This window comes from Schistocerca piceifrons, chromosome 1 (genome assembly GCF_021461385.2).
Source record: "Schistocerca piceifrons isolate TAMUIC-IGC-003096 chromosome 1, iqSchPice1.1, whole genome shotgun sequence".
In the NCBI taxonomy this organism is placed as follows: Eukaryota; Metazoa; Arthropoda; class Insecta; order Orthoptera; family Acrididae; genus Schistocerca; species Schistocerca piceifrons.
In genome coordinates this window covers 71,315,082-71,387,170 of record NC_060138.1, presented here as the reverse complement: position 1 = coordinate 71,387,170, position 72,089 = coordinate 71,315,082, and the positions used below count along the sequence as shown (strand labels likewise).

Below are 72,089 nucleotides of genomic sequence, written 5' to 3'. Positions count from 1 at the left end.
CTATTCAATACTTCCTCATTAGTTATGTGATCTACCCATCTAATCTTCAGCATTCTTCTGTAGCACCACATTTCGAAAGCTTCTATTCTCTTCTTGTCCAAACTATTTACTGTCCATGTTTCACTTCCATACATGGCTACACTCCATACAAATACTTTCAGAAATGACTTCCTGACACTTAAATCTATACTCGATGTTAACAAATTTCTCTTCTTCAGAAACGCTTTCCTTGCCATTGCCAGTCTACATTTTATATCCTCTCTACTTCGACCATCATCAGTTATTTTGCTCCCCAAATAGCAAAACTCCTTTACTACTTTAAGTGTCTCATTTCCTAATCTAATACCCTCAGCATCACCCGACTTAATTCGACTACATTCCATTATCCTCGTTTTGCTTTTGTGGATGTTCATCTTATATCCTCCCTTCAAGACACCATCCATTCCGTTCAACTGCTCTTCCAAGTTCTTTGCTGTCTCTGACAGAATTAAAATGTCATCGGCGAACCTCAAAGTTTTTATTTCTTCTTCATGGATTTTAATACCTACTCCGAATTTTTCTTTTGTTTCCTTTACTGCTTGCTCAATATACAGATTGAATAACATTGGGGAGAGGCTACAACCCTGTCTCACTCCCTTCCCAACCACTGCTTCCCTTTCTTGTCCCTAGACTCTTATAGCTGCCATCTGGTTTCTGTACAAATTGTAAATAGCCTTTCGCTCCCTGTATTTTACCCCTGCCACCTTTAGAATTTGAAAGAGAGTATTCCAGTCAACATTGTCAAAAGCTTTCTCTAAGTCTACAAATGCTAGAAATGTAGGTTTGAATTCCTTAATCTTTCTTCTAAGATAAGTCGTAAGGTCAGTATTGCCTCACGTGTTCCAGTATTTCTACGGAATCCAAACTGATCTTCCCCAAGGTTGGCTTCTACTAGTTTTTCCATTCGTCTGTAAAGAATTCGAGTTAGTATTTTGCAGCTGTGACTTATTAAACTGATTGTTCGGTAATTTTCACATCTGTCAACACCTGCTTTCTTTGGGATTGGAATTATTATATTCTTCTTGAAGTCTGAGGGTATTTCGCCTGTTTCATGCATCTTGCTCACCAGATGATAGAGTTTTGTCAGGACTGGCTCTCCCAAGGCCATCAGTAGTTCCAATGGAATGTTGTCTACTCCGGGGGCCTTGTTTCGACTCAGGTCTTTCAGTGCTCTGTCAAACTCTTCACGCAGTATCGTATCTCCCATTTCATCTTCATCTACATCCTCTTCCATTTCCATAATATTGTCCTCAAGTGCATCGCCCTTGTATAGACCCTCTATATACTCCTTCCACCGTTCTGCTTTCCCTTCTTTGCTTAGAACTGGGTTTCCATCTGAGCTCTTGATGTTCATACAAGTGGTTCTCTTATCTCCAAAGGTCTCTTTAATTTTCCTGTAGGCAATATCTATCTTACCCCTAGTGAGATAAGACTCTACATCCTTACATTTGTCCTCTAGCCATCGCTGCTTAGCCATTTTGCACTTCCTGTTGACCTCATTTTTGAGACGTTTGTACTCCTTTTTGCCTGCTTCATTTACTGCATTTTTATATTTTCTCCTTTCATCAATTAAATTCAATATTTCTTCTGTTACCCAAGGATTTCTACTAGCCCCCATCTTTTTACCTACTTGATCCTCTGCTGCCTTCACTACTTCATCCCTCAAAGCTACCCATTCTTCTTCTACTGTATTTCTTTCCCCCATTCCTGTCGTCAGTTATTCCCTTATGCTCTCCCTGAAACTCTGTACAACCTCTGATTCTTTCAGTTTATCCAGGTCCCATCTCCTTAATTCCCACCTTTTTGCAGTTTCTTCAGTTTTAATCTACAGGTCATAACCAATAGATTGTGGTCAGAGTCCACATCTGCCCCTGGAAATGTCTTACAATTTAAAACCTGGTTCCTAATTCTCTGTCTTGCCATTATATAATCTATCTGATACCTTTTAGTATCTCCAGGGTTCTTCCACGTATACAACCTTCTATCATGATTCTTAAACCAAGTGTTAGCTATGATTAAGTTGTGCTCTGTGCTTCCTCTTTCATTTCTTAGCCCCAATCCATATTCACCTACTACGTTTCCTTCTCTCCATTTTCCTACACTCGAATTCCAGTCACCCATGACTATTAAATTTTCGTCTCCCTTCACTATCTGAATAATTTCTTTTATTTCATCATACATTTCTTCAATTTCTTCGTCATCTGCAGAGCTAGTTGGCATATAAACTTGTACTACTGTAGTAGGCATGGGCTTTGTGTCTATCTTGGCCACAATAATGCGTTCACTATGCTGTTTGTAGTAGCTTACCCGCATTCCTATTTTCCTATTCATTATTAAACCTACTCCTGCATTACCCCTATTTGACTTCGTGTTAATAACCCTGTAGTCACCTGACCAGAAGTCTTGTTCCTCCTGCCACCAAACTTCACTAATTCCCACTATATCTAACTTTAACCTATCCATTTCCCTTTTTAAATTTTCTAACCTACCTGCCCGATTAAGGGATCTGACATTCCACGCTCCGATCCGTAGAACGCCAGTTTGCTTTCTCCTGATAACGACATCCTCTTGAGTAGTCCCCGCCCGGAGATCCGAATGGGGGACTATTCTACCTCCGGAATATTTTACCCAAGAGGACGCCATCATCATTTAATCATACAGTAAAAGCTGCATGCCCTCGGGAAAAATTATGGCCGTAGTTTCCCCTTGCTTTCAGCCGTTCGCAGTACCAGCACAGCAAGGCCGTTTTGGTTATTGTTACAAGGCCAGATCAGTCAATCATCCAGACTGTTGCCCTTGCAACTACTGAAAAGGCTGCTGCCCCTCTTCAGGAACCACACGTTTGTCTGGCCTCTCAACAGATACCCCTCCGTTGTGGTTGTACCTACGGTACGGCTATCTGTATCGCTGAGGCACGCAAGCCTCCCCACCAACGGCAAGGTCCATGGTTCATTGGGGGGGGGGGGGGGGGGGGCAGTCCTGTCATGCTGTACGAAGCAATGTGGACAAGAAGGAAGTGCGGAACGAACCTGCTTCTGTGGTTGCCGTTTTCGCTGAGAGCGTGGCGGCCCAACACGACGTTGTTGACGCGAGTGAACCACGACCACATCGTCGGTCCCCTGGGAAACAGGCAAATTGTCCGTGTCGAAAGTGATCTGTATAGCACTTACATCACACCACGCGTCTATTTGCACACCAGCAGCGTGAGACACTTCAAAGGACTGAGCGATGCTTAGAACTTCTGACAACAATGGGTTTGGCAGTTGTAAGGCACGTTGCCGAACTTCTTTATCAGGAGCAAGCCATAGAATAGCATCCCTAACCACTGAATCAGCATAAGACTCATGATGAGTGTCCGTGACAAACTGACATTTCCTACTCAGACCGTGTAGTTCCGCCGCCCAAGCCCGGTAAGATTGATGGGGCTGTTTACGACACCGGTAGAACGCCATGCAGGCGGCAACGACGTGGGTGTTTTTTCGGTAATAGTTAGACAATAAGTCACACATTTCTTGGAAGAACAGAGAGGCAGGTTCCCGCAGCGGGGCTAACTGAGATAGCAGCTGATAGAACCATGGGGAAATCCAAGATAGAAATAACGACTTACACATAGGAGCGTCGACAACACCAAAAGCCAAGAAGTGTTGCCGCAAACGCTTCTCATAATCCTCCCAGTCTTCAGCGGCCTCGTCGTAAGGAGGGAACGGAGGCGGAGAAGAGGAAGACAAATGATGAGTAAGCGACGTCGACAACGCCTGAATAGCAGCTGTCAGCTGTGTTTGTTGTTCAATGAGCACTTGCATAAGCTGTTCCATGTCTGCCCTGACACAAACACACAGTCCACAACACAGTAAAAAAAGATATCTCATCCTCGTTGCCAAAAAGTGTTCTAACCTTTAACCACTAATCAATTGCGTGGATATACAAACGTAGAAACAATAGCTGGTTATATGCTACCAACTCCGTATCGGTCATTCCACTGCCGTGCCGTGACATGCGGCCGGCACCATTCGTATCTAGGTGGCGCTCCCGCGTACAGCCGAGTTGCAGAGCGCCTCTATCGCCGTTTGCGCGTACTGACGTGGCGGCACTGTTAAAATGTCGTGGCACTGTCACAACAGGTTACTAATCAATACAGTGGCATTTTGACTCACACTGCTAGCAGCCACTGTGTCACACATGTTGTCGGCCATGCCTCCTCAGTTGTCTGGCACAATGGAGCCACTCACTTCATTCAACAGCTTCTGCCGCTTACAGCAACACCCAGTGGTCACCCGTATTTTCGGAACTGCCTTCACACCATTGACCACATTCAGAAAGTACAACAGCTCTGTTTTGACACTCACATGACGAACATCCATCTCCAACTCGAAAACAATGGTATACAACACAAAATTCATGAAGTCAAGGAAGAACTCCATGTGATACTACCTGCTACATCGATGCCTCTGATCAATTCTCATGTATCCTATGTTTCTCCACACCTAGCTGACCCTGAAGCTCTTCTGTCACCTGCAGATAGGCCTACAGCCCCATCATCATCTGCTGACACAAAGGTCAATACTGCAATTTTCACTCATCCTCCCTCAGATATGTCTTCATGCTTTTCCCCACAAGACCAGTTTGTACAGTGTCCGATTAAAAATGGAATGATTCATAATATTATCACTATGCCCAGCCCTCTGGTGCACCACAGACCGCATAGACCACCGCTGGATTTACTCGGGGTCGCTAAGGCAGCAGTAGCTGAGCTCCAACAAGCTGGCATTGCACAGGCCCCAACATTTCCTGGGCTTCACTCATCAAACTGGTTCCCAAAAAAGACACAGCTATCAGGTTGTTTGGTGATTACATACATCTCTATCTTCATAGTATATTGGACAGGCCTTCACTCATTATCTGGCGGATGCATCTGTGTTCTGCAAGAAAGCATTTCTGCAAATTCCTATGTGCCAGGAATGTTCACAAAATGGCTATTACCACCGCTTATGGTTTGTTTGCATTTATGTTTATGTCTTATTGTCTTACAAATGCTGCTCAAACATGGCAGTGCTTTATTGACGGTGCGTGGTTCAAGTTCCCATCCTGTTATTCATATCTTAGCAATATCCTAATTTCTCACCTAATGAAGACTCCCATAATATGCATGTCAAACAAGTTTTTGACATTCTCTCTGACAGTAGAGTTGTGATAAACAAAGAAAAATGCCAATACTGACAAAACACAATTTTTTTCCTCAATGACACAGTAAACGTCTGAGGCATTTTCCCTACACCACAGCACATAGAGATGATACAACTGCTGCCACCACAGGACAGACATTAAAGATGCCATCTGATTATTTACATGGACCACCAACCACTTGCTGACTCTGTCCAAAACTTGTCCAAGAACACTTACCCCTGACAGTTTCAACACGGAGATTACATTGTACAGTTAATCACCAACATCCATTGTCTGAAAGATGAAGAAAACACTGTGGCAGGTTACTCCTCTCTCATGAGCACCATGTCATCCAACTTTGATATGAACAGTTTGCAGAAGCGCAGTAGCACAACCAGCAGTAACAGTCTCTTCTTTGAAATACCCTCATGAACCTACAGATTGAACTTCGACCTATTCTGGGCATGACCCGTCTGATCCCCTGTGATGTCTTGCAGAAACGGACATACTCTCTTGTTCTCCAATCTTTTCAACCCATCATCTCTGACCAGTTATATAACATGGCACACCCCAGCATAAGTCCAACTACATGTCTGGTGACAGACTGCTTTGTACAGCCTAATGTGAAGAAGAATTGTAAGCTTTGGACTCATACATGCATTTTGTGTAAAAGGAGCCAGATTTCACACCATGCTCAGCCACCTCTAGGTCGCTTTGAAGTTCCAGAAGGACATTTTCAGCACCTACACCTCAATCTCAGGGCCATTACACATTTCTGCCAGATGTCAGTACACCCTGACAATGATCGACCAAGTAACTCAGCAGTCTTAATATCCTTAAGTGGTACTGCTTCTATCCGATCTGAGTCCAATGCCAAAACATTTTATTAACACATGGATTTTACACTTCTTTTGCCCCATGTCTGTAATAACCAACCAAGGTAGCAGTTTGGATCTGCCCTCTACCTGGAACTCCGCAGCATGGTTAGCACCTGGCAATTTAGAATGACAGCATATATCCCCCACAGGACAACTGGTTGACCATAAAGTCATACTGCACCTTAAAGACATTTCTCATGTGCCATGGAAAACTCTAAACAGAAACACTACCACGGGTAGCCCTGGCAGTACGTACACTTGACAACAAGAAAAGTGGCCACTGCTGAATGTAACCACATAGAGGAGCTGTGGCACAGCTACATTAAGTGCTGAAACCCTGTGGGGTACATTCATTTGACTGTACACGATCGTTACCACAAGAAACCACTAGAGAACACTGACTACATCTGGACTGACTGCCATAAAGAGCAAAGTAATACCGCAAAACAACAAATATTAGAAAACCCATATTAGAGACGAGACAGTCCTTAACACTTATAAATGAAACTTCATTACAATAAGTGACACTTCAGAAGTCTTATTGCACCCATTAAATGACATGAGTTTTTCTCGTGATCTGAATTTGAACCCACTGTTAACCAAACAAAGCTTGCGTGTCTAATCGAGATTCAACTAGGCATAAAAATATGTAACGGTATCAGTTTACAAGGCCAAATGTCATTTAAAATAAGAAATGAAGATCCTATGACCATACATGAAAATGGTTTCATGAACTAAAATAAGATTACTAGTGTAAAAAGGTCACTAGAGATAGTGTTTCTGCAAGTAGCAACTTCCGCCTTTGACAGCCAAGTTTAATTCAACTTTGTTCGAGTCAGTAGTGAATGGACATGTTTAATGTTGATTTGGAAGCATGGCACAGTCTTTTCTTCTTTACTTGGCGTTACTGTAGGTGAAAAGGGCTTGTTTGTGGCTGTTAAAAACTGGTTTCCCCACTGGGAATTGAACCCACACCTTAGCCATTACGAGCTAGCCTCAATCCAACCAACTACCGAATTTAACATGTATTATCATCATGTTTTTGTCATAATGGGGTATGCAGCACACAGAATGAGAAATGTTGTCTTCCACTTAAGCTGTTGTTGTAAATAACCTCTATGTGGTCTAGTAGTCAACGTTATGCAGCGTAAACACAAAGCCGTGCTATCAAACCCATCCCTTTCCTTTCTTTTTTAAACCATATTTGATCTGTCAGCTAAGTGCATCAGTCTGATAGAAGGTCAGAGACAGTTCCATTCATTTTCTAACCAGTCAATAATGGAAAAATTTTGTAGAAACATGTCTGTGAAAGGGCTCATGGGTGTCTGTCATGGTCAGAGAAGTTTCAGCACCATCAATTAGCGGCTGCTTGATACAGACAATTGTCCGCCCAAGTGATTGAAATGCATTGGGCATAGAGTCTATGATCTCCAGCAGACTTTTATGCACATAAATTAGCAAGTATAACATTATGTAATGTTACATATGATATAATACTATGTTTCAGCATGCTCTGTGGTGATTCCATATGGCATGTTGCTATAAGTGTATTTAACTACGGTCTTATTTTGTTCAAGTTTGTAGTATGGCTTGTGCCATAATAACTTGAATATTTCTCATTTTTGACATTATGAGGAGTGCCATTTATGCATTAGTACATGGAGTCTAAAACAGAGAAAAGTCTAACATTTGTGAAATTGTGTTCTGTTTGTATTTAAAGAAAGGGTGAAAGCAGTGGAGGCAGTTCAAAACACCTATGCCCTGCATGGAGTGTGTGCTGTTGAGGAAGTCAAGTTGCATCATTTCAAGTACGATCATTTTGAGACAAATTAATCAACACATTCAGGAAGACAAAGAGGTGTTGATGACGAACATTTCTGTGACTTCCTACTGTGATTTACCCTGCGAGGGAAAAATCATTTGTATCATCATTTCAGGTTCCAATATTATGCTATTGGTGAACATATTTAATATCTGACGTCTGACTGTGCTTAGTTAACAATTCATATCGGTACTGGGTTCTACTCCCAATCTATCACCACAACTTTACTTTATGGCAGTTCACATTTGTGCATTGCACTTCATTACATACTTTTTGTTGGTACTTCTCAGGGACAATATAAGCTTTATGAGGTTTCCAGCGCAGTGCTAAATATATTGTCATTTATTTCCAGGTTCAGTCATTCGATCTTGTAAACTGATACTGGTGAAAACTTTGATATTTTATGTCTTTTTATGCCAAGTTCACTCTCAATCAGACATGCAAGCTTTGTTTGGTTAACAGTGGGCTCAAATTCAGATCATGAAGAACAACTCATCATGTCATTTAATGAGTGTCACTAATTGTAATGAAATTTAGTTTGCAAGCATTAAGGACTATCTCATCTCTAATAACATGTTATCTAATATTTGTTGTATGACAGACTGCCATAAAGAGCAGTGTTCTACAGTAGTCTATTGTGGTACCCATTGTGTATAGCCAAACGCCTGCGCTGCAGAGGTTTTAGAGGACCTGCAGCACAACTATTCTAGGTTGGTTGCATATAGGTGCGGCATACATGTTGGAATTCAGGGGTGGCCTGCTTATTGTGCTGTCAACTGTACAGCCCACAAATGCAATCTGAGAGCTTTGCTCAGTGAAATTTGTTACGGTGAAATACTCTCCCTGCCTGCAGACATTGTGTTCCAACAATCATTGACTAATGATCTGCCCGTTTTGGTTTTGTGAGTGAAATGTCACACCGTCCAGTTCCACATACCTCCCCACTCTTCCTCACACTGTGTAAAGTATTCCTCCATAAACTTCTAAAGCACTGCAAGTTTCTTATATTATGCAATGCCACTGTCCAACCAGCCTTGCAATCTCCACACTCAGGTCCCCATAAGGTACTTCGACAGGCGGCCACAGTTTGAAATTTTGTTACATTGGAAACCTGTGACAGTTTGTGTAAGTCATCTCAAGCTGGCGTGAACTCAGCCAGAAACTACTCCGTTGGCCGACCCACCCGCTATTGGTGACATACCCCCGACCTTCCAGTTGTACCTTGATGTCTACAACTTTCTTCCTGAAGACCTTAACATAAAGTTGATTAACAATGACCCCCATCATCAGTGAGCAGCATCCAGACTGCCAGACTGCAGACAGCTCTGCCATCTGTCGCTTCAAGAAAACAGATAAGGTACTGCACAATGTCAATACCACCACTCTCACCTCCCACTTTTCCACTGATAGTATCCTCACCATCACGGTTCCCCACCCGACACTCCTGGATCACACACCCTCAATGACGCAATCCAGCCCTGGTGACCTCTCCAACATCACCATGCACTTATGCTTCAGCCACCCTCACAACACGCCAGCACATGTTCACGAATTGCACATGTACATCAAGTGGCAAACACTGCATGCCAGTGCCAACTCTGCAGCAGACAAAGCACCTTGTGGACATGATAGCTGTGTCCATGTTTTCTCATCGTCACTGCACTTTATGCAGTTCCCCTCACAGTGCTCAACACTATGGGAGGGAGGGGGGCGGGAGCCTGTGGGAACTCCACAACAAGAAACAATATTGCTGGCACTCGACAGAGTTTGCTCATGTGCTAAATCTGACTGATTGCTCAGCCATTGGATTCCAACACTGTAGATGAATATTCATTGTACCAACTTAATTTGAACAAAGAGTGTGTTCATCCAGATTCTAGTTGTTTTATCATACTCCTATATCCCATTTACAACAGAGCACTAAAAACTGAATTACCTCTGTGTCTTTTTTTAGAGACTTCTCTGAAGTTCTGTACTATAAATCAATTTGTCTGGGGAATAAAATAGGAGATCCATGTAAAGATTATACAATGAGACTATTGGTGAGTAAGCTAATGAACTTACAAACATTGAGAGTTATATCCTGTCTCTTATCTGATGATAATTATAATTGTATTGTAATAATATTATGAAAACAGTATAAATGTAACCAGGTTATAAGACTACAAATCTGTTTACTTAATTTCTCAGTTATCAATGATTTTGAATTGGTATGTGTACTCTTCCTAAGCAGGAGCTATTTATCAAGTTAATCAAATCAGAATCATGTGGCTGAAATAGTTGCATGCTTTATTCTAAAAAATCATGTTTATTGTACCACAAAGTTATGTAACATTGTACTATGTCAAACAGCCCTTGCCACTGTAATTCATTGTAGAGTCAATCAGACACCACTACATAGCTTTAGAATTGGACAGAATCATGACTACAAACCTTTGAATTATCTCCTATGGTGCAGGTCATATTAACAATAATAACTAATAAATAAACAGTCTGTGCTTCACAGTGATTTTTATTATGAAATTCCATAGTGTGTTAAAAATCCTAAGAGAGTTGCTTGTGATGGTACCGACAAGTCATCAGATCACAGGCCAATCAACAGATCGAACAGAACCTGAGATATCCTGAACTCTGATGTAAAATATTTGAACTGTTTGAGTCATGTTGAAACACATCCCTAGACAATAGCACATTCTAACATAACAGTCGTGACACACTGCCTGATTTCTGTTACCCACTGTGATAGTGGCATACCAAGCAGCCAGCAAGTGAAAATTCTGTGTAGGGTACTGGATGAGTGCGAATGTTATCATTTATATTTTATTGTAACATAGCTTTTACAATACAGAGCATATGCACTGCCATAAAAATCAACAATAACTAAAAAGTGGCACCACATTTGTAATTCTTTTATTTTCCCAAGGACCTGGCCTTTAACAGAAAGACATCATGTATCTACCCAACAACGCGAAGTTTTACTTGCGACACTTCCAGCCAAATCAGTGTATGTGGAACTAGGAACCCAGTAAGGAATGTAATGCCTTCTTTATTCAACATACCTAATAAGCCACTGGACGTGTAGATGAAGGGAAAACCCTACAGCCCTTATAATGAAATGTCAAAAAGCAATAAAGCTGTTTCACAGCAGGAAAGAGACCAGTTCCATAGTGGTTGCTACATCTGAACAGCAGACGGTACGAATCTTCAACATTATTGCATTTTAAGCAAATGTAATTACAATTTTAAAAAAATATTCGTGTATCAGAAAGTTGAATGAAGTCTAAGAATGGGTGACACAGTAGACTGCACTTTTTTATGTGCCAAGGAAGTGCCTGTCATAATAAGAATACACAATTACAGAAAGATAACCTTGTACCTGAAATATGTATTTATATTCTCTTGCAATCAGCATTTATTCACAAATAATAATTTATTTCTTCATGAAGAACTTGTAGCTTATGTCACTGAATCAGTGAAATTCAGCTGTTTTTAGATTTATTTCACTATAATTCATGTCTCTTGGTAATTTAGTGATGCATGGAATGCAAAAATATAACTTTTTTTAACCATTTAGTTTTGTAAATTATAGATTGCAGCTATCAGTCATCCTGTGGGTGAAGCCCAATCAACAGGGACTTACATGTATTGAGCGAAAATAATAGTGCAATGAGAATGTCTAGCTTCTAGCTGAAATCTGTATCTGCATATTAATATTTAGAAAGGATAACTGATTGCTGCAATCTATAATTTACAAGACAATATAACAGTTGCTGGGTGCAACCGCATTCCAGACGGAAGGTAGCCTGATAACCATTTCGTTACTTAATCACTAAAACAATTAAAAATACATTATTCTTCGAACCTTGTGACTGTCTGCTTTCTCACAGCTTGGAGCACTAGTATTGCTCCAGCTGTCAAACAGTAACAACTTCCACACCAGTGTGTGTGTCATGACTGTATTTATAAGACTGTGACAATAAATCCAAGCCAATGTCATGTGCTACGATCTACACTGCGAGAACAACTGACACTGTAGTATAATCCCACTTTTACATTCCCAGAATTAATGTTTTTTCGCAGTTTACATCAGTTAAAAGTATTTATAATTTTTCCCATGATTTATGCTTCATGAAAAAATGTTCATTGAGAAAATAACTGACATAATAGACATAAAGTGACATAAGCATGGCGCTGGCTGTCAAGTAGTGTTTACAAACATTACGTTGTTAAGTTTCTAAGACACCAGGGTGCTCTACAGATATGAAGTGGCACACATGTGAAGTCACACAATTTGAGCTTTATCTCCTTTGGTTGCCAAGTGCTACTCGGCATGGTGGCTGATTGGGCTAAATAGTTTCTTCAAATAATGGTGTCATGACCAACCACAACCGGTTTCAAATTGTCTCTACTGCACATGCGCAGTTTCGTGATTGCTGTGATCATCATCTTCACACCTTTGCATTATTCAAACCTTATTTAATGTGTTTCATTGGCCACTTGTAGTGCTAATTGACACCTTTGCTCATTTTGCTGATTTTGGTTTAAACACAGCACCTGTTAAGAATTTTTTCATGCTTAGCAAGACACATTTCAAAAATTTATTCTCGTTCACAAATGCAAATATTTACATAATTATTTTTTGTGATGTTTCACAAACAAGCAATATATGTGATGGTAAGCCCATGTGCATGATTTTCACCATAATTGAGGAGGCACAGTACTTGGTAACACACAGAGCAAGAGGCACAAAACCACCACACAAGTATTTATGTAAATAATTGCAGTAGAGAACAAGAATAAGTTCTTTGTGCTAAAAATAAATTAATATGTACTTTGTCCAATGTTTCATTATATGCATAATGAATTATAGTTGCATGCATTCCAAAAACATTCATTATGATGTATGAAATTAAGTCAAACGTTTATGATACATAATCAAGTGAGAAAATGAATGGGGGATCCTTTACATAACTTTTACTTCTTAAAAATTACTTCCCTCATTTTATATTTTTCTGCATTTTACACAATTTGTTAAAGCCCCTTGAAAAGTATAACAGGGGGGTTTCACATTAATTGCATCTGGTGGCCACTGAATTTGCAAACACTATGGCCTGATTGGCCAACTTCAATGCTAATTAACTCGGAAATGGTACAGCATTTTTCTTAACTATTATTTCTAAGCACAACCCACCCTACAAAAGCCTTAAAAGCTTTTAGACTGTTTCTGACCACCCTGTATAGCAAAACTACATCATAAATGCTGATTCTTAATAACTGTAGCATTTTGTTCTAACAATGGGGATGAATGTGAGTCATATAGAGCCAACATTTACAAGATAAGTTTGTAACTGAATCTACTGATAATTCATTTCAAAATGTAGCTGGTATTCTGTGTATGGTACAGCTTTAATGTACATGATATCAGAATACCAGCCACTTATAAGCCATCATTAGGAAAATCATATATTTACAATTAGAATATTGAAAAATTCAGGGTGGACTATAACAATATTATGAAAAGGATAGTTGCTACTCACCATACAGAGCTGTTGTTGAGTTGCACAAAAAAAGGCAACAAAAAGACTGCCAGAAAGTGAGGTTTTGGACAACAAAGCCTTCACTGGAAACAGACTACACCACAGACACACTCATACAAATGCAACTTACAGAAACACGACAACAGTCTCTGGCTGCTGAAGCCAGACCTTTGCCTTCAGCAGCCAGAGATGGTGGTCATGTGCATGCGAGTTGTGATTGCATGAGTGTATTTTTGGCGAAGGCCTTCTTAGCCAAAAGCTCACTTTTCAGCAGTCTTTTTGTTGTGCCTATCTGCGACTCAGCATCTCCACTATATGGTGAGCAGCAAGTACTGTTTTCATAATATTATTACAATACAATTATAATTATCATCGGATAAGAGACAGGATATAACTCTCAATGTTTGTAAGTTCATTAGCTTACTCATCAATAGTCTCATTGTATAATCTTTACATGGATCTCCTATTTTATTCCCCAGACAAATTGATTTATAGTACAGAACTTCAGAGAAGTCTCTAAAAAAAGACACATACATTATGCCATACTGTCTCTGTTTGCTACATATTGCTTCCTTTTCCATATCAACATAATTAGAAAAGAAACAATGTGCTCCATTCCATACCTGTGTTCACTTGTAGACTGCACACTATTATGCTCCATTTGGCCGTGTTCTTCAAGTAAACATTTTTGACTGATTGTCATAATTGTAGTTATGCACTGTTGTAACACATTTGAGAGAAGTATGTTTCAGTCCTGACTATTAAACACATAACTATAATTACAGATTTTTAGACACAAGAATAAGAGACAGACAAAAGCATAACTAAAACATTTTATTTTGCAACCTCCTCCTCCTCCTGCCAAATACACTGTCCAGTCACATTAATGTGACCACTGCCAATATCTGCATTTACATGCTGTAATTAGTCACTAGTAGTGGAGGGTATATAGCGCATTGGAGGGGAGGGGGGACATGGAAATCTGTGGTCATTGTAGTAGTGCGGAAATGGAGCAGTCTATCTGAAATCCAAAAGGGGACAATCATTGGCTTCGGGCCAAGGGTGCACACATTTCTGAAACAGCTGTAAGTCAGTAAACTGCTCCTGTGCCTGCATGGTTATGCACATGGTTCACAGCAAAATGGCTATATCTAAAACTGGCACCAAAGCAACTGTGGTGCTCCACATGTCATAGGTGACAGCCATGAACGATGGCTGCGGAGATATGTAAGGGTGAATGGATGTGCAACTGTTACGGAAATGACCTCCCAGATGAACCAAAGGAGCTACCAAAAGTGTCTCCTCAATGGTCATGCATTGAACAATGCTGTGTATGGGCCTGTGCAGCAGGCACCTGGTTCATGTAACCATGCTAACTGCTGTTTATCGGCAGTGAAAGCTGGAATATGCATGCAGTACTGCAATTGGACATCCACTGTGTGACGACAGGTGGCTCTTTCAGGTGAATCACATTTTATGCTCCATTGGCCAGATGGACATTGATATATACAGCCCTGCTGCAATCATCAGAAAGATCTAGGCCGGAAGAGGGAGCACTGTGGTCTGCGTAATGTTTTCTTGGCATTCCCTGGGTGATTTCGCCATTCTCAAAGGCACAATGGATTAACACAAGTATACATCTACCCTTGGGGACCATGTCCCTCCCTACATGCAGTTTGTTTTTTCCTCAGCACGATGGCATCTACCAGCAGGACAACGCAACATGTCACACAGCTTGCAGTGTACATGCACAGTTTGAAGAGCACCAGTATGTGTTTATTGTACTCCCCTGGCCACCGAGCTCCCTGGATTTAAACCCAATCAAGAATCTGTGGAACCACCTCGATCGGACAGTTCGTGCCATGGATCCTTAGCCAAGAAACCTATCACAGCTGGCCACAGCACTAAAGGTCACATGACTCCACATCACTTCCAGTACCATCTGTCTGCTTCTCTGCACTGCAGAAGGTGGTTATTCAGGCTTTTAACAAGTGGTCGCATTAATGTGACTGGAATTGGTATAACATACCATTAAACCAGTATCTAAATTATAAACAGTGTAATTGTGACATGACACCTTCTGTTTAAAATAAAGACAACTGGCTTGGGCTGCATGTACTAGCAGTGCTTCTTGTACATCCATCATTTGACTTCTCTTGTCTTCCCCTCTCATTCTTCATCTGGTGACCACTGTACAGACTCTTTAAAATATCATGTATATTGTAAAAAAAAGAGATCACATCTGTCTTCCTGTGGGTGGAATAAGGCAATATTACGCTCTTGTTTGATTATAATTGCTATTGTAATAACTTCTGAATGCTCTGGATTTTTCTCTTGAATCGTACATTGTTTTGGTGTAAAACTTATGTACTACATACTTCCTGGCCAACGTGCAATTATTACAGACATAGAGCATACACAGAGAAGTATCTGTAAAATCAAAGTTAAGCTTTGGTTTAACAACACGCAATAAACTGGAGAATGAATCATACAATACAATTCAGTTCTAAGCTAACCTTATTTCTGTTGGAGAATTTTTTCATAATATCTGTTCACTTGATTGTTTTCTTAATGATTATAGCGTACTTTACTGCTTGTGTACTTACCATTTTTGGGTAACCTGTTTACTCTTTTGCACAGGTTTAACTAACTGCTTTACCAATTAATAACTTATTTCATATTAATCATTACACTACAACACTGTTAATGTATACAATTAATGTTATAAAAACCTCTAAATAAATATTACTCTTGCACAACAATGTTTCTTCATGTAAATTTACTATGCTTCTTTCATTCTTCTGAGATATGATGTTTCATACCTTATGACTTGAATGTGATAAGATACAAGGTTTTGATACTTGGCAATGGAAGAGCTAATTACATCTGTGTTGAAATATGTCTTTTTTATCTTATGTGGGACACATATCCTAATGTGTAGAGATATACAACTCAGAATTGACAGTTTGAGTTACAAGGTTTCAGTATCTTAACAAGGATCTGTAGTAAACAACATTCCATTAGAACTATGAAGATCTTTGGGAGAACCTACCATAACAAAACTGTTCCAACTGGTACACAAGATACATGAGACAGTGGAAAGCACTCCCAGAGTTCAAGGAGAGTATCTTAATATGAATTCCAAACAAGGCAGGGGCTGAAAGGAGTGAACAATACCGAACTATTGGGTTAATAAGCCATGGTTACAGAATGCTGACATGAATTATATACCAGGTAACCAAAAGAGGTAGAAGCCATCCTGAGAGAAGATCCATTTGGTCCTAGAGAAATGTAGTAATACATAAGGCAACGTAGACCATATGACTTATCTTGGAAGACAGATTCAAGAAAGGTAAACCCATAAAAATATTTTTCTTGTGTCAGACCTACAAAAAATATTATCAGTTATTATGCTGGGAAAGCCTGCATAGCCACATAAGGCAAACCTATGTTTACAGAATTTGTACATTTAGAGAAAGTCTATTGTCTACAGTTGGTATGGACTGTACAGTGAAGGCTTTCACAACCAGATGTCATAGCTGCTGATGAGTCTTGGGGGCTGCATGACATCTGTCAAAGAAATTTTCATTTCCTGATGTTTCATCCAGGGCTGCACTGGGCAACTTCGGAAGTGCTCCTGGCAACATTGAGTCTTGCTGAGTTTTTCTGACTCAGTTGGCATCTCTAGGGAGCACCTCCAAAGTTGTCAAGTGCAAATCTGGAGAAAATGTCAGGAACTGGAAAGTTTACTCTGGCCACACAGCTCACAAGCCTCATCAGCAACTTGTGTGGAAACCATACTGAAATTATAAGAATCAAATGAGGTGAAAGGGAGGAAGTAGATGAGAAGGTAGTGATGTCAACAATGCACTAAAAGATAGATCACTACTTCACAGCATTGTAATTCTATCAGACAGCACAAGATTTTGAAGAGCAGTTGCCAGAGTATCAATAAAAGTAAGGAAAAAGTAATGAGTGGAATGTAGTCAAATTAAATCATGTAATGCTGAGAGGGTCAGGTCAAGAAATATACTACTTTCAGTGTCTAATGAGTTTTGCTACATAAGGAAAATAACTGATGATTGTTGAAGTAGATACAGTGTAAAATGCAGAGTAGGCATAGCAAGAAATGTGTTCCTTGAAAAAGAGACATTGAATATTTAATTATTAATAAGTCCCTGAATAGTAGCCTTTTACAGAAGTGAAATGTGGATGATAAGCAGTTCCACAAGAAGAGAATAGAAGCTGAAATTTGGGTGGGTAGATCAGATAACTGATGAGGAGGTGCTGAATCACACTTCAGAAGTTGCCCAGTGCAGCCCTGGATGAAACATTACTTTAATAAATGAAGGAATCAGTTTATACGTTATATACTGAGGCATTGAGGAATTCTCAATTTGGTGACGGAGGGAAGCAGCGAGGGGGAGTTAAAAATTGTAGGAGGAGACCAAGGCTTGTGTACAGTAAGCAGGTTTCAATGGATATAGCTTACAGTAGTTACGCAGAGATGAAGAGGCTTGCATGCGACAGACTAGTGTGGAGAACTGCATCAAATCAGTCTTCAGATTGAAGGCCACAACAATAACAAAGCCGAGGGTTCTAAGATGCCATAAATTAGTAAATGTCTAACCTGCAGAACAGGTTTAGCGATGGACCACTTTGAATGAATAACCCATAAAAAATGCTGCCAGTCACCCATGGAATGTGGGTGATTTATGGATGGATCAGCTACCTTGTCACAGCTATCAAGAACATGGTGACTAGCAACAGGAGTACACGTAACTACCCTGTCACAGCACTCAACTGTATTACACAGGCATTACACTATCAACAGGGGCACATTTAACTAGCTTTTGTATCAAAGTTGACAGCTTAGCAATAAAACAGAACACATTTCACTGAACACTTACAGTCTGTTGCTGGTTTGTACGTGTGAATTCATTTATAAGCTACCCACAAATATGAAACCATTGACAAATTTGACAAAAGAAATTCTAGCTGATGTCTGCATGTAGGTATGAGGGAGGAGGGTAGGGGCAGGGTAGTTTCTGCAGAGTGAGACCAGGGTTTCACTATAGTAAGCAGGTCCAATAGGATATAGGTTGCAGTAGTTATATAGAGAGGAAGATGCTTATACAGGATAGACTAATATAGAGAGCTGGATCAGACCAGTAATTTGACTGAAGATCACAACAACAGTACCAACAGCAACAAGGAATTATTCCTTCCAGTTATAGTTTCCATTACATAATTATAGGTACCAGTATCTCTAGATTCCTCCAATTGAACATTATAAATTACAGGTGGTATCCCCAACAAAATACAGGTAGGAAACACTTTGAGTAGGTGTTAAATATTACATTGTTTAACACTATGTAATGCTGAATGTTTTAGTGGAGGTGGTGTATACACTGACTATATTCCAGGAGAGTAAAAAAAATGCTTTTGAAGATGAGTTTGTGTGTCACTAAAAGTATAAATATCCTGCAAGGGAATGTTAGACAAAATATATGGGTTTGATAATAATTTGTAAACTGATAATACTTGAAACATGTATCTTAACACTTATATGAACATTCTTGCCATTCTTCAATTCTGTATTTCATATTAGTTTGACGTCCTTGAACACACTCGTCATAGGTATCGGTCCTCCTAAGATAGCAGTGATTTCAGTATCATTATTGGGCCTAAATATGGAGTTAAATATGCTCGGAGTATTGCATTATTTGGCAAACGGCATAAGAGGGAAGGGTGTGCAGACACACAAACAAAGCACCCATACTCGAGTTTTGAATGGACAAGGGACCAGTACAAATGGAGGAGGTTGGTTCAATTGGCACCTCAGGAAGTACCATTGAGGACATGTAGGACACTGAGGAACCGTGTACAGTGGGCTGCCAGGTAAGACACATGGGAGGACCATGAGTGTTTCCTATCGAGCGTGAGCCCCAGAAATTTCATAGTTTCAACAAATGGAAGGGCAACAGGCCCAAGATGTAAAGATGGTAGAAGAAACCACTTGCATTGCCAGAAATTAATACAAACGGTTTTGTCAGTGTAAAAGAGAAATCCATTGTCTATGCTCTAGGAGTAAAGACGATCAAGATATCACTGAAGATGCTGCTCAGTGAGACAGGTGTCCACCCCCAGTAGCTGAGTGTTCAACACAACGGATTGTCAATCCTAAGGGCCCAGGGTAGAATCCTGGCTGGGTCGGAGATTTTCTCCGCTCAGGGACTGGGTCTTGTGTTGTCCTACTGATCATCATTTCATCCCCAACGATGCACATGTCGCTGAAGTGGCATCAAAACAAAAGACTTGCACCCAGCAAACGGTCTACCCGACAAGAGGCCCTAGTCACATGACATTTATTTAGTGAGACAGGTCCATGGAGAACTTGCAATAGATGGCAAAATTGAAAACAAAAAGGGAGCCGGAAATGCCCAGTGGGAGACAGGCTATTATATGGATAATGGCAATAGCAAAGAGGATGACACTCAGGACAGAACCCTGAGGCACACTATTTTTCTGGATAAAGGTATCTGACGAGGCAGAAGCCACATGCACCTTGAAAATTCATTCTTTTAAAAATGCCTGAAGAAAACAGAGCAGGCAGCCACAGAAGCCCCATGTGTAAAGAGTACAGAGTAAACTAGTTCTCAAGTAGGTGTCATAGGCCTTCTCCAAATTGAAAAACACGGCCAGAGTTCGGAATTTCCACAGTAAGCCATTCATGACAAAGTAACGAGATGGTCAACTGCAGAACGCCATGCTTGAAATCCACACTGTGTATTCGTCAGTAAAGGGCGAGACTCGAGCCACCATACCAGCCAGGCATGAATCATACATTCCATCACTTTGCAAATGCAGCTGGTAAGAGAGATGGGTCAGTAGCTAGGTTTTTGTCCTTACTGGGCTTAGGTATGGGTATGACTATGACTTCATGCCAGCATCCGGGAAATGTGCCCTCTGCCCAGATGCAACTATATGTGTTAAGCAGAAAGTGCTCGCCTGCAAGAGAAAGGTGCTGCAACATCTCAGTGTGGATAGCATATGGCCCTGGGGCAGAAGATCGAGATGAACTGAGAGCATGATCTAGCTCCCTTATAGTAAACACGGCATTGTAGCACTCACAATTCAGAGAAGAGAAGGGTATTGCCCAAGCCTCTTCCGCTCATTTCTGATGAAGAAAGGCAGAGTGATAGTGGGAAGAGCTCGAAACTTCTGTAAAATGGTGGCCAAAGGTGTTGGAGATAGCAATAGGATCCATGATAACATTATCTGCTACTGTCAGGCTGGAAATTGGGGAATGGATCTTGGTCCCAGAGAGCCGTCAGAGGTCGGCCCACAGGACAGAGGAAGTGGTGGAACTGTTAAAAAAACTTGTGAATGAAATCCAGCTAGCTCTTTTGCTATCCTGAAGAATGCAACAACACTTTGCATCCACCTGTTTATAATGAATGCAGTCTACCATCATAGGATGATGGTTAAAGACTTGGAGAGCATGTCTCCATGTGCGAACTGCGTTGCAGCATGCCTCAGTCCACCAAGGGACTGGGGCACAATGTGGTAAAGAGGAAGTGCAAGGAATGGAACGTTCTGTAGCAGTATGGATAACATTTGTGAGATATTCCACCTGTTCATCACAAATGGAGAAATCTTGTTCTTCAAAGGTTGCCGGGGAGGAGTAAAGCTGCAGCCAGCCTTAGTAAGCTGCCATTTGGGCATGCACACGAATGGAGTAGGAGTCAGCAAATGGATAGCACATGGGAAATGGTCACTCGAGTAGGTGTCAGAATGAATGGACCACTCAAGACGATGGGCAAGCTGGGCAGTGCAGAAGGACAGCTCCAAATGGGAATAGTTGTGTGAGGAGTCAGAAAGGAAAGTGGGTGCTCCAGTGTTAAGGTAGAAGAGGTTAAGCTGGTTAAGAATGTCAGCCAAGACAGCACCTCTCTGACAGGCCTTGGGAGACCCCCAAAAGGGACGATGTGCATTAAAGTCACCGAGTAGAAAAAATGGGGGAGGTAGCTGCCCAATAAGCTGAAGGAAGGCTGCCCTGGTGACACTGAATGATGGAGAGACATAAATGCTATAGAGGGAAAAAGTCAGGTGGGGAAGAAAAAGGTGAACTGCAACAGCTTTAAGGTGGGTAGTCAGAGAGTGGAACTGACTATGAATGTCATCCCGTGTGAGCAACATGACGCCCCCATGAGATGAATGCAGACCTCGGGGGGGAAGGTCAAATCAAATCAGTAATGTGAAACCTCAATGCAGTCGTGAGGGAACAATTTCATTTCCTGAAGGCAGAGTACAAGGGATGCTGCGATGCTAAAAGCAGCTGCAAATCCTCTTTGTAGGGCCGAAGTCTACAAACATTCCATTGAAGGACAGTCATGATGAGGACGAGGTGTAGGGGTGTCAACCAGTGGCTGCCAAGTGACAGCCGGTGTAGAGTCACTACGACAGGGTACAGAAGCAGGAGGATCCTGCTCCATGGGGTCCAGAGAAGCATTGGCTTGCTTGTGTAGTCGGTCCGTGGAGTCCAACACTGAAAAATGGTTGGCAGTGTGCCTGGAGAAATGGAGGCCGGCCAGGCTAATGTATTGCATGGTGACATTGTCGGCGAGGATCGTTTGCCTTTGGTGGACTTCTTCGAGCCTTTCCGGTTAGATGAAGTTTCAGGTGTTGTTTGGGTGGAGGGACGGAGGAAGACTACATCATGGGAGTACTCCTCCTGTCCTTTCTGGCCTACCGGTTGTGTAGCTGGTGGCTTCGCCCCTTGAGGTGAGAGTTTGATGGTTTGTTGCACAGCTGGATGAGGGGGGGGGGGGGGGGGGGGCTAGCGGTGCTACCTTCACACTGGGCGATTTCACAACGTCAGGGCTGAATTTGGGATTGCATGTCTGCTTGCCCATGTCCTTCATGGGTCGAGGGGTAACAAGAGCAGAACTATAGATGCCAGACGGGAGAATGCAGGGTTTGCGACTAGCCAGTAACTTGCAAGTGACTGTGTAAGGCACTTTTTCCTTCACCCCTATGTCTTGGATAGCCCACTCATCAAGATACACGGGACAATCCCAAGAGGAGGCAGAATGCCTGCCATTGCAGTTGATATAGCAGGGAGTAGGAGGCTGACAGTCACCCTCATGTGCATCCCTACCACAGGTTACACATTTCGCTGGGTGCCGACAAGACGTTCGAGTGTGATTGAAACGATGACACTGGTAGCAGCGCGTCGGGTTCGGGATGTATGGCCGGACTGTGATAATTTCATAGCCTGCTTTGATCTTGGATGGCACCACCACTCTATCAAATATGAGGAAAAGAGTGCATGTGGGCACTAAGGAGGAACCTGCCTTTTCCATTACACGATGGACGGTAATGACACCCTGATCAGAGAGGTAAGATTGAATTCTTCTCGTGGTGTAATTTACACTGAGGTCGAAATCCAAAGTTCTACGGGCCTCGACACAAACAGTGTAGCTGTGGAGAAGTAAGACAGCAAGCAGTTGTTTGCTTTTGGAGACCACTTCTGATTCTCAAGCACAAGTGCCATTCCATAAACGAGAGCAGGATTTCACAGGGCCAGCAATTGCATCTACACCTTTCTGAATAATGAATGGATTTACCGCAGCTAAGGACTGACCGTATTCAGTACACGAGACCACGAGGAACTGTGGTGCAGCAGGAAGGGTATTTGAATCATTAGCCTCATTGCATTTACGTTTTGTAGACGTTGAGTGGGGAGACGACTGCCTCATTGCACAGAAATCCCCCATGATTGCTAGCATCTCTGATGCCGCACTCCTTCCAACTGGGGGCCCCCTTCACAAGGGGGCGCACCAACCTTAGGTGATAGTTCACACCTTAGGTCACACCTCCCAAACACCTGACAGACGGACCAATCAGCAATCTGGGAAGGTTGCAGCTCAGGCAATCACCCTTCCCTGAGCCTGGCCTGTACCAGGGGGTACGTGCGAACCCTACCTGTCGACCTGGGGCTCGGAATTATGCATTACCCAGTCACCTGCTATGCATCAAGACTCAAGAGCTGGTCATTGTTCAACATTGTCCTGAATTGGCCAGCATTGAAAGTTTCATTGAAAAACGCTTGTCTGATTAGGCCATGACTGACACATGGAGAAAAAGCAACAGTCTGAGTAGCTCTATCTATTTTTTTCAAATTAATAATATGAATATAATAGAGGGAAACATTCCACATGGGAAAAATATATCTAAAAACAAAGAAGATGTGACTCACCAAACGAAAGCGCTGGCAGGTTGATAGACACACAAACAAACACATACATACACACAAAATTCAAGCTTTCGCAACCAACGGTTGCTTCATCAGGAAAGAGGGAAGGAGAGGGAAAGACGAAAGGATGTGGGTTTTAAGGGAGAGGGTAAGGAGTCATAACCAAAAAAATTTTTTTTCCACTTTCAACACTACCGCTGCTATAAAATCCACCGTTTCCAGTTCACAAACAGTTCCTTTCACCTATTAAACAACCATTTCGTCTACTTCTAATAACTTTCGCTTTATTTCCATTTCCGTTTTTCCCACATCGCTGATCATTTTTAGCCGCTTCCCACAGGTTTTAACGTCATTATTTCCTCATCAGACAATCGTTAGCCTCATTTTCATACCGTAATTTGCCACCACAAAACCACTCCTTTTAATACATTTGCACGCATTTTTTTCTAAATTTTCCTGAATTTCTCCACCCTTTAACGTGTTTTGGTGGCAACACAACCACCTAACCTTTGTGCACATCGTTGTTGGGGATGTGTGTGTGTATGCGAGTGTATACCTGTCCTTTTTTCCTTTTTTCCCCCTAAGGTAAGTCTTTCCGCTCACGGGACTGGAATGACTCCTTACCCTCTCCCTTAAAACCCACATCCTTTCGTCTTTCCCTCTCCTTCCCTCTTTCCTGATGAAGCAACCGTTGGTTGCGAAAGCTTGAATTTTGTGTGTATGTTTGTATTTGTTTGTGTGTCTATCAACCTGCTAGGGCTTTCGTTTGGTAAGTCACATCTTCTTTGTTTTTAGATATATCTATTTTTTCATGAATATAGGAACATCTTGCAATTTTTCTCTACCCCAAAACTGAAAATTTTTTTTATTATTGTTTCACCAAGGTGAAAATACACTTCATCTGAAAACAATGTGTTGAACGTGACTTCATCTTTCCCTTCTAATGATAATCAATACAATGTGTTGAACATGACTTCATCTTTTCCTTCTAATGATAATGAATACTTTTGTCTTCTCTGTTTGTTCTACTCGGTCAGTTTCTGTAACACTGTCGTTTTGCAAGGGAAGAGCCTGGGATCACTCTACAAAATTCCTTGTACAGAATGACAAGATACCCCATTTCCTTTGCTGCCTGCTGGCATGACTTGTTTGAACTTCACTGAATGGTGAGCTGTACCTCTGCTATGTCTTCCGGAGAACGGACAGTCGCTGCTTGCGGTAGGTTCCCTTCCAACGAACTGCCTCCTCCTTCAAATATTTTCATTAATCACAGAATTTTGTTCCCTGGTGGCACCAAACACATTTGGAATAATCCCTTAAATTCTGAGTTGCTATGACCCTTTTCAATTCAGCATAAAGGAAAACTGCCTTAACACACAGCTGAACAGGTAAACATTTATAGTCAGCCATGGCGAAACATGAACTGCAAAACAAAGGCTGACAATATTGCAATAAAACATCCTCTACAGACACTTCCACAACACAACCTCCACAGAAACTTCCAGGAAACAAAATATGTTCAAATGAAATCTGCATAAACTTTGTGTCTATACTTGTACTCCCAACTCTGTAAATGCATGTGTATACAGCATACTGTAGTACTTTGTCAGAGTGATGAAATATTTTGTGTAAGTCATAAATGAGGAAGTTGAAAATAATGGATATTATTCAGGTCCCTCGGGCAGAAATTTACTTGTTCTTTGCAAAATGGTAAGTAGCACATTGTCACAGTGATGATCATGTGAACACTGTGAGCAAGAAATTTTTTCTGGTTAATTTTATATAGACGGCTGTTATTAAGGGACAAAATTTTCATTAACGTCTCAGCCCTTCCTGAAACCAATTTGTCCATTTTCTGCCCAACCCCCCAATCCTTTGATTTTCTCATTATATTTTCCAATTACAGTATGCTCCTACTGTATGTACAAAAGTTTCAGTGTTGATTTTGCCCATATAGAATTTTACATCCTCTATTTCTTATATAGACACCTTAACCCTTTAACTGCTCTGGACATGTTAACACATGCACCTTTGTACCTGTCCCTGTGTGCTCGGAACGTGTCTACACGTAGACACGTTCAGAGTACCAGGTAGAAGGACTGGTGGCACGAGTAAACATATTCAGAGCACACAGGGACAGGTACAAAGGCACGCACATTAACACGTCCAGAGCAGCTAAAGGGTTAATCCCTTCTCACCTCACTCCCCCACCCTCCTATCTCCATCAAACCATGGCTTGTATACTCCAACAAGATGGACAGCTGTCCCGTTGCTGCAACCAAATTGGACATTTATCTGTGAAGGGGCCAGACTAACAGAGGATTCCTTTTGAGAATCAGCAGCCATTGCAGTATATGCAAGGGGGCAACAATCTGGATGACTGATCTGGTCTTGCAACATTAGCCAACATGTCCCTGCTATGTAGTACACCAAAGAACTAAAAGCAAGAGGAAATTACAACCATTATGTTTCCCAATTACAGTAACATATGCTGAGGGTGAAATAGTCTTCCATACAGATCTTGAAGCAATGACTTCTCAGGAATATGTTAACAGGAAAAACAAATCTAACTTTCTATGCTCCAACCAGTAGAACGTCAGAGTCCTTAATCAAAGAGACAGATTAGAGAACTTTAAAACTGAAATGGATGGGTTCATGTTAGATATACTGGGAATTAATAAAGCTTTTTTCTCAGAATAAAACCCAGTCAACAGCTGCATAACTGTCAAAAAACAGTTAAGTAAATATATCAGAGTAATCGTATATTTTCCTAAATTTTATGAACTTCTGAAAATGTCAATCACTAGAACATTGTCATACATGTATGTAAAGTACAAGAAGTGTATTAAAAGTCATACTTAATGAGTCAAATTGGTATACTAGCAACAAGGAACACATACGAAACCATCCAAAAAGTATAATTGGGGCATAAGAAAAGCAAGTTATAAGTTAAATAACAAGGCTCAATCACCAATCATGTGTGAATATAAATGTAAGGTTTAAAAGGACTTACAAAGGCTGGCATAGAATTTAATTTATGAGTGGCTGATGGTGCCATGTGGACTGATGGTGTAGCTGCAATTTGTTATTCTTTCTAGTATCCTGGAGACAAGTCTGGCAGATTAATCTGTCAAAACTGGTTAAGTGGAGTAAGTTTACCTATTGTGCAGCTGAAGACTGAATTTTATTCTGAAAGAAAAAAAATACCATAGTTGCTCCAAAAAGTAACAGCTATAAATCAAATCATTAGTAAAATTTATTGCCAGGAAGAATATGATTTCTGCCTGGGTGAGTACAAGATTATCAACACAAAATCAAATATGGTAGGGCTAATAATGTAAAATAAAATAGAAATGCTAGTGAAGCATTATGTAAAACATAGTGCATGTATGCTATAAGCTAAAACTCACCACAGTAATGCAAGTATATATACATGTCTTCTAGCTTTGCAGATGAAGAGTTTGAAGGAATGTATGATGAGACAAAAGAAATTACTTAGTGTTTTAAGATAGGCAAAAATTTAATTGGATAAAGGATTGGAAATCAACAGTAGAAAAAAGGAGAAATGGCAGAACGAGGACTACAGGAAAGGAATTCAAGTGAAAGTTGTCTAGCAGAATTTTGCATTAAGCACACTTTTATAGCTGCAGACATTTGGTTCGTGAATCATGAAAGAAGAGAGTAGGTATATGTGCAAAAGAGCTAAAGACACCAGAAGGTTTCAAACAGATTATGCAATAGTAAAACAGAGATTATGAAGCCAAATTTTGTAGTATAAAACATTTCCAGGGGCTGATGTGGACACTGGCCATAATTTATTGGTTATGAGTTGTAAATTACAACTGAAGAAATATCAGAAAGGTGAGAAATTAAGAAGATGGAAACAGAATAATTTAAAAGAAACAGAGGTGCTGTGGGTATCAAAGGGAACATTCAGCAGTAACTGACTGAAACAATAGAAGAGGAATGGGTAGCTTCAAGAGATGACACTGAAGCCAACAGATCAAGTAGACAAAATCACTGGATAACACAAGATGCTGAATCTAATTGATGAAAGGAGTAAACACAAATGTGAAACAGGCAAAAGAAAAGACAGATGTCTAAAACATGAGATTGACAGAAAGCGCAAAATTGGCAAAGTGTGACTGGCTAGAGGAGAGATACATGACTATGGGAAAGACAGTGGTCCCTTATAGGAAAATTAAGGAAAGAGAAGCAGCTGTATACGTGTCAAGAGATCAGAGCTAAGCAATTTAGGAAAAGCTGAAAGACAGAAGGAATATATATACAAGGGCTACACAAAGTAAAAAAAATTGAAACCAATTCTGAGGAAAGGGAAGCAGAAGTAGTGAACGTAAGATGGTGACGCTCTACTGTAAAAAGAATTTGACAGAGCACTGAGATACCTAAAATGAAATAAGGCATGTGGAGTAGAAGATAAGTCATCAGAAATTTTAAGACAATATATAATTTTTCCAAAAGCTTCGAGATTGGCATTCCCTTCAGTTGCCACAATACTACCAACATATATGAAATTATTCATATTCTCTGTCTTCTTATGCACCAAAAATAAATTAATGTAATGGGTTTTCTAATCATCTGCATTGCCACTGATCTTTTTGCCCCTCTCGAGTTAACCCAAACTCTTTGTGAGTGAAACCAACGAGCAGGTACAGAGGACACTGGATCTGTGGAACTTCAGATTTTTAACATCCCACTTGTAAGTTGGTGTTTGGAGCACCCTGTCATTGACTGAAAGTGTGGTCAACATTGAGAGATGATCAGATCTCACGAAATCTAATAGCATCTATAATTCAGTATGCACGGATACATTGTAAGAGATCAGAATAATATCTACTACACTGAGTTGCAGAGTTTGCCAATTTCTCATAATTACAGGCCACATCATTCATTAACAACAGCTCCTTTTTTTCTTCTGTCGTGTCTGCAATAGTCCTGCCCAGTGGATTGATCTTCTTTGTCAGGATTCCACATCAGATGGTGAGTGTTAAAATCAATTTTGTTAAGGAAGTTAACCACACAAAAGTATCAATGTCTTGCAATTGTTCTTTCATAATGTTCCCATTTGGTACAGTTGTGTACCCATTTTCAGGTAGCAAGAGGTTGGTCCTTAACTACATTATTTTCTATCTTTTTTGTGCAATAACACTTTACAGCCACTACTTTTACATCACAAATATTTTCAAACAATTCCTTTTTCTGTTAACACTTATCATGACGGTATGTACAATTACTTGTTGGGTGAGCATAAAATGCAGAATATACTCCAGTTTTACAAACCACAGGGAATGTTGCACAAGATCTTTAATTACAAACTCATTTCCAGTTTTATTCTGTAATGAGCTGCTGATAATGTCCCACATAAGCCATGTTATTACATGCACAATATAACTTGCCCCTTTTGCTGGGGTGCTGGGAGCATAAGCATGCAACTTCTATCTAGTTTATGGATGAGGAGGAGGGGTGGTGAGGGGAGGAAGAGACGTGTAGGGGATACACACCGCGTCACTTTCTCGCAGGCAGCACACTGGAATCAATACTGTATTCACAGTCACTACCACAGTGCTTTAGCATGTTGTACAGCTAAGGCTGATAACAGACAAAAACATTCCTTAACAGCCTGAAGGCATCCTACTTCCACTGATTCCTTCTCTACACACAAAGTACTAAGTTACATAATGCACATTTCAAGAATTAGTTTTCAATTAGAAATTACAGAGGCTCTTCCTTCTCCTGCTTCATGCCAGTGGGAACTCAAAGCAGAATTAGAATTTCAGAGGCACACGAGCACTGGGTCTTCCTCTCTTCCACTGGTAAACAGGCAACTACATCTATGACTACTCTACTTTCAGGCACTTAAGTGTGATTTGCAGTTTGATGAACCTTCTGTCAGACCATTTCTCCACTGTTCGACTCTCAAACAGCAAGCAGAGAAAATAAACAACTAAATCTTTCTGGCCACGCTTGAGTTTCTCTATTTTATACGGCGACCATTCCTCCCTATGTAAGTAGGAATCACAAAAATATTTTTGCATTTGGAGGAGAAACCTGGTGATTGAATTTTTTCATAAGAACAACCTGCTGCAACAAGAAACACCTTGATTTTAATGGTTGCTATCTCAATTCTCGTATGATATATTTGACACTCTGCGCCCTATTTTGCAATAATACAAAGTGAGCTATTGAACTTTTTTGATGTCCTCCATCAATCCCATCGGTAAGGATCCCATACTGCACAGCAGTACTCCAGCAGAGGACGGACACCCTTATTATAGGCAGCTAGTGATTTGTTGCGGCTTGCAAGTGTTCTGCCAATAAAACACAGTCGTGTTCTGCCAATAAAACACAGTCTGTCGTTAGCCTAATGCACAAAATGATCCAGATGATTTTTCCAATTTAAGTTGTTCATAATAATTCCTAGGTATTTAGTTGAATTTAAAGACTTGAGATTGTGATATTTATCGAGTAATTAAAATTAAACAAATGTTTTTAGTACTCATGTGGATGACTTTACATTTTTCATTATTTACGTTCAATAGGGTATTTGACCATTTACTAGACATCACCTTAGATGGTCGATTATGTCATTTAATGGTCATAACAAGATTTTCCCCTCATCAATTTCAGTACTTAAAAAAAAGTGGAAATGTAGTTCACATAACTTAAAAGCCTGCTAAAATGTGCCACTTGAGTCATGTGACATCACTGGCTAGCACACCTCTCCTATTGTTGTAAAGCTCATTTGCAATGATGTCTTGTCTTGGAAAAATGGATTACAAATGCTGTGTAGTACCAAATTGTACAAATGCATTTACATAAAGTTCTGAAAAAATTGTTTTTGAGTGTTCCACAGAATGAGAAGAAATGTAAAACATTGTTGCAACTTGCTGGTAGAAATCCAAATGAGACTGTGGTCATTGTGTCTGTTTATAGACATCAGGATGGTCCTAACAGAAATACTCTATATGAACCTGATGTCACTTGTAGCCTGCTTGACATCTAATGCAATATTCTCAAGATTGATCCTCATTCTGAGCAAGGGTTCTTTTTCCCCTATACTTTCCACTTAATACTACTCTCTCCTTAGCTTTACAAGGGCAGTTTGGTATGCTTGGCACATTTCCAAGAAATAATGGAACACTTGTTTTGCCTTCATGGCTGGTATGCTTGATTAGTCCAAGGATAGTATACAGAATTTCAACAATGTACAGCTTGCAGTTCATTGGTGACAGTCATCTGAATTGGTCAGTGTGCGGTCTGCAATTGAAAATGGAGAAAACAGAGTTTTGTGCTGTTATTAAACATTTTCATCTGAAGGGTCGGACTGCTGCACAAGTCAAAACAAAACTGGATGAAGTTCATGTGGACTCAGCACCATCATTGAAGACCATTTACTTTTGGATTAATAAATTCAAAGTGGTGGTGGTGGTGGTCAGTGCTTAACGTCCCGTCGACAACGAGGTCATTAGAGACGGAGCGCAAGCTCGGGTTAGGGAAGGATTGGGAAGAAAAATCGGCCGTGCCCTTTCTAAGGAACCATCCCGGCATTTGCCTGAAACGATTTAGGGAAATCACGGAAAACCTAAATCAGGATGGCTGGAGACAGGATCGAACTGTCGTCCTCCCAAATGCGAGTCCAGTGTGCTAACCACTGCACCACCTCGCTCGGTAATGAATTCAAAGGTGGTTGCACAAGCACCATAGACGAAGCCATCCACCTCAGGTCACAGCAAAGGAAACCACTGACAAAATCCATGATTATGGTAATTCAAGATTGCCAAATAAAAATTTGTGGAGATTGCTGAGACTGCAAGCGTCTCAAGTGAGTGCATGATATCCTGCTTGGAGAACCAGCTATGAAGAGGCTGTGTGTGAGGTGGGTGCCACAATTGCTCACAGCTGACAAAAGGCATATGCTGAACAACATTTCAGCACAATATCTGGCGATGCTTAGTCACAATTTGCAAGACTTTGGGGTGTAACGATGGATCCAGGTTTCATGAGCAGTCACAAATCACCACAGAGTCCAAACGGCAGTCAGAATGGTGGACAAAGGTGGTGAAAGTGCACAGAAGGCAAAGACCATTTTGTCAGCTGGTAAGGTTTCTTTGGGATTTCCAAGGAATAATCCTCATAGATTTCATGGAAAAAGCAGAACCATAAATGGACTGTAATGTTTCATTGTTGGATTGTTTGAAACTTGTGTTGGCTGAAGGAAAAAAAAAAAAAAACCACAGTCGGCACACAAAAAGCTGCTCTTTCACCATTCCACACATCAGCAACAACAATGGTGAAATTCCATGAACTGGGTTTTGAATCCACACTACTCACCAGAGTTAGGGAACAGGAAGAAGTCACATGGGCCTATCTTTAAATTTTGGTTTGCTAGGGGCAGTTTTCATCCAATGAGGAAGTGAAAGATGCAGTCAACAGGTATTCTGCAGTTTAACTGAACCCACTTTTCGAATGGGATGAAAAAGCTGGAGGATCGCTGGGCCAAGTGTATATCCCTCAAAGGATAGTACGTCGAGAAGTAAGAAGAGTTGTCTAAAAAACAAACATTTTCTATTGCTTTTTCTACCTCTTATAAAAGCACCCTCATTCTGGACTTGTAATACAGTTGTGTAAGAGCTTTAAATTCTATATCATATTACATTTTAATATCTATTTTTGCTTACTGACTCCACTATGAATCGCACAGATGGTGTAATGAAACTTTATTCATGCTTGATGTAGCTCTTCTTCTGGAAAATCTGAGATACCATTTAACAATTTCTGACCACACTATTCTTCCCAAATAAGTTATTGAAGACAATTTGCCACTTCCGACAACCTCCATTGAGCCTGTCGTAAAGCTGTAGGATTTTGACAAAGGAAAAATAACTGAGCATTACTTGGAACGTACGAAGAAATGTAGTAACACTAGGGCGTTACACTCAAATGAAAGCTGGTCCTGCTTACACCCTTTTAAATCATAATGTTTCACCAGAAGTATGCAATAGAACAACAGTTACGTCAAGGTTCAGCTGAATGAACTGCATAATTTAAAGATACAATTTGCCAGTGGTTTAAGTTAATAATGTGAAGGAACAGAAAAACTTGTGTGTAAGGCTGCTAAAAACAAAAACAACAATGCCGTATAATTCCCCAAGAGTGTTACTACACTATTTGACAACTGTGGAAAGACGTACCTGGAAAACAGTAGTAGTTCTGGCAACAACAGCAGCAATTAACAATCAGAATTACCTTCTGAACGAAAAAGGTACACACTGCATTTTATTGAGCAGCCTTTCACAAGCTGCCATTGAAAATCTCTTTGGCATGGTCCAACCAAATAATCCAGTTCCAGATTCCCTCAGTTTTGAGACAATTCTGTGACGTAACTGTTCTGTCGTAGTACATCCTCCCCAGTCCCCATGCAATGCAGTTTTCATGTTTGTTATTGCCAGAGCACAAAAATCTGGGTAATTTTTGAAGAACAGAGAGATCATACAATGCATCAACTTTCGGAAGGAGAAAATTCCTTCCCATTGTTACTTAAAAGTTGTAAATAAGTTTTCCATCATTAAATAGCTAAACTGTTTGCAGCAAAAGTATGGAAAGACTCTAGTAATTTTGGCAGAAACTCCCATAACACATGTATAGCTTTGTCTTAGTCTCCATAGGTGATATCATCGGACCTTTAGCCAGTAACAGCAAGTTTTTGAGCATAAGACCAAATTTTGTAATACAATGACTTTAAAGCTTTAATCACATAAAAATAACAGATATTTTGAGAGAATATTGTTCAAAAAATGCTATTTGAATGTTATAATCATTCAGAATAACAGCAGTCTGAACCATATTTTAACATAGGAAAATAGCCTATTGCCATTTTCCGAACAATACAGACACCTTGTCTCAATCATTTTGCAATTGGTTTCAATTTTATGACGACTTCTTCTTCTTTCTTGGCTCTACAGCTCATGATGAGCCTTGGCCTCTTCTAAAATTTCCTTCCTTTTCTCTCAGTCCCTTGCCAGTACTCTCCAGTTTCTATAGCCCATCTTCCTAAGATCTTCGATTACTACTACTTCCCATCTGGCTCTTGGTTGAGCACGTCCTCTCTGCCCTCCTGGCTTTCCTTGTAATATTCTTTTTGGTACTTCTGTATCATTCATGCGAGCCACATGTCCCGCCCACCTCAGTCTGGATGATTTCACTATCCTTCTGATGGGTTGGTCTTTGTATATATACAACTCATGGTTGTACCTCCTCCTCCATCTTCCTCTTTCACAGATTGGGCCGATAATTCGTCTAAGTACCTTTCTCTCAAATGCATCCAGTGTTTCAATATCTTTAGTTGTTAATGTCCAGGCTTCAGAGGCATATGTAAGCACTGGTCATATAAGTGATTTGCACAGTTAATTTCGTGGTACGAGTCAGGAGCCTTGAGGATGTAAGTCTTTGTTAAGGCAAAATAGGCTCTATTGGCTAGTATTAATCTCTGATTAATTTCATAGGAGGTATCATTTAGATGCGCAACTGTTGAGTCCAGGTACTCAAAATGTTCAACTCTCTCAAATGTATAACTGCCCATTGTTATTGCATTTGGCATATTTTCTCTATGTGCTTTTCCAGCTGCCATATATTTTGTTTTTTGTTCATTAATAATTAACCCCATGTTGCTACTAGCCTTTTCAAGAGCTGTAAATGTCCCTTCCATTGCTTTTTGGGTTCTTGTTATTAAATCTATGTCATCTGCGTAGGCCAGGGTCTGCACTGATTTATAGAAGATCGTTCCCCTATTCAGAAGGTTTGCATTTCTCACCACCTGCAGGGCAGCATTAAAGAGAAGACATGCCAATGCATCCATCCCCTTGTCGCACTCCGTTTTTAATACTCAATGTATTGGACATCATTCTTCCTATTCTTACACCACCTTGTGTTTCGCTCATTGTCATTCTCACCAGTCCTACCAACTTTCTCAAGATTCTCAGTTCATCTAGAGCTTGATGTAACTGCTATCTATTTATGCTATCATAAACTGCTTTGAAATCTATAAAGAGGTGATGCGTGCCAATCCCATATTTGTTTGTTTTTTCCAGTATTTGTCTTAAGGTGAATATTTGATCTATAGATGACTTCCCAGGAAGAAATCCGCATTGGTACGGCCCCGTCTTCCTCTGTATGACTGGTAGTATTCTGTCGAATAGTATATTAGAGAATACTTTATATACTAAATTAAGTAGTGTGATCCTTCAGTAATTGTCACACTCCATCTTACCTCTTTTCTTATATATGGGACATACAATACCCTCTTTCCATTGTTGGGGCATTTTCTCCTCTTCCCATATTCTGATGAGCATTTTCAGAAAGCTTCGTTCAAGCTGTCTACCTCCTTGCTTAAACAGTTCTGCTGGAATACCATCTATCTCTGCCGCCTTATTGTTTTTCAATTTCTTCATGGCAGTTTTCACTTCTTCTATATTTGGTGGGTAGTGTTGTCTGGGCCCTCTTCCCCATTCGTGTGTGTTGAATTCTCTGGTATAGTTATTCTAGGGTTGAGGAGACTATCAAAATAACTGCGCCATCTTTCGCATATTCCCTGTCTCATCTTTTATTAAGCTTGTTTTACTACCAAAAGGCTTCCACGCCGCATTCACCTCTCTATAGGATTTTCTTATTTCATTTTTGCTTCTCATGAGCTCCATTTCTTTGACACTTGCTTTCATCCATTCTCTCTTTTTTCCTTGGTGAGTCCTCTTTTCAATCCTCCGTGTTTCTTTTATGATAACTACTAGACAATAAATGACAGCATTACCTGAGAGGGCTGCACAGACACTCAAATTATTTATATTGATAAGGAACGGTGGAGGTCCTGTAACACTTCCTTGGGGAATTCCAGATATCACTTCTGTTTTGCTCCGACTTTCCATCAACTGCTATGAACTCTGAATTGATTCACGATTTCCTGTCACAAACGTCAAAGAACTAAGACAATGCACCATAAGCAAGCAAACTGATTAGAAGCAGACTGTGGTGAATGGGATCAAAAGCCATCTGGAAATCTCAATATCATGGAAACAACTTTATATCCCCTGTCAACAGCACTCTAAGTTGATATGAACAAAGATCCAGTTGTTTCACAAGAACAACATTTTCTAAATCCATATTGGCTATGTATCAACAGATCATTTTCTTTGAAGTATTTCATAATGTACTAAACAGCTAATTTATGTTCCAAAATCCTACTGCAAATATTTGTATGCAATTATTCCTATTTCCTTTTTTTGAGCAGGGGTGTGACCTGTGAAACTGTCTAGTCTGTAGGCATAGATCCTTCAACGAGTATTTGTTGTAGGCAATTGTTAAGTATGGATTATTCTATCAGCCTACTATGAAAGAAACCTAACCGGTATATGATCTGGGCTGACCAACTTGCTTTTATTGATTTGAGTTGCTCTGCTACGCTGAGGATATCTACTTGTAAGTTACTCAAGTTGGTAGCTGATCTCAGTTTGAATTCTGGAACATTTACTTTGTCATCTTCTGTGAAGGATTTTGTGGGAAACCATACTTAGTAACACCACTTTAGTGGCACTGTCATGAGTAACATCACCTTTGCTATCACACACTTGTCTCTTGGTGCTGATTTACTTGACATATGACCAGAATCTCTCTGGATTTTCTGACAGGTTTTGAGACCGAGAAGCATTGTGGACACTATTAAAAGGACCTCAAAATCTGCCATAAATTTTGAGACTTTGTGTTCGTTGGAATTTGGTATGCTTGTTTTGTTGCTTCTGCAACAGCATTCTGACCTATTCTGTGTACCATAGGGGATCAGTACTCTCTCTTATTAATTTGTTTGGTACTAATCTCTCCATTACTGCTTACATAGTTTAGAAGGAATGGAGACTGCATCTTGGAGGTATCAAGGGTATTTTTATCTGCTTTTCAAATAAAAATGTTTTGCATGGTTTGTATGTTACGGTATTCGGACTCCCTTCACCAACAAAGCTCTTCGTCACAAACCTCAAAATTAAATACCCCCTTAAAAAAAACTACAAAGTATTTCAAATACATACATTAACATTCTTACAGTACAAAAGTCCACATATCACACTATCACTTCTAAACAGTGTATGGAGGGAAAAAAAAACACACTGGAGCAAGTACACTGAAATAAGATACGTATAAATTAAAAGCAAGCAAATTTAATATTCAAATCTCTTTAATTTATTACAGGTTTAAATGTGTACTTCACTGATCGTAAATATACACTGAGTGAATGTACAAGAAATAATCATCAAAAATTATGAACTATAACCTGCATCATCATCACAGTTCAGGAACTTTGAACATTAGAATTTTTAAACTTCCTATTCTCTCTAAATTTGTATATACATATATCTGTAAAATTCGTTAATGTTTACATTAAGCCCCAACATTAAAATCTTATTTGTTTCTATTTTTTATGAATGTATTATATGTCCTTTATTTAAGCAATGAACACTAACACCAAAATTAGTTTCTTTACTTGCCCTTTTTTAAGTTATTTAAAGTGAGAAGCTGTCAAATATAGTGTCAAGAATAGACTCTGTTTATAACAATAAATTTCAGTCATAAATAATATCAAGTGGTTTCACTGCAGATCTCTCCAATATTTACAGTAGAACTCAACAGTTCAGTATGTATTGAATAAGTAAAAATATTTTAAGACATACAAATGCTGACGAGTTTAAAAGAAACCTGGGATAAACACCACAGCTATGGATGTTGATAAGACAGTCATTCGATGTTGTAACGTACTGTTGTAGTCTGCTCCGTTGCCTAAATACGACCTGCCATCCAACACTAAACTAACACCAAACCTTAAAAGAATTTTTCATACCCTTCTAATCAGAACCTACTCACAGGTACTTTACTACAATCTAAAAGTTCAGTACATTTGATAAATATAAATTTGACGAATAACACTACAAAATATATTCAATTAAATAACATTATTATTAAGCTATATGTGTGTGCCAGATTAGTGTGTGTGTTTGTGCCTGTGTGTGACACAACTACAGCCTTTAACAGCAAGGAGGTATACAATGTGAACTAAAATACTGAAATCTATCAATCACTGTACAATTTATTGCAACTGTTAACAGTGTTTCTGTATACCTCACTGCTTGTACGAAGAATTCTTGGTGTTATATGGAATATCTTTAAAGAAATTACTTTTCTTATCAGTGACCTCTCAAAGATGGATGGTGAGGTATCAAATATACCTGAAGCCTCACTAGGCAGAGGGCCGAGATTGCTCTGCGGTAGTAGCAGTGGCCGCAGGTTGTGATGGAGCACTCTGTGGTGACTGAGTGGGTGGGGTGGCGGTCGTGGTGGTGGTGGTCGGTGGTTCAACTGGCAGAGTCGCCACTGGGGCTGGAGGAGGCAGAACAGAGGGATTGTAGGGAGTTGTGACTGGTGGAGGTACTGGAACAGGAGCAGGTTCAGTACACATTGACATGGGCACTTCTACTGCAGCACTGTATGAGGGTGGTGGAGTTGGAAACTTCTTAACTGCAAATCGAGGATCACACATGGCTGTCTCATAGTCTGGTAGGTCTGGCAACAGTGATTGACTATCAGGATCTATGTAATGAATAGTGCGCTGTGTAGCAGCTAGGCGAAGGGTTAGGTACTTGTAGCAACTCCATACCACACCAATGAAGTAAGCCTGTAACAAAAACAGAAAGTTATATTACTGCAATTTCAGTTACAAAAACATAAATGTAATTAGACAATGTGCTCCTCTTTCTGGAACTAGAGAATTTGAAATTGAAGGTTTTCCTGCAAAAAGGACGTAGCTAGAGCTTTCCATGTTTTCAGTAAGTTGAAAGGACTATTCAAAACCAAAATTCTAAGGTATAAGAAAACTTACTTCTTGATTATGTTACTTAATGGTTCTTACATATTATAACAGTACTTTCACCAAAAATGTAAAAGAAGATTTCTTTTATGAAACGGATTTCATAAAATAACTCTATAATCATAATAATTTATTATTTAAATAAATGTTCTAAATGAAACACAGCATTAATTACGGGTTTGCAAGCTGAATTACATTTTTCAATGTTCATACTGCCATTCTGCAATGTCTGGCTCTTATTGTGCATTGTCTGTGTGTACCCCAGTGTAAAGGTAAGATTTCAAGTGGCACAAAGAAGATTGCAACTTGTTTTAAATGAATAGAGATGTTAAATCGTGCATATCATTAACTGCAGAGACGTAGTGTCAAATGAGAATAATATCAAATAGCCACATTTGGAATGTGTCAACTCGTATAAAACACCTAGCTGTAACAAATTTTAGGAATATAAAATGGAATGATCACATACAGGGCGACCAGCATGAATATTCAATAACATGGCAAGGACAATCATTTGAAACAAAAACATCTGCTAAACGTGGGCTCTAAAATGCATTCCTTAAGAACAATGAGCACTTGTTCACTAGAAGAGGTGTTCAACAGTAGTGAACATGAGTAAGTGCTCATAGCTCTTAAGAAATGCATTTTAGAGCTTTTTTTTCTTCAACTGATTATTCTTGTCATATCCCCGAATATTAACCATTCCTCTGGGACACCCTGCAGACTGGCCAGTGTGGAGACAAGGCCTTAAGACTTCCCAAACCAATGACAACACTAACCAAATGACTCCAATTTTGAAAGGAAATTCAGATACTTAAATCTTGGAGGACAAACCACTTTTATGAAGAAAACTGAGGCTGGACGTACCCATGCAAGGGTCATCTGCTAACACCTGGGACAACAAAGATAGGAGGGCATATTTATGTGCCAAAAAGTGGGGGCTGTCCAGTAAAATATGGATCACTGTGAGGGGAGCCCTGCAACTACAAATGGGAGAGGTGACTCATTATGGAGTAAATATCCATGGGTCTTCCTGGTATGACCAATACAAAGCCGGCTGAGGATGGTACATTCCCACCAGGGGGAGTGGAGGGAAGAATGCCACATGGTCAGAGTTCCCTTGCTTGCAAAAAGTTTATTAGACTGGGATGCGGCCTCCCCAAGAGCTGCCCATGACTGAGCAAAAAGGAATTTGACGCGAAGCTGCAAATCCGCCCCAGAGGGGCCATGGAAAATGGGGTGGGGTGACTACTCCCCAGCCAGATGATCGGCGGCAAGCTTATTACTGGGATACAAATGTGGCCACGCACCCAAAGGAAATCAACCAAACAAGCAGCACAGTCATCAATGGCAGGAAGGTCGTCGATGGCAGACACCAAGGGTACTTGATGACATTGGCAGATTTAGAGCCACTGCTGTAAAAAGCAATAGCAACCCTAAAATTCTGTACAGAGCAGTTGGAACAAGCAATATAACACCATTTTGGAGTGATCGAGACTTTGAACCCCAAAAGAGATCCATCCGAATCCAGGGCCGAGGAACTAACAAAGGAAGGGGGGGGGGGGGGCAAGGCAGAGAGAAGTGGAAAACAGGATTAAGAGGGAAGATGGAAATTGCTGCGGAGAGATGTGAGGTGAAGCTCAACTGGTAAACCCACCCGAAGGTGGGCAGTGGGCAAGTGATGTCCTAAAGCTGCGAAAAGAATATGAGGGGTCAGCAGTGAAAGAGCAGATAGTGATGGCACAGTAAACCACAAGCTGGGAACACTGAACTGAAAAGAGGGAGAGATCCCAGTGTTAACCAGAAGAATATAGACAGGGCTAGTGCAAAAGGCAATGGTGCCCAAGCCCATACTACAACGATGGACCGGGTCTGAAAAGACCAGTGTGAAAGGGGCAGCTGCCATCAAGTGGGAACTAGCCCTAATACAGAGTGGGGTGACCAACAGTCCAACAGAGGCCACGAGTCCATTAATAGTAATGAGAAAAAGAACATTTAGTATGGAGTACTGTGAAATGCCATTCTCCTGGGGCTGTCGGGAGCTGAGAACATTGCCTACCCGAATTCTGAATAGGACAGGAACTGTCAAATATAAATCAGAATAGGACCTCAAAGATTCCACTCATGGAATGCAAGTAAGATCTGATGGCACCGAGCCATGTCACAGGTCTTATGAAGATCAAAGAAACCTGTGACAAGATGGCACTGCTTTGGCTGCTGAACTGCAGTTTCCAACTAAAGCAGATGATCGATCAAAGACCGTCCCTCCCGAAAGCTGGAGTGGTAAGGAGACAAGAGGTCCCAGGCTTTGAAGACCCAACTCAGCTGACAAGCCACCATCTGCTCAAATAATTTGTAGGGGATGTTGGTCAAGCTGACTGGCTAGTAACTATCAGGGGAGTATCCTTACTGGGCATAAGGACAGGAACCACAACACTGTCACTTCCACTGAGAGGTGGAAAATGCCTTGGAGCCAAATATGGTTAAACACCTGGAGGACATGTTGTTGTTGAGGACTGAGGTATTGAAGCAACATGTCATGGAAGGAATCGGGCAGGGGCTGAATCATGGGAAGAGGAGATGACCAGAAATTCTCATTCATTGAAAGGTTTATTGTAGGATTCTGCCCGACAAGGGATGAAATGTAAGTGGGAAGATTCAGCCCACTTTTTGTGGAGAAGGAAGGCGGCTGTATAGGATGCTGATGGCAATGCCACTGCAAAGAACACCTTGCAACCCCAAGGTCCGGAATGGAACACTGTCGCTAACAACCTCGGAGAGTGCAGAGTATCGAAGCGGCAGGAAAATCTAGGGAAGAGACAAAGTGTTCCCAACACACCCGCTTGCTCTGTTTGATTAAGTAACAGGCTTTGGTGTGAAGATGGTCCAAGTTAATACAACCGAAGAGGACAGGTGCCAGTTAAGGCACTGAAAGGCCCCTGCAGAGATTATAGATGGCGACGGCAATGGCTGCACTCCATGGGAACAGCCAACAGTGAAAGGTGCCCATTGAGCAAGGGATGGCAATGCCAACGGCACGATTATTTGCATCGGGCATGTTATAGATGACTTCATCAATACAACCTGACAAAGAAGGGGTGAACACTATAGGCCAATCTGAGGGTTGGGAAGCCCAGTGGGATAATGTGGTCATTGGAAGGTAGGAAAGGAAGAGAGAATCAACGGGAATTGCTCACTATTGCAGAGGTCTTCATGTGACGAAAAGTGTTATTGAGGGAGAACAGGTAGGGAAGTGAGCAAAATATCTATGGTAGAGAAAATGCTGTAAGTGGCACTGAAATGTGTAGCAGCACCATAATCAAGAAGGCACAAGTCATGGTATGTAAGAAACTGGTCTATGTGTAGATGCCAATGAAGCACTGCCCCACAAGGGGTGATGGGCATTAAAATCCCCAAGGAGGAGGAAGGGAAGGGGCAGTTGCTGAAATAGGGAAATTAAGGTAGTGGGTATAAGTGGCCTATCAGGAGGGATATAGAGTTGGCAAGCTTCCAATTCAGTATGAAGGGGGAGTCATGTACTAACATCATCATACAGACCAACATGCAAATGCCACTAGAAGCCCTGAAAGGGCTGACCCATTTCTGACAAAGCACAAAAAGTAAAATGAGATTCCTGGAGGATGACAAAAGCTGCAACTCTGGAACATTACTGTAGTATCCTTTCCAGTTCCACTGAATAAGCACAGAACTAGGATCCAAATTTGAGGGGAATGGGCCAAAACTGATCACACCACCATGCATTATCAACAAGGATGGGGTGACCTCCATAAACAAGACGTTCCAAGTAAGGAGTTGGCAACTCCGGGAGGGGGGGGGGGGGGGCAGAGGAGCCTTGAACTCACATTACTACTTCTTCTTCTTCTCCTCCTCCTCCTCCTCCTCCTCCTCCTCCTCCTCCACCTCTTTTGTAGGTCGAGGAGGGCAAGTTCCAGAGAACAGGCTTCTGCGAGATCTGGAATTGATAGCAAGCAGGCAACCTTGAGGCGCAAGGACCGTGGGTCCTGGGCTGACCTGGGGCAGCCAGCATCCGGTCTGGGAGATGCAGAGAGGGAGGGGTCCCTGGAGGAGGCCCTATCACCAGTAGGCAACGAACAAGGGGACACTTCTCCAGTAAAGTTAGGGGAATGGCATGTCGAGGGGAGGGCGTGGGAGTTGCAGGGTAGGGGGACAGTACAGGGGCTGGGACTGGCAAAAATAGGAGGAACAAGGGGGAAAGGGTGTAACAGAGGCAAAGTTAGATGTCACAGACAGAATACAGTCATTTCTGGTGAGCCTCGTGAAGGACAAACGATCAACGACATTATACTCCTGTAGTTTCTTATAAACCGGGCAATTCGGAGAGCATGGAGAGTGATGGTCATGACAACACACACAGGCCCCAGAACACAAGGGTGCCCCACACACAGTGGGCATACAAAATCACTGCATAAAGGGGGCGTCTGACAATGAGAAGAGATTTGGCCACAACGCAAACACTGAAAACACCTCATGGGTGGTGGGATGTATGGCTTCATGTCATACCGATAGCATGCAACCTTGATCTCCTCTAGCAGGGCGTCCCTTTCAAATCCCAGAATAAAGGCCAGTATCAATTCTATTGTCCTTACAGCCTTTCTTTTTTTATTTATTTATTTATTTATTTATTTATTGTTCCGTGGGACCACATTTAGGAGAAGTCTCCATGGTCATGGAACGAGTCAATACATGAAATTATAACACGATTGTAGAAACAGATAAAATGAAATATAAGAAACATATTCAGGGGACAAGTCGTTAGTTTAAATAAAGAAAATCAAAAATGTACACTGGAATTTGCTTAATTTTGTATCTCTTCCAGGAGCTCCTCGACAGAATAGAAGGAGTGAGCCATGAGGAAACTCTTCAGTTTAGACTTAAAAGTGTTTGGGCTACTGCTAAGATTTTTGAGTTCTTGTGGTAGCTTATTGAAAATGGATGCAGCAGAATACTGCACTCCTTTCTGCGCAAGAGTCAAGGAAGTGCATTCCACATGCAGATTTGATTTCTGCCTAGTATTAACTGAGTGAAAGCTGGTAACTCTTGGGAATAAGCTAATATTGCTAACAACAAACGACATTAAAGAAAATACATACTGTGAGGGCAATGTCAAAATTCCCAGACTATTGAATAGGGGTCGACAAGAGGTTTTCGAACTTACACCATACATAGCTCGAACAGCCCGTTTTTGAGCCAAAAATACCCTTTTTGAATCAGAAGAATTACCCCAAAAAATAATACCATATGACATAAGCGTATGAAAATATGCGAAGTATACTACTTTTCGTGTTGAAATGTCACTTATTTCAGATACTGTTCTAATGGTAAATAAAGCGGCATTTAGTTTCTGAACAAGATCCTGAACATGGGCTTTCCACAACAGCTTACTATCTATCTGTACGCCTAGGAACTTGAACTGTTCCGTCTCGCTTATAACATGCCCATCCTGTCTGATTAAAATGTCAGTTCTTGTTGAATTGTGGGTTAAAAACTGTAAAAACTGAGTCTTACTGTGATTTAGCATCAAATTATTTTCCACAAGCCACGAACTTATATCATGAACTACATTATTTGATAATGTTTCAGTATTACACACAAGATCCAACAAAATGAATGCTTCCAAATTGGCACGGAGTTTCTCATCAGTTTAGGCCCCTATGAAAAATGACTCCCTGACCCATATTCAAACATTGGTGAGGATTAATGGGCATCTGGAGGCAGCCAAGATGGTCACAAGCACAAAGGGCCACAGACTGGCTGGCAGGAGCAGATTGGGTGGCAGAAGAAGTTTTGATTAGCAGCGATCTCTACCACATCCCACTCAAAGTATTTTTCACCAAACTTTTCTTCGATAGTTTCCATGAAAAATCATAGCCTGGCGGTGGTGAAAGTGTCCCCATCAGTCCTGGTGCAGACCAGGTAGTGGGGAAAGGGTTTCATCGAAAGCCAACCCTCCTCACAGGGTGTAGCCAGGGAAGGAAAGCCTGGCAGGTTATAAGCAGCAACACTGAAAGATCCATTGCCATCTGGAGTGATAGCCGTAGAGGAACATCCAGCTTTAAGCTTAAGACATTTCATATGCAAAGCATCTGCCCTGATATTACCCACTCTGATCAGATGTTCTCCTCATGGGCACCAAAAAGACACAGCAAGGGTCATCTGACTTGGTGGCTGTTGCTGGGTATTCTAATGTTCCAGAATGACAAGCAACCAATTTTAGGCATACAAGGGGAGGTCACATATCAGAAATGTGATCCCTGTGTTGTCAGGGGCTCAACAGCAAGGGTACACAATTACCCCAGCACACGGAGTGGCTACCGTCCTGGCTATTTGGCGTTAAAGGACACTATTGTCAGGTAACAGATGAAGGAGATGGTTAAGGCCACACACCAGACATGCTAAGATGTTCTTCCCCAGCTGCCGCATACAATGAACAGAAAATTTACAAGAGGAAGTCAAACCCCAAAGGGGGGCCAAAAACATCAAACAGGAAAGGTGAAAATGAAAAAGCAAGATAAAAAACTGGGAGTAATAACCAGAAACAAGGAGGATAGCCAGGCCCAAGTATGCAAGGACAGAGAGAGGGAAAGGAGGCGGCAGAGGGGAAGGAGTGAGGACAAGGAGGGACTGCCACAGGGCAATGAATGCAGCTCTGGAAGGACGAAACAGCCACAATAGCTCAGGGTCCCACGTGCACCACGCACAAACTCACGAATGATACATGAGCCGCTTGGGGTTGTCCATACAGTACACAGTTCACAGACAGAAGTTCAAAAAGATTGATGTCAACAGTCATCACATTTGAGTGATTTCCTACTTTTAAATGGAGAGTTGGCACTGTGATTAGAGATATAACTAGCCAAGCAGGACACTGGGATTCAAATCACGATGATTTTGCTGTTTCATTTTTCATGTGAACAATTATAAGGATTTCATGAAACTGAGAATGAACTTAATTTTGTGCAATAATTACAGGATAATATAACAACATGGGTAAGAACAAAACAATGAAAAATTTCTCCTCCAACATTTGGAGCATCTTGATGCAGAACCCCGAACTGTAGCACTGATTTTGAATAACAGTTGCACTTAAATTTATATATTAAAATACTACAACTAGTTTCGGCCCCCAAGGCCATTACCCAATGGTTATACGTAACATGGAGTTTGAGTTCCGTCAGGGCATCTGACAAAAAACCACTGGATAATGGCCTTTGAGGCCAAAATCAGTTTCTGAAAAACCAACTGGCATTGGCATTTTATTCAAAATACTACAATTGCGTGGTAACAGATAATCACAACTTTTAGCGACTCATATAATTATCCCAGCAGTCTCTTACCATTAACTATTTACGCGCAACGGCATTATCATGAAAATGGATCATGTTTCTTTTCTGGCAATTATTAGGCAAAAGATATGTTTGTGCATCAAAGGTTCTTTCATTTAACATGCATGATGCAGAAGATTTCTGTACTTCGAATTGTTTTTTTTTATCATCACCCAACTCATTGACATGACAAAGCTCTATTCAGTAATGTAATCATAAACAAATCTCAATGTTTGTGTTGCCGTGTAGTAGATTGGACAATTAGCTTTTGATAAGCTTTGTCCTTCCATTAGTGATCCCATACAGATAAGTGGAGAGCAAATATGTCAAATTTTATCATACTTGCCACAGTATGAGATCCTCAATTTGCAGTCTAAAAACTGTCACATCCACTGTAGAAATTTTAACCGCACATCAGAAGAGAGGCATGCATGCCATAACTAGTTGTGTCTTTCTACAAGGAGGAAAATAGAAAAACCTGTTGTAATTTACCACTGTATCCAATCTCTGCCCCTTCACAAAGAGAAAGCATACAGGCTGACCATTCATTACAGTGGTGACCAGCAAAAATTTCCTTGTTAAGGGTCTATTCTGTGTGTCTAGCTAGTGACATACAGTTTCAGAACAGATGTTTCTTGGAGTAGGTCTAGAATACAGAAAGGACCATTTTTGCGTAATATTTCTGCAGGTAATACTTCACATCAGCACTAGACTAGACTAGACTAGTTGCGATTTAGTGCCGCCTCTTGTTGTGCTGTCAAATATTCACCTTGCCTTCTGTAATTCCTCATTCCCTTACATTTTTTCTATTTGTTAGGTTTCAAAACTTCCCATTTTTTCTGAACAGGAATGCAATTGCAATCAGCATGACCTTTACCAAAAGCGATTTCTTCCATATCGGATGGCACATACAGACTGCTAGACTAATAAGAGTTAAGTCGTCGTCCTTCCAAACCGCCCACTACTTTTTGAACAGTAGATTTATTTGAAGTTAAAACAAGACAACTGAAAAACACCCCATTGTTGATAACTTTGCTGCAGTGTTCCACTAAACATAAACCATGGATCAGTCATTTCATGCAACGAAGGAGTAACTCAAGAAGTGACCTGTTCCTTGCAATGTAATACCAGGACAGCTAGCTCTATCTCTTGGTATGTAAGACACACAACAAATGGAGATGCATCTTTCTTGTACAGAACAGAAGTGTGTTTTTTTCTACCACAAGACAGTTAATTTAACTCCGAAACTCCTCCAGGGGCCCTTTCCCTCCCCAACTATTTAACAGATTTAGTGCAGCCTACAAAATGTATGTTTCAGATTTTCAGAGTGTTTAGCTTCAATGCTTCTATCTTTAGAAGGTCTTCAGCCGGAACTGTATTATCTTAATTGTTCGAGCATTTACATTGTTTTACTAACAGCTACAATTAACATCTGACATAACAGACTAATGGGTTAACCACTTTCAAAGCAGGTAGGAACTAGTTCATACACTATTCCAATTACACTATCAGTGGCTGCTCCTCCCTCCTCCTCCTCCTCCCCTCCCCATGCATAAAAAAACTGCATTTGTTCTCTCATATACAATCACTTGTACATCAATTTTCGACAACTTTCTCAGAATCTTTCACAGCAGTGTAATACCATCTAGTTATTATGTATACATAACTAACTAACTGAACTTTCTAAAATTGCTATTTACCCATAATGCTTCTTTAAAATGATGAAATGCATACATTGAGACACTCAACAAGGAAAAATGTACAAATTAACTATGCATTTTTATTGCTGAGTAAAAATATCTTATGCTTCTCAGAAATACTAGTTTTATTTTCCCGAGCAACACTTAATACCTCAGGGAGAACTATGCTATACTGGGGCACAATGCAGTTCAGAAAGTACAGTGGAGAAAATAAAATTATGTTGTTACTGAAACCACCAGACTATCATTTGCATGTTGGAGGGACAAGTGGCTACGGAGAAGAGAAAAAAAAAATCATGATTAACACATCTCTGATCCTCCTCCTATAAATTCCACCATATCTAATCTCAATGTACAGCCCTGACTTTTTACATCAACTCCAACTTTGGGCATTGTATATTTATTGTGAATCAGGTACATAACTGATAATATTATTATTGAATTTAGTAAATAGACAGATGGTAGTGACAATTTCTGAATCCAACATCTCACTATGGAGCATGGGTTCATTTTAATCTTTGTATGCACCAGAGAGATTTCAACTTCAGTAATGTTACAAAGGTGTCCCTGTACATAACAGTGTGTCCTGCTATTAAAATTCCAAGAAGGCACATTCCTAGGTAAGTCCTGAACTTGGTCCTTTCTCCCACATACACTCAACAACCAACAATGTCCAAATTAACTACACATTTTTATTTCTGTGCAAAGACGTCTTATACTTATCAAAAATACCTGTTTTATTTTCCCTGGCGATGTTTAATAACATCAAATCAGAGAAACTCAAACTTTTACAGATATCATTATTGACAGCTGCTCTTCCCACACATTTTCCAAATGGACCAATGTGGGACAAAATCTTAATCACACATGGTGTATCCTCTGTCACAAACAGTAAGGTGTCTCGCAGAGTACAAAGGCATATGCAGACGGAAAGATCACATCCCCTTTCGATAATATGATTTTTGGATCATTCCATGTCAAAACACACAATAATTCAACGATTTGTAACCCTCTATCCCAGATTTTCACAAAACTTTGCATATTAGCTTACACTTCTGTCACAGGAACTTCTGCAAAATCTTTTTGGCCTCAGACTATGACTTCATCACTACATTTAAAATTCTATATGAAATATTCTGATAACTGAGGTCTGCAAGAATGTCAATGCAAAATGGTACTTATCTAAGTAAATGCCCACAACTCAGGTGTTTATGAAGCTTTTGATTTGGAATTTTTTCCAGTAGTATGGCATATAGTTAATAGGTATCCAGTTGTTGAAGCAGTGAAGTTACAAATAAATTTTTTACACAATAGTATTGTATGTCAATTTTCAATTTCAGAAAAACTGCGAGGATGTGGAAAAATGCTTATATCACATTTCTCCAACCTCCTGGAAACCTGATTTTGGTATTGCATTATCCCCTAGATTGTAAGCTTTCTAACAATATAAAGATTTTAATGGGTCTTCTGCTAATTGACATGCACATCTGAAATCAAAATATTTATTGCTGTGATGGAAAAGAATCATTTTAAGTACGTTCATCCACGAAATGTCTCACTGCCTCAGATGCAAGGGTATCAAATTAGCATATTTAAGTATAACTCATTCTAGGCAGAAAGTTAATTTTAAGTGTGAAAATTTCTTTCCTTTCATTTGACTAATTCAGTAATTTTTTAAAGACTATAATATATATGATTTGTGTGTTCAGCCAATCACCTGCTCACATGGATAAAAAAGTGTTGTTAGACAGCAATAGCTTGTTTGAAAGCTTTATAGGCATGAAAACAATGCAACAATTGCTGAAATTCATTATTGAGGTTAACTGGCATGCAACAATTAGTCTATCTGGTCTCAGTTGCTCTTTGCCTTTCTATGAGAAAAATCAAATCTAGAATGATATTTTCACTCTGCAGCGGAGTGAGTGCTGATATGAAACTTCCTGGCAGATTAAAACTGTGTGCCGGACAGAGACTCGAACTCGGGACCTTCGCCTTTCCCAGGCAAGCAGATTTTTACCGGGTTTGAGCACCGGAATGATGGTGCTCTTCTGCCACTGCGATGGAAAGACGCCATCGCACCAGAGCCAGTTGAAGATGACGAGAAGATGTCCCTTGTAGTCAGATGAGAGATGTTTAATCATCTGGCTGTGGATGTGATCAGGCCCAGGAGCTGTGTCGGGGCAATGTGCAAGGGCACTGAGAAGCTCCCACTCTGTAAATGGGGCATTATAGGATTCACTGCAGCAGATGGTGAATGAAAGGACGTTCCCTTCCAGCCGCTGTTTGAGCTTGTGAAAGGCTGGGGGTTAATTCTCCGACGCAGAGGCTCAAGCAAAGTGTTCGACAATCGCATTTGCGTCGGTACAGAACTCGCCATTTATGGTAACACCGGGGACAGCTGTTCAGGCCTGGTACCCGAAAAGACGTTTGATCTTTGCCCAAACTTGGGAAGGTGACATGTGGCACCCAATGGTGGAGACGTATCTCTCCCAACATTCCTTCTTCCGTTGTTTGATAAGGTACCGAACATGTGCACGGAACCGTTTAAAGGCTATCTCTGACGTTGATCTGTTGTAGAATTTTAGAACATGTTTTTTGCTCGCGTATCATGTCGTTTTTGGAAACCCAGAATCTACTCTGTAGGAATCAACATGGATTCCAGAAACAGCGATCGTGTGAGACCCAACTCGCTTTATTTGTTCATGAGACCCAGAAAATATTAGATACAGGCTCCCAGGTAGATGCCATTTTCCTTGACTTCCGGAAGGCGTTCAATACAGTTCCGCACTGTTGCCTGATAAACAAAGTAAGAGCCTACGGAATATCAGACCAGCTGTGTGGCTGGATTGAAGAGTTTAGTTATGTCACAGGGTTATTTGGTAACCGTGATAGCATTACGGAGATGTTTAGCAATCTCAAGTGGCAGACTCTGCAAGAGAGGCGCTCTGCATCGCGGTGTAGCTTGCTGTCCAGGTTTCGAGAGGGTGCGTTTCTGGATGAGGTATCGAATATATTGCTTCCCCCTACTTATACCTCCCGAGGAGATCACGAATGTAAAATTAGAGAGATTCAAGGGCGTACGGAGGCTTTCAGACAGTCGTTCTTCCTGCGAACCATACGCGACTGGAACAGAAAAGGGAGGTAATGACCGTGGCACATAAAGTGCCCTCCGCCACACACCGTTGGGTGGCTTGCGAAGTATAAATGTAGATGTAGATGGTTCAGGGAAGGGTGCCGCTTATGTCGCTGTAGTGCTCACCGGCGCTCCTTAATTGCTTCTGCGACTTCCGGTGACCATCAAGGGACTGCCTTGCACCTCGGGCAACCTAAAGAGCGAGGGATATCGCTTTCTGCTGTAGAAACAATTGTGGTAGCTCAGCCAGGCGGTGAAAAAAACCGCCACAATTCCACTGGAGGATGACATCGTGAGACTGGCGAGACATGGAACATTCAATGAGGCACTTTACGCCTCAGAGTCACCTGCTGCCACCTCTTTATAGCCTGAGCAGTCTATATCCATTGTGTTCGAGGGTCTGGCGAAATCTAGGTCCTCAGTAGACGCCAAAATTTCTACCCCATCCTTGGCCGCAGAGCTCGTAGGTAGCAGTGGTGTGGGTGCCACCGCAATTTCCTTGGTCTGAGGGGTTTTCTTTTTGGATTTGTCTGGCTGCTCCTTGTGTTTCCCTGGCTGGGAGGACTTCACTGGCTCAGTCTCTGGGACTGAGGATGAGCGTGAAGCCTTACGACCAGCTGCTTTTGGGCTCTTCAGCCACTGGCGGGTGTCGTCTTTCACACTAGAAGAAACCTGGGAAGGGAGTGACCCAAGGGACCCCTTCATAGCGAGAGAAGCCGAAGAAGACTTACGCTTCTCCGGCTTAGAAGTGGGGACGGCTGTCCTCGATGGTGGGGGAGGGACGACAGGTGCAGTCTTCCGGCTCTGAGAGGTGACTTGGGTTGGCGGAGCTGATGGTGCCAGAACTGTTGTAGCGGTGGCACAAGACAATGTCGTATGCACAGGATGCACGCGTTCAAATTTTCTCTTAGCCTCAGTGTAGGTCAGTCTGTCCAGGGTCTTGTACTCCATGATTGTCCTTTCTTTCTGGATAATCCTGCAGTCAGGCGAGCAAGGCGAATGGTGCTCTCCGCAGTTGACACAGATAGGAGGCAAGGCACATGGAGTACTGGGTTGTGACGCTGGAAGTACAGCGGGAAGACATATCGCCAAACTTCCAGCACTTAAAGCACCTCACCAGGGGAGGGATATAGGGCTTTACGTCACACTGGTAGACCATCACCTTGACCTTCTCGGGTAATGTATCAACCTCAAAGGCCAAGATGAAGGCATCGATGGCAGCCTGATTATCCTTTGGACCCCAGTGGACGCGCCCGACGAAATGTACACCTCACCGCTCTAAATTGGCGTCGGACTGCAAAAGAAGGTCTCTGTGAAATATGATACCCTGGACCATATTTAAGCTCTTATGAGGTGTGATGGTTACAGAAACATCCCCCAGCTTGTCACAAGCGTGTAACTCCTGTGACTGGGCACAGGATGCTGTTTTGATCAAAATTGAACTTGTCCTCTAAACGGCCAACAAAAAACTGAGGTTTCATCATGAAAGATCCCCTATCAGCTCTTGAACATACAAGGCACCCGGGCGAATAAGATCCGCTACCATCCTTAGCCTGACGTTCCTCCCAATGGTGTGGCCAGGGAGGGGAACGATTTGGGATCATACTTCTGTGCGTTGAATTGAGTTTGTGATCGCTTGGAGACTGCTGGTGTTTCACCACCAGCAAGAGATGATGGACTACACTTCATCGCATGTCATCCACCCCGATGCCACCTACTCTGGTCAGAGGCCCTCCCCACAGACGCCACCCAGCCGCAGCAAAGTCCACCTGGCAGGATGGCCATTGCCAGGAGTCCCGATGCCCAAGGGGGATGGGCATCTACCCCTTGGCAAAGGTGGAGAGTTAACGACACAGGCATCAGCACAGCGATCACTGCGCGGTCAGGAGGCTACAACCAACAGGGTACATGGCTGCCCCACCACAACGGACTGGCTTGCTGGATATCAGGTGCAAAGAAGTCCATGGTCATCGTTGACGCAGAAATCGACACTGCAGAGTGCATGGTGGAAAACGCACCCAGGAAGACGTCCTCGACCAAGAGATGGAGAATGGGCAGGACTGCAATGTGACGATGAGGAAGTGGGCCAAAGATTTCAATGGACACAATGCACCCTGTAAGGCGCCCTTATCCAACTGGCTCGCTCTTTGGGAAAATTTTGAAGAATGGAAGCCAAATCCTACAGGGTACCATCACTTACAGGCCGAAACGTGTGAAAACGCCTCATACGACAGGCAGGAATACCTCGGGCCTATACTCCCCCGGACCCTCAGGGGGAAAGGACACGTAGGACATTGAGGGACCGCGTACAGCGGGCTGCCAGATAAGACACATGGGAGGACCAGAAATTTCCTAGTTTCAACGAATGGAATGGCAACAGGCCCACAATGTAGAGATAGTGGGAGAAAACATTTGCAGCACCAGAAATTTTTACAGACAGTTTTGTCAGGGGAAAAGCAAAAGCCACTGTTGCTGCTCCAGGAGTAAAGATGATCAAGACAGCTCTGAAGGTGCCGCTCAGTGAGACAGGTCCGTGGAGAACTGCAATAGATGGAAAAATCAAAAACAAAAAGGGAGCTGGTGATGCCCCACAGGAGACAGGCCATTATAGGATTAATGGCGATAGCAAAGATGACAACACTCAGGACAGAACCGTGATGCACACCACTTTCCTGCATGAAGGTATCTGACAAGACAGAACCCATATGCAACTAACTCTGTATTGTAAAAATGCCCGAGGAAAACAGGGCAGGCGCCCCATGTAAGGAGTACGGAGGAAACCAGTTCTCCAGCAGGCGTCTTAGGCCACCTCCAAATCAGTCTGGGATTTACACAGAAAACCATTCATGCCATGGGTGGACAAATTAATGATATGGTCAACTGCAGAACGCCACACTCTAAATCCACACTGTGCATTCATTAGTAAATGGCGAGACTCAAGCCACCACACAAGCCGGGAATCATACTTTCCATAACCTTGCAAACAGAACTGGTAAGAGAGATGGGGCAATAGCTAGAAGGAAGGTTTTTGCCCTTGCCATGCTTAGGTATGGGTATGACGGTGGCTTCACTCCAGCATCCAGGAAATGTGCCCTCTGCCCAGATGCAGTTGTACATGTTAAGCAGAAACTGCTTGCCCACAACAGAAAGGTGCTGCAACGTCTCAATGTGAATGGTGTCTGCCCTGGGGCGGAGAATCGGGATGAACGGAGAGCTTGATCTAGCTCCCTCATAGTAAAGGCGGCATTTTAGCACTCACAATTCAGAGAAGAGAAGGGTATCACCCGAGCCTCCTCCGGTCGTTTCCAATGGAGGAAGGCAGAGTGATAGTGGGAAGAGCTTGAAACTTCCGCAAAATGGCGGATCAAGGTGTTTGAGATAGCAATAGGGTCCACGATGACAATGTCAGCTACTGTCAGGCCGGAAACTGGGGGATGGCTCTTGGTCCCAGAGAGCCGTCGGAAGTTGTCCCACATGACACAGGAAGGTGTGGAACTGTTAAAATAACTACTGAATGAAACTCATCTAGCTCTTTTGCTATCCCAAAGAATGCGATGACATTTTGCACGCATCTGTTTATAATGAATGCAGTTTGCCAGTGTAGGGCGGCGGTTAAAAATGCGGTGAGCACGTCTCTGTGAGCAAATTGCATTGCGACGCACCTCAGTCCACCAAGGGACTAAGACACAACGTGGTAAAGAGGAAGTGCGGGGAATGCAACGTTCTGCAGTTCTGCAGCAGTAAGGGCAACACTTGTGAGAGAATCTACCTTGTCATCACAATTGGGGAGGAGTAAAGCTGCCAGTCAGCCTTAGTAAGCTGCCACTTAGGTGTGCACGTGGATGGGACATATATGATACAGAGAGAAAAAGTCATGTGGGGAAGGAAAGAGCGAACTGCAACAACTTGAAGATGGATAGTCAGGGAGATGGGTTGACTATGAACGTTATTCCGTACGAGCAGCATGACGCCCCCCCACGAGAGCGAATGCCGACCTCAGGGGGAAGGTCAAAACAAATCGGTAAGAAATGTGAAAGCTCAAAGTGGTCATGAGGATGCAATTTCGTTTGCTGAAGGCAGAGTACAAGGGGATGCTGTGATGCTAAAAGAAGCCGTAAAATTTATTTGTGAGACGGAAGGCCGTGAACATTCCAGTGGAGGAGAGTCATGATGAGGAAGACATACGGCTGTTATCTTGTCGGCTGCCGAGTGACAGCTGGGGAAGAGGCACAACTGGAGGGCACAGAAGCATCAGCTTGCTTGTGTGGTCAGTCTGCAGAGCCCAATGTCAAAAAACGGTTGTTGGTGCGCACCGGCGACACCAAGACTGGCCAGGCTGAAGTATCACGTGCCAACAGCATCGGAGAGGATCTTCGAGGTGGCGAAGGTGAAGACCATTTGCCTTTGATGGACTTCTTCGAGCCTTTCTGGTTAGATGAAGACTCGAGTGTTGTTTGGTTGGAGGGACGGAGGAAGTCTTCACAGGAGTACTCCTTCTGTCCTTTCTGGCCTACCAGTTGTGTAGCTGGTTGCTTTGCCCCTTGAGGTGAGAGTTTGACAGCTTGTTGTACAGCTGGACAAGGGGTACGGCAATACTACCCTGACACTTGGCGATTTCACAATCTCAGAGCTGAATTGGAGGTCGCATATCTGCATGGCCATGTCTTTCATAGAGTGAGGGGTAACAAGAACAGAACTACAGGTATCAGAATGTGGAACGCAGGGTTTGCGACTAGACAGTAACTTGCGAGCGACTGGGTAGTCTTTAACAGCCCGCTCATCAAGATACACTGGACAATCCCAAGAGGCAGCGGAATGGCCGCCATTGCAGTTAATACAGAGGGGAGAAAAAGGTGGACAATCGCCCACGTACACATCCCTACCACAGGTGACACATGTAGCTAGGTGTCAACAAGATGTTCTAGTGTGGTTGAAACGATGACACTGGTAGCAGCGCATCGGGTTCGGAATGTATGGCCGGACTGTGATAATTTCATAGCCTGCTTTGATCCTGGATGGCAGCACCACTCTATCAAAAATGAGGAAAAGAGTGCATGTGGGCACTAAGGAGGAATCTGCCTTTTCCATTACACGATGGACCGTAATGACACCCTGATCAGAGAGGTAAGATTGGATTTCGATCTTGGTGCAAATTACACCACGGGAAGAATTCAAAGTTCTATGGGCCTCGACACAAACAGGGTAGCTGTAGAAGCGAGACAGCAATCAGTTGTTATGCTTGAGAATCAGAAGTGGTCTCCAAAAGCAAAGTGGCATTCCGTAAACAAAAGCAGGATTTCACAGGGCCAGCAATTGCATCTATATCTTTCTGAATAATAAATGGATTTACCGTAGCTAACGATTGACCGTCTTCAGTACGTGAGAACACAAGGAACCGTGGTGCAGCAGGAAGGGTTTTTGAATCATTAGTCTCATTGCATTTATGTTTTGTAGACATTGAGTGGGGGAGATGACTGCCTCATCACACGGGAATCCCCCATGACTGCCAGCGTCTCTGATGCTGCGCTCCTTCCAACTGGGGGGCCCCTTCACAAGGGGGCGCACCCGCCTTAGGTGATAGTTCACGCCTTAGGTCACACCTCCCACACATATGACAGAGGAACCAATCAGTAATTTGGGTTCCTGGGCCTGGCCTGTACCAGGGGGTATGTGCGAACCCTACCTGTCGACCTGGGGCTCGGAATTACGCATTACCCAGTCACCTGTTACGCATCAAGACCCAAGAGCTGTTCTTCGGGAGTGCATAGGGAGGAATAAGAAAAAGAGGAACCTCAAACAATCAAGTGGAGGGACGAGAGGAGAAGGGAAACAAAGAAAGGGAAAGGGAGCGAAAAACAAAAGGGATATTGTTCGCACGTTAGCAACAAAATGCAGACCATTCCCAATAATACCCCAGGCATATTCCCCAAGGAAAGGGAAAAAGAAGAGCAAAAGGATAGACATGCAGCACGGAAAGGAAAAAAATGCTGTAAAGGCTGCGGCCACGTGGCAGCCAAGCACGAACCCGCCAAAGAGCGGCGAGCCTCCTGAGAGAAAGTTTTAATCTGAGAGCAAACAGATTTTGCATAACTTAGAAGTATATGTTAGAAGTATAAGCAAATGTGCGAAGTTTCATGAAAATCTGAGATGATGGGTGACATGACTTACGTGATTTGATGTGGAATGACCTCTTCTGTATATCATTCAACACCAAAATGAACCAGTAACTAAGAATAATCATTCTACAAAATTAACCCTTTCACTATTGTTTCAAAAATATTCTATTTTATATGGCAACTAAAGTGAGCTCACTATATGCTTTGTTAACTATTTTATGTCCTTTCTTAGTTAAAGCTCAATGTTTTAAGTGAAAAATTCAAGCATGTGACAAAATTTGCTGTTGGTCTGCACTAACCAACTCTCTTCTTGAATAAATGATAGTCAGTCACCGAATCAAAGACTAACACAAACACCTACATCTGCGCTCAAAGTCATCATATGGTACCGTGAAGTCATAATACTGAGATAATGAACGATGCAGCTTACAAGTCATCAGAAGCTGGTCACAGGTGATGCCCAAGGATGGAGACTATAAGCTGCCACCTAAGACAAAGCAGCGTCATCTGAGAATTGCACGAACTGTGCATTCAATCAATATACAGAAGTTTCGTAAATGGGTGTCCCCTTCCTGTTTCGTACATAAATGGTGCATTGGAAGAAAGACCTATGGTACACCTCTGTGTAACATATTACAAGCATAGGCTTACTGGATGTGTAAGCTCTTGACCTTTGCCTTCCTCCAACAACAAACACTTCACCACGTAACCGGTGGGTCAGCCATTTTGTACACTTTGCCTTCGTCTCTTGCACTATCTTCGTGTGACTCACTTGACACAGACAAATATGAAACAGCCACAAAATTCAGAATCTACCATCTGATACCTATTCATTTAGCTAATAAGACAAATGGATTAATTTAATCATAAGGGAAACGGTAATTTAGTAAAAAATTCTGTCACAAAATCCTGTTCAACACTGTAAAACATGTGCACTTGCTGAAGAATAATTTAGCTGTGTGACAAAAATTACCTTGACCATCATGGCTAACATGAAGAACATAAGAACCAGCAAGGACAGACACTGTGGGTTAAGTCTTAATAGTTCTTCCTGGAATGGAAGATGTGGATTTTCCTCAACAACACGGTGGACATCTGGCAAATAGCACAGGTACCCAACAGCAGTCAGACTAAAAAGAAAGTAAATATTAAATAGTGCATAATAAACACACAACTTGCAATAAAAAAAAAAAAAACAAAAACAAAAAAACAACATATTACCTTGCAATGCAGAAATCAAAAACTTGCAAGCAAAAGAATGGCATCAAGTAGGATGGCTTGCCCTTTATTGCACCATATACCATAATCAGAGTTATTGCAAACGTGCAGAAAGTCACAACCATTCCAACATTTAAGTCCTCTGAAAATGGATTTAACCACAATATATCAAATGAATGATCTCATACATAATCTCTCCGTCATATACCATTCAAGTTGATACTAACAAATCTCTTTTTTTTTTTTGTTTTCAATGTAACAAAATAGTTAACAACAGTGAAGGCATAGATTCTTCTATCACAATTTATATGCAACAATTTGGTTCTTTTTTCCCTAGGTACGTTGACAAGGAACTATATGGTCATTTGATAATACTACTAATAACTTACAACACCAAGTAGTGTTACGTACGATGGTTAAGACTTCTATGAACAAAGATGTCCCTGTATCCATGAGCTGCAGCAAAATCTGTCTGCTTCAACACTTCACCTTGTGGATGAAGGCTTACTTCAATATTTCTGCCAAGATTTGGTGCTATCATTTCTACTAAAGTGTCATCAACTTCACTTAATGGTGTCGGCAAAACTGGGTCTATTGCTACATTTTCTTGTACCATTTCAGGATGCCTCATCACTACGGCAATCACTGAGAGGGCCAAAACATGAAGCATCTATAACAAAATAAAAAATAAATAAATAAAAATACATAGCCACATTGGACACAGTGAAAATGCAAATTCCTTCATAAGCTAACAAAACCATTAATTTTCAAATAAGTACATAATTGCAAGCATCATAACAAACACATCAAACATACTGACCCTTGGCCCAAAAAAGTATCAGGTACTAACAAAACTTTTACATACACTTTCAATGGGTACTACTAAGCTGTGACAATACAGCAAATGCTGGAAAAGTCAACTCCGCACTGCCAATAGCAGAGATGAGAAGACTGAGACTTTCAGGCCAGGAATGAAAGATACCATAATATTAGCAATAAGTTGACTCATTTCTTATTTCATTCCAAAGATACACAGCTTAATACTTTTGTTTAACTGTCCACATAACAACAAGGAATTCACACTCTTTAGAAACTTGAGTAATTCACTAAGCTGCTCTATGCACTGGAGAATATTGAGAGCTAAATTTTGAGGTGATCACTACTCTGGCACAAAACACATAATCAAAAAAATTTTCATTTAATCATATATTCTGTTCTGAATGGTTCTGAAAATTGAATGCATCCATGAGGTTCTTTACTGGCAGGCGTTTTAGTATACTCCCCACTATCTTCTTTCCTCAGTCCAAGCATCAAAGCTCTGAATAACTTTGCTGCCGAACAACTGTGCTACTGAAATTAAAGTTTAAAAATGGAGGCTCAAAATGTCAAGTTTTCACTAATTTGCAATTTCATCTCAAATCGTACAGGGCATATCAATGTTCTTTGGAAAAAATATGTCAGACCTCTGTACCAAATGTGTTTAGAAATAAAATATTTACTATGTAGGAAAAGATAAGATTGCTACTAACCGTAAAGATGACATCAAGTTGCAGACAGGTACAATTAACACATACTTGCAGAAAGCTTTTGGCCATAACCTTCATCAGCATACGGAGAAACACACCATTCATACACACAACAGCGAACTCCGACAATATGGGCCCCCGAGCTGCCACAGTCGGCTGTCGTGTGTGTGAGGTGTGCTTGCTTGTGTGTATGAATGGTGTGTGTTTCTATTTTGCTGATGACGGCTATGGCCAAAAGCTTCATGTAAGTGTGTTTTAAATGTGCCCGACTGCAATTTGATGTGTCATCTTTATGGTAAGAACTAATCTCTCTTCCTACATTGTTCATATTCCTACCTGGAGTCTCCAGTGTCTGAAATTAAATATTTTCATTTTAGCTTGGCTTTTGTAAATGGTACACTCCTTTGATAAATGTATATTTTGTAAACTAGAAAAACATAACTGATAATCCAAAAGTACAGGATGTAGTGTTGGCAGAAAAGCCAACACTGTTTTTCTAGAGGAGGCCGAAATGCACGCGTTTAATTACACGCTGACTGGCATGAGGTCTGGAACAGGACAATATCTTGAGAATTGCAAATAAAGTACGTAGTTGATATAATACTTAACTTTAATCCACAATTGTAGAACATCTCTCTTGATGATACATGCTTCATATAATAAATATCAATTGAATACGGCGCCTTGCTAGGTTGTAGCAAATGTAGCTGAAGGCTATGCTAACTATCGTCTTGGCAAATGAGATTGTATTTGTCAGTGAACCATTGCTATGAACGTCGGCTGTACAACTGGGGCGAGTGCCAGGACGTCTCTCTAGACCTGCCATGTGGTGGCGCTCGGTCTGCTATCACTGACAGTGGCGACACGCGGGTCCGGCGTATACTAATGGACCGCGGCCGATTTAAAGGCTACCACCTAGCAAGTGTGGTGTCTGGCGGTGACACCACACAGGAGGCCTCCCAAATGTTTCTGTTTTCAAGCTCCCTTATGTTCAAATTTAGTTGACACACACTTGAAAGTCACAGAACACTAACTTCCTTGTTATGTTACCAGATACAACTGACAATTATAAACAATATCTTCTCTGCTCCCGCTATCTGTATATGTAAACACTTATTACTAAAATTTTTAAAAATCACATTTTTACGAGTTTTTACAGATTATTTAGTCGGAAACACCCACCACAAAACTTACAAATATTACTGTAATCAATGTGGGCAATATTTCAAAATTTTTCAACATTCTGCATATTGTTGACACACTAGTGTAAAATATGCTTGTTAGCAAACTGTTTCCAGCTCTTTTCTGTTTATAACAAGTGTGAGAGTTCTTTCACATGAATCGTTCTGCATAAAGTTGTGTGTTTAAGGAAAGTGAAAAACACTTCACAATTGTTGGAAATCTGTCAGACGTACTGCAGAAATACCTTGGTCCTTAAGTAATTGTGTTACCATCACATTCATTGTGCAGAAATTGTTATATTCACTACACCACCAAATTTAGCGATTACCCACCTGAATGAACGTCATCACTGGAATGTGAAGTTGAAGCCAATGCAGATGTTTATATTCCTGGGTGTGAAGCAGTTCATGCATTGAATGTTAATGTTTATGTTGTAGCTCCTAATACATATCCCTTTAAACACCCTTACAAAGTAACGCACACAAGCAAAAGTGATATTTACGAATAAAAGTGGAAGAATTGTAACAAGTTTTACACAAGCAACATCTTCAAAACTTTGTGAAGTGTATAATGTTGATGCACCTGGTGCAGAACATGGAAGATAGTGACATGTGCAACCAATGTGATGTACGGTTTCAGAACCTTAACACTGCTACCTAGGCAGCCACCTATACTGAGAAGGTACAATTACTGACACCGAGACAGTTACCAGACAGCTACCCAAGCAGCAGATACACAAACACAAATCAACTTCCTCACACTATTTAATTTCAAAAGCTCAAAAAATGAAAAAGGTACATGGGCATCCTACTGCGGGCATCCATTGCAAAATGACAACGTTTCCCTCGAATATTAATTACGGGCAGACAAAGACTGCAGCAAAGCCCCCCCTCAGACTAAAATTATCTCTGTTAGCAAAAATCGTGGAACAGTTAACACGATAAAATGATATACGACAAGATCAGAAAGAGAAGTGTATCCCCCAATTAAAAAGGAGAACCCAAATTTACAAATTGAGCTCTCAAAATTCTACTCTCCACAACCAAAATTGGCAAAATGCCAACCAATGAAGGAAGTATCCAAATGTATTTACTGCACTGATTTGAAACTCATTTGATTCACCACAAGTAGTGTCACAGGAAAGAGGTACACAGAGATGAACCTGATGCTCTTTTGTGTGTCACAAACCACAAGATAAATGTTGGTTGCAGGAGTGTGCAGTATGTTCCGGTGCTGAATTGGTGACCATTAGTGCACTACACCTTCAGAGTACTGACAATGATGTAATCTATGCACTGTAAGGAGTTGGTGAAGAAGACAGTGGACCTAGGGAAGTTTGCTACAGAGGTTAGGCTTTGGGTTATGGAAGGAGTAGCTCATCATCGTATAAGCAGGATTCAGAGACAGACCATAGCACAAGTAAAATCAGCCACATTCCAAAATACTGACACATTAGTTTTTCATTTCGACTTTGCTGAGAACTGGTCTGTTGCTTTGCAGAATGAAGTTCAATGTTACCATTGGCACACACCAGAAGTGTCAGTATTCACATGAGCTGCTCACTTTTTTTGGAAGATCACACTCTTTTGCTAATGTCAGTGATGGTCTCACTTGTGACAGTGCAGATGAACAATTGATGATGTAGCGTCTGGGGCTATAAGTTTCCTAAATACATATGTGTGACTGATGGACATATGGCACAATCTCATTTTAGAAACCGCTTTCAGCCTTAGGAGTCTGGAAAGCACAGTACAGAAACTAGGACAAAAATGTATAGTTTCTGCAACAGGTCATGGAAAAAGTGCATGTGATGGGATAGGAGGCCTTTGTAAACATCTTGCAACAAGATTTAATCTCTAGAGCAAAGCTGTTGAAGCTGTAAGAGATACTATTGGGGATTTGTACATACCACATCAAAATTACTACAAAACACGGAACTCTTACTTCTAAATGAAAGCACATCATGGAAATTCCATTAGGGAAAGAGAGAGAGAGAGAGAGAGAGAGAGAGAGAGAGAGAGAGAGAGAGAGAGAGAGAGGTGGTGTGCTCTGAGGCCAGTGGCAGGAATTCAGTGAACTCAATAACAGTTCTCCACAAAATGCAGCTGTAACAGGCTATGTGTGAAATGCAGAGACCTCAGCATACTTTAGATGACTTTGCTGTGAGCAACTACATTCCTTGTGTGTATTACAATCAGTGGTGGGTGGGATAAGCAATTAGTCTCTCTTAGGAGCTGCAAGACGGTAAATTCTTTCAAAAGGCCACCATCAACCAGTGTGAAGTTCCATTCCAAGCACTGTCCTTGTTGGATCATCCTTGTCCATGCGCAAATTCAGCTCGGCTATACAAGTTCAATGAGGAGCAGATGAAAAGAAAACGAACTCTTTTCAACAATGCAGTGTTGGTTGTAACAGTGTAGACAATTTTAATTAATGGAATGTCTTAAGGAAGTAAAATCATGGCAAAGACAAAAATTTGTGAATAATATCAGAAACATAAAAATGTATACACAAAGCTATTTTCTATGTCCAATTATTTTTATAAAATGCTTGAACAAAATGAACCATTGGTTTCCCTCTCACTTATAAGGCTGTAAAATAATTATTTTCACTAATATATACCATTTTGTATTACATTTACTCAACATTAACAATCAATTACAATTTTTAAGTGTCCAGGATTTTTATTATTATTATTTACCTTGACAGAAGCTAGGCCTAACATAAAAATTTCTCAAATTTTGCACCAAAAAATATTGCCCACTCTGATTGTATCTTCCATATATAAAATGACTGACTAACATACCAGGCAATTTTTTAGAATATTCAGGATGGAAGTTTTTGGGAGAATAATTTATAAAGGATCAAAAAATTTATGCACAAATATTTCGATGGTTTAAGATTTTCAGGAATTAATGTCACAACTGACAGTTAGCAGCCTTTCCATTTTATCGTTTCTCAAGAAGTTAACATCCTGTGACCATTCATATTTTCAAAACATAATTTTGAAGTGTTCTAAAAATTACAAATTTTAATCGTTTATTTTTCCAAATTAAAGATGAAAAACTCTTAAGTGGGTACCTGTTAATCAGTCTGATATATGAACAAAGTTTTTATTAAAAGCAATTCCAGGTATCTATTGCATGTAGTATTTTTACAGTTTTTTGTCATTTTCCCTTTAGTTATGACACTTTCAGACATACTCAGAGATCTATAACTTTTTAACAAATCAGCAGAGAAATGATTCCCCCCCCCCCCCTCCCTCAGGAAACAAAACAATGATATGACACATTCACTTCTAGCACTGCACGATTTGAGAAGAAATCATCCTAAGAACATTCAGATAGGGTGTTCTTCGAACTTTTCCAATGATAGTGTTACTGACTGTTATGCAGCAAAATAATCATCAGAGACCATAATCTAATACACATTTACTGAATTTACCTTGTAGTTTTAGTTTTTATAATGAACGATGCATTAAATTTGTTATGGACAAGACACTGCACTACAGTCATCTCATTACTACAATCTTTATTTAGCTTTCATATTTATTGACTTTACCTACTGGCAATCTAATTACCACCTTTCAGCCTAACCTAGAACTAAGGCAATGCTACAGATCTGTCTTTCACCACAACCTAGATACCAGGAACAGTCTAATATCACACTGGCAATCTAATTACCACCTTTCAGCCTAACCTAGAACTAAGGCAATGCTACAGATCTGTCTTTCACCACAACCTAGATACCAGGAACAGTCTAATATCACACATTAACCCTAATTTCTTATAGAGAGCTGTATGAATACTTCCAAAGATTTTTAATACAGTGAATTTCGATAAAAGCAAATATACTGCATCATTTGGTAGCAAACAAATATTACTCTGTTCAGAACAGCTGATGCAGCAAGCAGCGCATACACAAAATAAAGTTTGGTAGGCCTAATCTGAAAAAATTGTTGGGAATCAACATCAGAGCCTCAGTGCGAGGAATATATACAAAACATGCGACTGTTATAAATAAACACTGGTCCAGCATTGGATCAACGTTTATTAATAACAACATCAAATATCTGATAAATATCGTCCAGGCACCACACGTTCCAACTGAATGATCCTATAGTGAAAAAGACACTAAAACCTGTGATTCGCAGCATTAATATATTGTAACTATACATATACCACATAAACATCTCCATTGTTTCCTTTGATGTACTACTTGCACATAAAAAACTTTTACATGCAAATTAAATGAAATAGTGATGCATTAGTATAAAATATTTTATTCCACTTACCAAGTGCCAAATTCCCAAAAATATTGTGCCTGTTCTAACATGACAGCAAAAACAGCACTTCCAGTCATTTTGTCGCTGTCCAAATTTCAGACGCATGTTGGCACTGGAAGAGAGAAACAAAGGTTTTATAACCATATAAGAACAAAAGAGCAGACTTTACATGTGTTTCATAGGCTTTAGAATCCATTTTTAATCACAAACATAAAATGATCATAAAACAATCATGTTAAATTACAAGTGGAAAATACAGTTCACTGACAACAAACTTGATGTGACTGACACTACCACTCATACACTCAGCCGAACTCCTGAGTAAATAATATGGTAATGAAGCTCTTTCAAAGCGACTCTTCTCATAGGCTATAATTAAATTAAAAGATATTAAATTGTAATTTACATTAAAATAAATTGCAATTAACAACAGTATTACCAACATTTCGTCAAGCTAATGGCAAAATTGATGTTCTAAAACAATAGAGAGATCTTTCTTCATCTATTTATACAATTTTAGAAACTCAAAAATGAACTGTGATAAAAATACAAATTTCCAAGTGACAATAGGCCTATTGTGTTTAACATTTTCATTGTTTCAACTTTTTGTTTTACCTGGTACCTTTACACATCTGGGCCTCCTCCACTTCCACTTACAAGGTGAAGCTGGTTTAAGAACTATTCACGACTGACACCATATTAACTTTCACTGCAACTAACGTTGCTAGATGCGAATTATTTCAACATTTTCAACAAAATTACTAGTACTGTACTTACGACTACAGTGCGTAACGCTAATTTAACTTATGAAGTCGCAAACTGTCGCTAACAAGGTTAGCGTTAGACACGAAACTCAAGTAAACATATATTGAAGTAATTTCTTTGCAATACACACAAAGTCAAGCAATCCTTTAATCACATTGAAAAAATTTACAATATCTCTTTTATTATTATAGTGCCTATAGCATATTGCAACAGCTTTAGGACGCATAATAAAATATCACGTACAATTCCCCAACATATACACTTCAATATCGTGGTGCGATTAAGTGCTGCCACACAGTTTTTCAATATAGCGCCTCACTTAAATCACCATGAACATTAACAGTCACAAAAACTTGTACCTATATTTTTAATTCGGTAGACATTGGCTAAGTCACCCAGCCTCGATCATATGACTTCACTTGATCAACTCAACTATACCAAATAATATGTGCACACACAGTTGAGATTCGTCACCGATGCATTATATAGACGTTTTCCAACTAACGTATATTTTACCTGCGTTGCTGTAATACTCCTGCTTAGAGTATTCTGTATTACGCGACGTTTCCGCGTTTAACTTACCAAATGACAATCACAATGGCAGCCCGTGCGACTACACTAGTCAAACTCGCGTCTGTGCAGATAATTGGTTTTTTATCTACTCATTCCCAAACAGCAAGACAAACACATCATATTTTACATTTTATGTTCTGGTATCCCACTTGAGAATTTTTAGAGTGAAGATATCTGACATTAAATTAACTATTCGCAACTGATCTGTCACATGGTGGTACTCAAAGATTTTACGTATTTCGTAGACTGGGAAGAATGAACATCGCATTTGTACATGACATTAGGGAAAGACCAACAATGAAGGTATGAACGTTTAACGTGTATGTTACATCCGTTGTGGAAAGTAATGTCATACACGTTACACAAATAAGACGTATCAAGAACGCATCGTTTCCATACCGATGAACATTTGTAGTAACTAAAGTCTTCCAAGAAATCGCCAAATGAAGCAAATAATACTCGCCCTCTCTAACTAGTTATCTGTTAAGTTCCTTTCGACGTCGACGATTCTGTATAGCAACAATGTATGCGCCATAGAGGCTTCAATTGTTCCTGTAGCAATACATCGCTACACCCAAATTTTAACGCACGCCTTATCAAGCGAGATTTGTGAATAGACAGGATTTCTTGGTGGGAAGAACGCACTATGTTTGTCGGACGGAGAGTCATCGACAGATAAGTAACTTTCAGATGTGGACCAAGGGAAGTGAACTGGGATCTTTGCTGTTGATGTTGTATGTTATGGCCTTGCACATAATGTTAATAGTAACCTACGACTTTTTGCAGATGGCGCAGTTGTCTATAAGAAAATGCTGTAATGAAAATGTTGCACAAATTTTCAGTCAGACCTTGAAAGATTTCCAGGCCAAAGTATACAATGGGCGTCCACGCGCAGATATTGGCAACGACTTTACGTGTATGATTAAGGGCTAATGTGATTACTTTCGACAGTAAAAGCTGATCACTTATCTTCACCTCCCTAGCCCTATGTTTTAATTAAAAAAAACAAATCATATGAAACACTGACTCACAATGGAGCTGTTCCTCCATCTTAGATTTCTCCAGTGGCCCTGGCAGACTGCAGTTCATTGGTAGAACTTGTGAAATACAATCAGTCTGCAAAGAAGGTTGCATTCAGAACACAAATGTGGCCCATCCTAGACTACTACTCAGGTGCTGGGACATGTATGAAATAGGACTTACAGGGAATATTGAACGGATACAATGAAGGGAAGTACGAATGGTAATAGGTTTGTGCCACCCCTGCTGAAAGTTGAAAAAACTGAACTGGCAGACGCTTGAAAACAGTCGCAAACTATCCCGTGAAAGGCCACTTTCTAGAACCAACTTGAAGTGATGAATCTAGGACTATATTACAACCCCCACCACCACCGCAGGGATCGTTAAGACAAAATTAGACTAGGTACAGCGCGCACAGTGGCGTTAAGCAATCATCCTTCCAGCGCTCCTTGTGTGAATGGAACAGGAAAATGTCCCAATAACTGATAAAATGAGACAAACCATCCGCAATGCACTTCACAGTGGTTTGCAGAGTACAAATGTAGATGTAGACAACGTGGAGTAAACTAAATACGGGTATCTTCCCTCTTAGTAGCAAATTCGATTTCTTTTAATGGACTAGAGTACATTATTTTGTAGTTATCATTTCATGACATTTCAGTGTTTTGAGTGCTGCACTTGATCTCATTCACTTGTAAATGATTATGACGATTTCACATTTCCTTTATGACGTACCGAATCCATCATCTGTGAGTATTCTACAAGCTGAAATCGAATCTCAGTAAGGTGTGTAGCGTCTATGTCGACAGTAATTTATTTTCAAAAATTGAAGGTAACAAAGATCATAATCTACTGTTAGAGACCCACCGTAGATTCTCTAGTGCCAATTAAAATATTTGATTTTATTCTAGCATTCTAAAATCATTTTCATGTGTTTTTATTTTTAAAAATTCTGTTCAGTGGATTCTCAAACACAATTTTGGCAGTAATGTCGTAACGGTTCGGTGTTCACTACTACACATGCAAATAAATGATATATTCTTTTATTTTGCGTAATAATTATCTTATTTGAATATGACGAATAGAAATGAACTGAAGTGTTTTCCGTTTTGTTTTCGGTAAAAGCAGGCTAGCAAAATTACATAAATAACGTGAAAACTAAGCTGACACTTGACACAGTGAGTATCACTCTGCCTGATTAACATTTGGTATGCTATATCTTGCCGGGAGCGATCTATTGATACAGAGGAGATACCACGAACGACACTCCATGACAGGTGACGGTGTCTTTGTATCCCTTGTTTTGGACACAGGCTGATTGGGAGACCCTACACGCCGAGCTTTGTGTTCAGCAGAATCTGATATCTTGCAGAGGCAAGCCACACTCTCTCTTGCAAACAAACCAAGCCACAGCATTCGCGTACTGAAACGCAGTTTCCTTACATACGAACAAATTAAGTGTTTCCTTAAGGCTCATAAACGATCTGTGAAGCCGTGTAGTGTTTGCCTCTAGAAGGTTCTTTATACATCGTGGAATCTATAAACCATAAAGCAAGAATATAAGGATCGACTTTTTTTTAATTTTTTGGCGTATGATGCTAATGAAACTATCGAGATTTATTTATTTAGCATGCAGCATCACTAAAAATTACTACTTTTCAATTATTTCAAATTACAAACTAATATCCAGACCACGAATGTACTCTATAATCACTTTGTCATCGCCAGGGAAAGCTCTCATAGGACATTCTTGAACTGCATGGTGAACAGCCTGCTTTTCAGCGCCAGTCACAACCTGAACGTATTTTCTGTCACTTGTGCAAAGAATGACACACATGTTAGCGCTGATTCTTACTCGGTTAACAACCGACCAGATTTCGCGTGGCAATTCAAAGCCAGATGGCTTAGTCCATATGCACGGCATTTTAGTTGTTCCGTCCTAGCCTTTCTGCCATGTGTCTCTCCAGCAGTCATAAGTAAAAAAGACCAAATAGTTACAAGGGGTGGACAAAAATATGGAAACACCAAAAACACAATACGTTACATGCTTAATACGCTGTCATTCAAAACAGCTTCCATCGTCTTAGAATGGATGAATACAGACCCTGTATGGTTTTCAAGTGAATCTTATAGCATTCCTCCTGCAAAATAGCGGCAACTTACGGTAATGATGATGGAAGTGGATAGCGTTCACGCATCGTTCTCTGGTAAGTACACCACAAAGGCTTAATAGCCGCGCGGGATTAGCTGAGCGGTCTGGGGAGCTGCAGTCATGGACTCTGCGGCCTTTTTAGGGGTCAATATTGAGATCTGGTGACTGTTGTGGAGGCCAATGGAAATACGACAACCTCGTGCCCACAAAACGATGTGGTGGACGATGCGAGCTGTATGAACTGGGGCCCCGTCAATTCAGCGTTACCACTAGGGAACATTGTACCTCGACATGGGCCTGATCAGCCAAAACGATCACATAATCCTTGGCAGTAATGTGAACTTGCAGAGTAACCATGGGGCCTACGGAATACCATGGTATGACTGCCCAGCTCATCATCGAATCACCACCATGTTTCTCTCTTAACAGCAAACAGTCGGCATCGTATGCTTGGGACGGCGTCTGCTAAACGTAAATTCCATCAGAAGTTGGGTACCGTGTGAAACAAGACTCATCCCATTGCTCCATAACCCAGGTTTTTGAATTCCATCTCGCTCTGAAATTCCTAGCTTACGGAGCTCCCGCCGTGCTGTTTTGGTGCTGACATGGTTCGCAAGTGCGACATTCAGCTCTGCAGTGACTTTTGCAACTGCAGTCCTCTTATGTTTCGACGCAACCCTGTTCAATGCCCGTCTGTCACGATCGCTCAACACACACCTTTCTCCACTCTGTAACGCAGCGGATGACATTTCTCCGCTTTTCCCGTTTGCAGTATAAACATTCGGTGTGGTGCCTCTCGAAACATCAAAAGCTTCGGCTACCTTGATTACGAAAGGACCCACTCTATGAGTACCTGTACTGCCCTTTTTATTGAGTGAAATTTATAAGTTCGACTTTCGTTTAGTAAAATTTACATTAGGCAAATTCATACCAAGCGTGCTAATCGCAACCTACATACGCGTAGTTAGACTTACCGCTCCTGAACTTGAAGTTCTTGACCTAAGTCCTCTCTCTAGTACGACCTGCAGTATGTAAGAGTCAAGAAAGAACTAAATGTCTCTTATTGTTGATTACGTTAGGGACCATACTTTTAGACAAACGTGTCGGTGCTGCAATTTTATAATAATCACTTCACTATTGGATAGCTGTCGGTCAGTCTTGTAGCAGTCAGAACGCAGAGCCAGTAGACGATCTCTGGATTCCTCCGTCTCACACGTTCTCTGGACCGAGCGAGGTGGCGCAGTGGTTAGACACTGGACTCGCATTCGGGAGGACGACGGTTCAATCCCGCGCCCGCCATCCTGATTTAGGTTTTCCGTGATTTCCCTAAATCGCTCCAGGCAAATGCCGGGACGGTTCCTTTGAAAGGGCACGGCCGATTTCCATCCCCGTCCTTCCCTAATCCAATGAGACCGATGACCTCGCTGTCTGGTCTCCTTCCCCAAAACAACCCAACCAACACGTTCTCTGCTTTGCTGCGTCAGTTATTTAGAAGGTGGAGAGGGGAAGAAAGGAAAGGGAGATGATGCACAAATACGTCCGACCTCCAGTCAGTAACGCCCCTTCCCCCCCCCCCCCCTCCCCACGCCATGGTGGAGCCACTCTGGCCGCTCCCGTCAGTCAGCCCGCATGCTATTCGTTCGTTTCTTTCGTCACTCGACTCGACTGAATCGAGTAGTTGTACTTTTCTACATAGCACCCGCGCCCAGGTCATCGTATTTTATACGTTTCTGTCTGCCACATAGGTAGCTAACAAATACCTATGGGAAAAGTCGCGGCCGTTCTAGTGAACTCGATACGTTATTCTGTCTGGCATTTGCTCGAGATCGGTCGCGAATATTCTACTATTTTGAGATTAAAAAGAGACTAATGGATGAGATTGTTCAATACAAGGAAACGAGAATAAACGCCCTTGATGAATGTGATTCTGTCATGCAAGCGTTAGCTGTTTGTCGTAGATCTGACTATCCTACTTCTCACACTCTGTACGAAAAACTTCCTTGTCTACCTACATATATTGCTACAGTAGAAAGAAGTTTTTCAACACTGCGGCGCACAAAGACATGGCTGAGGTCGACAATGAAGGAAGATCGACCTAATGGCTTAACTCTGTTGAACACTCACCCTGACATTGATTGCCCTATTGACGGTGTAATTAACCAGTTTTCCAGGAAGAATAGGCGCATAGAATTCATCATTTAAGGAAGAGAACCACAATTATATCTTTTTAATATCATAAGACGGCATTGTCTTGTATACGTGTACAATCAGTTTAAATAAAAATTTCTTAAACTTTGCATGTGACTTGATTATTTTTTATTACGGTAAAAGTAAAGGTAGCTCAAGATACCTTTAGCGCCCCCGCCTTGAGGATTTTCTGTATCCGCCACTGCCTCCAGTGTGATCTGAGAGAGCGAAATTCGAGGAAATGGACA

At 41.0% G+C, this 72,089-nt stretch overlaps 1 protein-coding gene across 4 annotated transcripts; it reads right to left on the bottom strand.

The window, feature by feature from the left end:
• Nucleotides 1-36,904: 36,904 nt before the first annotated feature.
• Nucleotides 36,905-66,539, bottom strand: LOC124784755 (lysosomal-associated transmembrane protein 4A). 4 transcript variants are annotated; one of them, XM_047254126.1, is made up of 6 exons: nucleotides 66,426-66,539; nucleotides 65,154-65,256; nucleotides 58,563-58,821; nucleotides 58,155-58,293; nucleotides 57,907-58,063; nucleotides 36,905-38,428 (listed from the first exon to the last, which is right to left on the bottom strand). In XM_047254126.1, exons 2-6 carry the CDS (start codon nucleotides 65,247-65,249, stop codon nucleotides 37,994-37,996), a joined length of 1,086 nt encoding a protein of 361 aa, XP_047110082.1. In that variant the 5' UTR covers nucleotides 65,250-65,256; nucleotides 66,426-66,539; the 3' UTR covers nucleotides 36,905-37,993. The 4 variants fall into 4 exon arrangements, with proteins under 4 accessions (XP_047110082.1, XP_047110083.1, XP_047110084.1 ...); XM_047254127.1 differs by having other exon boundaries at nucleotides 66,492-66,539; XM_047254128.1 differs by lacking the exon at nucleotides 66,426-66,539 and adding an exon at nucleotides 66,269-66,287.
• Between the last annotated feature and the right edge of the window lie 5,550 nt (nucleotides 66,540-72,089).

Excerpts from the sequence above, each read along its gene's own strand:
- LOC124784755 (XM_047254126.1), bottom strand. The coding sequence starts at position 65,249 with ATGCGTCTGAAATTTGGACAGCGACAAAATGACTGGAAGTGCTGTTTT. Across the intron at positions 58,822-65,153 it reads TTTTGGGAATTTGGCACTTG|ATGCTTCATGTTTTGGCCCT; the intron begins GTAAGTGGAATA and ends ATTTTGTTATAG. Across the intron at positions 38,429-57,906 it reads TGTTAGCCATGATGGTCAAG|GCTTACTTCATTGGTGTGGT; the intron begins GTAATTTTTGTC and ends TTTTTGTTACAG.